This window comes from Aquarana catesbeiana, linkage group LG03 (assembly GCF_042186555.1).
Source record: "Aquarana catesbeiana isolate 2022-GZ linkage group LG03, ASM4218655v1, whole genome shotgun sequence".
Classification (NCBI taxonomy): domain Eukaryota; kingdom Metazoa; phylum Chordata; class Amphibia; order Anura; family Ranidae; genus Aquarana; species Aquarana catesbeiana.
In genome coordinates, this window is record NC_133326.1 from 251,233,635 (window position 1) to 251,305,723 (window position 72,089).

Sequence of the window (72,089 nt, forward strand, 5' to 3'; positions counted from 1 at the left end):
GTGGCTCGTTAGTGTTACAAGGTCTCAGGTGTGAATGGGGAGCAGGTGTGTTAAATTTGGTTTTATCGCTCTCACTCTCTCTTATACTGGTCACTGGAAGTTCAACATGGCACCTCATGGCAAAGAACTCTCTGAGGGTCTGAAAAAAAGAATTGTTGCTCTACATAAAGATGGCCTAGGCTATAAGAAGATTGCCAAGACCCTGAAACTGAGCTGCAGCAAGGTGGCCAAGACCATACAGAGGTTTAAAAGGACAGGTTCCACTCAGAACAGGCCTCGCCATGGTCGACCAAAGAAATCGAGTGCCCTTGCTCTGCGTCATATCCAGAGGTTGTCTTTTGGAAATAGACATATGAATGCTGCCAGTATTGCTGCAGAGGTTGAAAGGGTTGGGGGTAAGCCTGTCAGTGCTCAGACCATACGCGCACACTGCATCAAATTGGTCTGCATGGCTGTCGTCCCAGAAGGTAGCCTCTTCTAAAGATGATGCACAAGAAATCCCGCAAACAGCTTGCTGAAGACAAGCAGACTAAGAACATGGATTACTGGAACCATGTCCTATGGTCTGGTGAGACCAAGATAAACTTATTTGGTTCAGATGATGTTAAGCGTGTAAGGCGGCAACCAGGTGAGGAGTACAAAGACAAGTGTCTTGCCTACAGTCAAGCATGGTGGTGGGAGTGTCATGGTCTCGGGCTACAGTTCATTGAGCGAACCATGAATGCCAGCATGTACTGTTGCATACTGAAGCAGGGCAGTATTCCAACATGATAATGACCCAAACACACTTCCAAGACGACCACTGCCTTACTAAAGAAGCTGAGGGTAAAAGTGATGGACTGGCCAAGCATGTCTCCAGACCTAAACCCTATTGAGCATCTGTGGGGCATCCTCAAACAGAAGGTGGAGGAGCACAAAGTCTCTAACATCCACCAGCTCTGTGATATTGTCATGGAGGAGTGGAAGAGGACTTTAGTGGCAACCTGTGAAGCTCTGGTGAACTCCATGCCCAAGAGGCTTAAGGGAGTGCTGGTAAATAAAGGTGGCCACGCAAAATATTGACACTTTGGGCTCAATTTGGACATTTTCACTTAGGGGTGTACTCACTTTTGTTGCCAACGGTTTAGACAGTGGTCACGGAAAGTACTCAGACCCCCTTAAATTTTTCACTCTTTGTTATATTGCAGCCATTTGCTAAAATCATTTAAGTTCATTTTTTTTCCTCATTAATGTACACACAGCACCCATATTGACAGAAAAACACAGAATTGTTGACATTTTTGCAGATTTATTAAAAAATAAAAACTGAAATATCACATGGTCCTAAGTATTCAGACCCTTTGCTCAGTATTTAGTAGAAGCATCCTTTTGATCTAATACAGCCATGAGTCTTTTTGGGAAAGATGCAACAAGTTTTTCACACCTGGATTTGGGGATCGTCTGCCATTCCTCCTTGCAGATCCTCTCCAGTTCTGTCAGGTTGGATGGTAAACGTTGATGGACAGCCATTTTTAGGTCTCTCCAGAGATGCTACATTGGGTTTAAGTCAGGGCTCTGGCTGGGCAATTCAAGAACAGTCACGGAGTTGTTGTGAAGCCACTCCTTCGTTATTTTAGCTGTGTGCTTAGGGTCATTGTCTTGTTGGAAGGTAAACCTTCGGCCCAGTCTGAGGTCCTGAGCACTCTGGAGAAGGTTTTCATCCAGGATATCCCTGTACTTGGCCGCATTCATCTTTCCCTCGATTGCAACCAGCCGTCCTGTCCCTGCAGGATTATGGAGGCCACTGTGCTCTTAGGAGAAATTTTTTTGTAACCTTGGCCAGATCTGTGCCTTGCCACAATTCTGTCTCTTCAGGCAGTTCCTTTGACCTCATGATTCTCATTTGCTCTGAACTTGGCCGCATTTATCTTTTCCTCGATTGCAACCAGTCATCCTGTCCCTGTAGCTGAAAAACACCCCCACAGCATGATGCTGCCACCACCATGATTGACTGTTGGGACTGTATTGGACAGGTGATGAGCAGTGCCTGGTTTTCTCCACACATACTGCTTAGAATTAAGGCCAAAAAGTTCTATCTTGGTCTCATCAGACCAGAGAATCTTATTTCTCACCATCTTGGAGTCCTCCAGGTGTTTTTTTAGCAAACTCCATGTGGGCTTTCATGTGTCTTGCACTGAGGAGAGGCTTCCATCGGGCCACTCTGCCATAAAGCCCCGACTGGTGGAGGGCTGCAGTGATGGTTGACTTTCTACAACTTTCTCCCATCTCCCAACTGCATCTCTGGAGCTCAGCCACAGTGATCTTTGGGTTCTTCTGTACCTCTCTCACCAAGGCTCTTCTCCCCGGATAGCTCAGTTTGGCCGGACAGCCAGCTCTAGGAAGGGTTCTGGTCGTCCCAAACCACCATGCTCTAGGAAGGGTTCTGGTCGTCCCAAACGTCTTCCATTTAAGGATTATGGTGGCCACTGTGCTCTTAGGAACCTTAAGTGCAGCAGAAATTTTTTTGTAACCTTGTCCAGATCTGTGCCTTGCCACAATTCTGTCTCTGAGCTCTTCAGGCAGCTTCTTTGACCTCATGATTCTCATTTGCTCTGACCTGCACTGTGAGCTGTAAGGTCTTATATAGACAGGTGTGTGTCTTTCCTAATCAAGTCTAATCAGTATAATCAGACACAACTGGACTCAAATGAAGGTGTAGAACCATCTCAAGAATGATCGGAAGAAATGGACAGCACCTGAGTTAAATATATGATTGTCACAGCAAAGGGTCTGAATACTTAGGACCATGTAATATTTCAGTTTTTCTTTTTTAATAAATCTGCAAAAATGTCAACAATTCTGTGTTTTTCTGTCAATATGGGGTGTTGTGTGTACATTAATGAGGAAAAAAATGAACTTAACCACTTGCCTACCAGGCCAATTCTGACATTTCTCTCCTACATGTAAAAATCATCATTTTTTTGCTAGAAAATTACATAGAACCCCCAAACATTATATATGTTTTTTTAGCAAAAACCCTAGAGAATACAATGACGGTCATTGCAACTTTTTATCTCACACGGTATTTGCGCAGCAATTTTTCAAAAGCAATGTTTTGTGCTTTAAAAAAAAACTAAACAGTAAAGTTAGCCCAATGTTTTTGCATAATGTAAAAGATGAAGTTACGCAGAGTAAATAGATACCTAACATGTCACGCTTTAAAATTGTGCGCCAAACTTCAGTACTTAAAAATCTCAATAGGCGATGCTTTGAACATTTTTACAGGTTACCAGTTTAGAGTTACAAAGGAGGTCTAGGGCTAGAATTATCGCTCTAACGCACGCGGCGATACCTCACATGTGTGGTTTGAATGGCGTTTACATATGTGGGCGGGGCTTACGTGTGTGTTCGCTTCTAAACGCGAGCTACCGGGGACAGGGGCGTTTAAAAAAATTTATTTTTTTTATTTATTTTTTATTTTACTTTTTTTTTTATTTTTACACTTTTTTTACATTAAATTGTAATTTTTTTGATCACTTTTATTCCTATTACAAGGAATGTAAACATCCCTTGTAATAGGAATATATCGTGACAGGTCCTCTTTATGGAGAGATGCGGGGTCAATAAGACCCCACATCTCTCCTCCAGGCTGTAAAACATAAGATCGGAAAAAAATTTCTCCGATCTCATGCTGATCGCGGCTTTGTTTACAATGCGGGGTCCGGGCGTGACGTCATAACGTCGTGCCCGGGCCTCTGATGGTCATAGAGATGACTGGTGACCATCTGGTCAAAGGAAATCTCTATGCTCATCATCCGGCAGCGGGCGATTCTTTCTCTGGGCCCCCGATGGCACCGGATGGCAGTGGGAGGGGGGCATCCCCTCCTGTCGCCTATAAGAACGATCAAGCGGTGGAGGTGCTACTATGATCATTCTTATCGTGCACAGAATCGCTGGCTGGAAAGAATGATATCTGAATGATGCCTGTAGCTACAGGCATCATTCAGATATCCCCCCCCAAAGTGAGGACGTCATTTTACTATGGCCCGATAGCCAAGTGATTTTAGCAAATGGCTGCAATGTAACAAAGAGTGAAAAATTTAAGGGGGTCTGAATACTTTCCGTCCCCACTATATATATATATATATATATATATATATATACCATGTAGTATATATATATATATACACTCTGTATTCAGTGCAGACTATATATACAGTGCAGGCCGTCTAGTATATATATATATATATATATATATATATATATATATTACAGTGCAGGCAGGCTAATATATATATATATATATATATATATATATATATATATATATATACAGTCAGAACCATAAATATTGGGACATCTACACAATTCTAATCTTTTTGGCTCTATATACCACCACAATGGATTTGAAATGAAACAAACAAGATGTGGTTTAACTGCAGACTTTCAGCTTTAATTTGAGGGTGTTTACATCCAAATCAGGTGAATGGTATAGGAATTACAACAGTTTGTATATGTGCCTCCCACTTTTTAAGGGACCAAAAGTAATGGGACAGATTAACAATCATCCATCAAACTTTCACTTTTTAATATTTCGTTGCAAATCCTTTGCAGTCAATTACAGCCTGAAGTCTGGAACAGAGACATCACCAGATGCTGGGTTTCATCCCTGGTGATGCTCTGCCAGGCCTCTACTGCAACTGTCTTCAGTTCCTGCTTGTTCTTGGGGCATTTTCCCTTCAGTTTTGTCTTCAGCAAGTGAAATGCATGCTCAATCGGATTCAGGTCAGGTGATTGACTTGGCCAGTGCATAATATTCCACTTCTTTCCCTTAAAAAACTCTTTGGTTGCTTTTGCAGTATGCTTCGGGTCATTGTCCATCTGCACTGTGAAGCGCCGTCCAATGAGTTCTGAAGCATTTTGCTGAATATGAGCAGATAATATTGCCCGAAAACTTCAGAATTCATCCAGCTGCTTTTGTCAGCAGTCACATCATCAATAATTACAAGAGAGCCAGTTCCAATGGCAGCCATACATGCCCACGCCATGACACTATCACCACCATGCTTCACTGATGAGGTGGTATGCTTTGGATCATGAGCAGTTCCTTTACTTCTCCATACTCTTCTCTTCCCATCACTCTGGTGCAAGTTGATCTTGGTCTCATCTGTCCATAGAATGTTGTTCCAGAACTGTGAAGGCTTTTTTAGATGTTATTTGGCAAACTCTAATCTGGCCTTCCTGTTTTTGAGGCTCACCAATGGTTTACATCTTGTGGTGAACCCTCTTTATTCACTCTGGTGAAGTCTTCTCTTGATTGTTGACTTTGACACACATACACCTACCTCCTGGAGAGTGTTCTTGATCTGGCCAATTGTTGTGAAGGGTGTTTTCTTCACCAGGGAAAGAACTCTCTGGTCATCCACCACAGTCGTTTTTCGCGGTCTCCTGGGTCTTTTGGTGTTGCTGAGCTCACCAGTGCGTTCTTTCTTTTTAAGGATGTTCCAAACAGTTGATTTGGCCACACCTAATGTTTTTGCTATCTCTCTGATGGGTTTGTTTTGTTTTTTCAGCCTAATGATAGCTTGCTTCACTGATAGTGACAGCTCTTTGGATCTCATATTGAGAGTTGACAGCAACAGATTCCAAATGCAAATAGCACACTTGAAATGAACTCTGGACCTTTTATCTGCTCGTTGTAAATTGGATAATGAGGGAATAACACACACCTGGCCATGAAACAGCTAAGCAGCCAATTGTCCCATTACTTTTGGTCCCTTAAAAAATGGGAGGCACATATACAAACTCTTGTTATTCCTACACCATTCACCTGATTTGGATGTAAATACCCTCAGATTAAAGCTGAAAGTCTGCAGTTAAAGCACATCTTGTTCGTTTCATTTCAAATTCATTATGGTGGTGTATCGAGCCAAAAAGATTAGAATTGTGTCGATGTTCCAGTATTTATGGACCTGACTGTAAATACAGTGCAGTCAGTGTAGAATATATATATACAGTGCATACAGTGTAGTGTATATATATATATATATATATATATATATATATATATATATAAAAATATAAATATAAATATATATATATATGTATATATATATAAATATACATATATATATATATATATATATATATATATATATATATATATATATATATATATATATATATATATATAGTGCAGGCAGTCTGGTATATAGTGTACAGTCAGTGTACAGTATATAATACGTATTGAAGTGGTTAAGGGGAACCCTATGACAGAATTAAGAAAAAAATGGCATGGATTCCCCCCAGTCCACACCAGGCCCTTAGGGTCTGGTGAAGATTTTAAGGGGAACTCCACGCCAAATTTAAAAAAAAGAAAAACAGTGTGGGTCCCCCCAAAATTAATATCAGACCCTTATCTGAGCAAGCAGCCTGGTAGGCCAGGAGGGGGGATGCGAGCGCCTCCCCTCCTGAACCATACCAGGCCACTTGCCCTCAACATGGGGAGGGTGCTTTGGGGTCTCCCCAAAGCACCTTGTCCCCATGTTGATGGGGGCAAGGGCCTCATCCCCCCTTGGTTGTTGGGGTCTGTGGGCGGGGGGATTATCAGAATCTGGAAGGTGCCTTTAACAAGGGGGCTCCCATACATTGTACCCCTATCCATTCACCAAACAAAATGTCAAAAATCAAAAACCACAAAAGGCAGTTTTTGACAACTCCTTTAAAAAAAAAAAAAAGTGTCCCCCGATGTCCATCCTTCTTCAATCACAGCACCACCGTGGGTGGCCCCCATTCACATGGGGGGGCGGGATCTGGGGGCCCCCTTGTTAAAGGGGGCTTCCAAATTCTGATAAGCCCCCCGCCCGCAGACCCCCACAACCATTGGGCAAGGGTTGTGGGGATGGGGCCCTTGTCCCCATCAACATGGGGACCAGGTGCTTTAGGGGGGACCCCAAAGCACCCTCCCCATGTTGAGGGCAAGCCCCTGAAGAAGTCCCGTGATGTGATGTAATGGATAGGGCGTGGCCATAAGATGCAGTGGACCGGAAGTGATGTGAGAAGCGGAAACCCCACTGTTTTTGCAGTTTGAAGCACTTCTAATTCTGCTTAGCTGTAAGCATATTTTAATACTTTTAAACAAATTGGTTTGGTACCGTTAACGCACTATTGTAGGCTTGTCTGTTTACCTTACCCCCACACATGGTCCTGGACCCTCTGAGAGAGGATCTGCGGAGGAGTTTTCCAGCAGGAACAGCTTGTCCTTAATAATACTCAAGGCTTATATTCTGTGATTATGAGGTGAGAGTTCTGTGAGCACTGAGGTGTTGGTGGTGGCGCATAGACTCTCTGAAGTTTTACTAAGAAGGTTATTGGATCTGTTGATTGAAGGACTGGGCGTTGATCACAGTGTTTATATTTGGATCACAGCCACTATTGGATCATAATATTATCATTTATATTGAACTTGGAATTTATTATTTTAGGATTACTGATTTATAATCATCACTGGACTTCAGTGATTTCAGATTTCAGTTCACATTTATATCACATTGTTTATTTAATTATACAAGATGGATTAGCACAAAATCATTTATTTCCTTAAGCGGGCTGGTATGGTTCCGGGGGAAGGAGGTGCTCGTTCGTCCCCCCCATCCTGGCCTGCCAGGCTGCTTGCTCAGATAAGGGTCTGGAACGGATTTAGAGGGGGGCCCCACGCCAATTTTGTAAAAAATTCTGGCGTGGAGTTCTTCTTAAAATCCATGCTATGGGGGGGGGGGGGGGTGCCGTTTTTTGTTTTTTTTTAATAAAGGAATTGTCAAAAATTGTCTTTTGTGTTTTTTACTTTTTTACTTTTTTGGTGAATGGGTAGGGGTACAATGTACCTGATACCCATTCACATAGGGGTGAATCTGGGGGCCCTCTTGTTAAAGGGGGCTTCCAAATTCCGATAAGCCCCCCATCCGCAGACCTCCACAACCACCAGGCAAGGGTTGTGGGGATGAGACCCTTGTCCCCATCAACATGGGGACAAGGTGCTCTGGGGGACCTCAAAGCACCCTCCCCATGTTGAGGGCATGTGGCCTGGTATCGTTCAAAAGGGGGGCTCGCTCGCCCCCCCTATCCTGTCCTCCAGGCTGCATGCTCGTATAAGAGTCTGGATTTTGGAGGGGGGGTCCCACGCCAATTTTTAAAAAACAATTAGGATGGAGTTCCCCTTAAAATCTGTACCAGATCCAAAAGGCTTGGTATGAATTTTGAGGGGGGACCCCATGCTGTTTTTTATCTGTTACTTTACAGGCAGACTAGGGGGACCCCCAGGCATGATATTTAAAGGAATATTTCATTTTTATTGCTTCACTTTAAGCATTATTAAAGTCCCCTGGGGGGGGCAGTACCCGGGTCCCCATACACTTTTTATGGCAATAACTTAAGCAATAACATTAAAATTAGAACTTTTTCATGTTTGTGTCCCATAGATTTTAACGGTGTTCGCATGTTCGCACATATTTTTTGCCTGTTTTTTTTGCCTGTTCGCATGTTTTGGTGCGAACCAAACTGGGGGGTGTTCGGCTCATCCTTACTTCTGCATTTTCCGTATTGCATCAGCATGAACCAGGACTCAAGCTACAAAAAATCAGGTTTGAATATGGCCTTACGTTGGCCATTCATGGTTCATTTTTTTTATTTCAGCCAGGGGGCTAAATAAAAAAAAAAAAGAATCCCCCCATCCACATATTCAGGATGGGTCCTCCCTGCTGCACTACTGTATTCTGACAGCAGGAGGACTCCCTCACTGTCAGAATACATAGATCAGCACTTCAGCCTATTGCTTACAGCACTGATCAAGTGCCGTTTATCTGATTAGTAGATCAATTTCTGTTCAACTGCAGTGGCCACACACGAGGCTGTGTTCACACTTAATTCAGATGTGGTCACAGCAGGGGTCTGGTAATTTCAGGGATGAATCAGGCCCAAATTTTTTCCTGAATTCGGACCTGAAATGGAGCCAATGTGAACTAGCTCCATTGAGAGCCTTTCACAGTCTCCTGTGATGCAAATTGGATGCGGAGAAACCTTCATCCAAATCGCAAAAGTGTGAGCCCAGCCTGAATCTAAGTTCGATCAATCCCTCCTGAACAAACCAAATTTTAATCCATCTATGGCCACCTTAAGAGTTGGATTGATGCTGATTGGTGGAGAAAAAGTAACTCCAGGACAAAGAACATGGTGATACAGAAGATCTTAGGCCTTTTTAAAACAGTAGCTTGACAACTACATGAATCTACAGTGGAATCTTGGATTACGAGCATAATCTGTTCCCGGAAAATGCTTGTAATCCAAAGCACTCACATATCAAAGCGAGTTTCCCCATAGAAGTCAATGGAAACGAAGATAATTTGTTCCGCATTGACTTCTATTACGTGCAATAACGCATGTGGCCAGAGGTTGGGGGCACCGGAAAGCCTCGGAAAAACTCGGGGACAGCTCGGCTGAGCTCGGAAAGGCTTGGAAACACTCGGGAATGGAGTATTTCCGAGTGTTTCTGAGTATTTCCGAGTCATTCCGAGTATTTCCGAGTGGCTCCGAACCATTATGAGTGTCCCTGGTGTCCCCGCACCTCTGGACACCTGCAGCGCCCATTAGCTTGAATTATGCTCGTTTTGCGAGACAACACTCGCAAACCGAATCAAAATTAAAAAAAAAAGTTGCTCGTCTTTCAAAAAGCTCATTAACCGCGTTACTCGTAAACCAAGGTTCCACTGTAGTTTATTTTTTAATTATATAGTGCCAAAATATCCTTAATGTTTTTATAGAGTAAAAGAAAGTTTCATGTTAGTCCTTGAGCCCCAAAACTCAAAATATAATGTCTCTACCTCGCCCTTGAGGGTCAAATTTGTGTGAAAGTCAATTGACCTACTAGTTCCTTTTGATCTGTAGGAGGAACCCCCACAAACATGGGGCAAAATACAGACATAAATGTAGAAAGCATCCTAGGTAGTATTCTACTCATAACAGCAAGGCAAGCTATAGGTTAGTCTCATGTGAATTCTTTTTTACATATTAATAGTGTTATATATTTAGATTAAATTTCTTAACCTGCATTATGCCCCCATTTTAATAATAAACTGAACATGAATTAATTAGTGCCACTCACTTTCTGCTCTAGTAATTGTAGAGGTAAACGTTCTCCATTCTTTATATCAGTTGGCATTGTTTCTTTCCAAGCATGCCACACAGCTTTAACACAGCAAGGTAGCTGATAGAGGCATTTTCTTCTTTCAAACTAAACTGTTCATTGCATCAGTGGTCTTTTGTTTTCACTGCTGAAATCCAACAAAGAGAAGACATAACACCTAGAACATGATAGGCTTACATTGTTACTTCATTATTCTGTGTTGCCACTTCTTTCTCAGTTGGTGATTTTTATTCTCCTTTCCTGAATAAAAGTGATATTTAAAACTACAATTGAATCATTATAGACAGATTGCTTTGTGGTAAGGTATTTCATCTTGTATGAAGAAAAATATCAAAACAACAAAAAAAAAAGATTTTTCTCTTAGTACTACAAAAAAGCTTCAGATAAGTCAATCGTTTATCACATGCAGCTTCCATTTGAGCTAAATCAGAACTTTATTTCTACTGCTAGGTAATTTAATTTGAGTTCACAGTCGTTGCATAAGACAAAATAGAGAGTCACTGACATGCTATTAAGCAAAACCCCAGGCAAAGATATAAAAAAAACAACAACAAAAAAAACTTTAGTCCAGTTATGCTTTAAAAACCTTTAAGCATGTTTTAAGTCATAGTTAGTATACCTGAATTCTGTGTTTTACCTTCCCAGAGATAAGGCTAAAGCCTTGTACACATGGTACAATTATTTGACAACCAAGCGTCTGATTTTTGTCAAAAGGGCATGTGCCAGGATCTTGTCTTGCATACTAACGTTACACAAATTGTCGTGCCGCAAACACGAACGTAGTGACATACTACAAGGAATTCTAGCTCTTGAGCGCCACCCTTTGGGCCCCTTCTGCTAATTTCATGTTTGGTGAGCATTGATTCAGAGCATGTGTGTTTGTACTTTCGACTTTTGTGTGACGGATTTGTGTACTAACCATCCGAAAATATGACGTGGAGCTGTCGTTTGACAAAAATTTACTAGCCTGTCATCCAACATTTGTTGGCCGAAAATCGGAAAACAATTGTTGAAAGGAGCGTACTAACGGTAAGAACTTCGGACAACAGTCTGTCAAACGACAACCCCTTTCTGGTTTTCATACCGTGTGTAGGAGGCTTAAGAGTGGGATGTTTAGTACTGTGAGAAAACAATGGTTCCATTGCATTGTCCAATGCTGTTAACAGGCATTTTAGGCAGCTTTCACATGGAGAAGAGCAGAAAGAAGGACACTGCTATTTGATTGTGCTAATTCATTGTCCACCAAGCAGGAAGGAACCCGAATAGCTGCAACATTAAATATTGGTGTCACCCTTCACATACATTATATTACCAAAAGAATTGGGACGCCTACACACACTTGAACTTTAATCCCAATCTTAGTCTGTAGGGTTCAATATTGAGTTGGCCCACCCTTTGCATCTATAACAGCTTCATTGCTTCTGGGAAGGATGTCTACAAGGTTTAGGAGTGTGTCTATGAGAATGTTTGACCATTCTTCCAGAAGTGCATTTGTGAGGTCAGGCACTGATGTTGGATGAGAAGGCCTGGTTCACAGTCTCCACTCTAATTCACCCCAAAAGTGTTCTATCGGGTTGAGGTCAGGACTCTGAGCAGGCCAGTCAAGTTTCTCCACCCCAAACTCGTTCACAAACATGGTCCATAACTACATGGATGAGTAAGTTTGGGGTGGGGGAACTTGACTGGCCTGCACAGAATCCTGACCTCAACATGACAGAACACCTTTGGGATGAATTATGCCCCGTACACACGGTCGGATTTTCCGATGGAAAATGTCCGATAGCTTCAAGAAACTATTAGATAATCACCTGAATGACCGTAACATACAGGGATATGTAATGAAATACTGACACATAATCACACACATAGGTTGGACTTGATGGACTTTTTTTTTGTCTTTTTTCAACCTCACCTACTATGTAACTATGTAACTATGTAACGTGTTGTCGGAAATTCCGACCGTGTGTGGGCTCCATCGGACATTTTCCATCGGATTTTCCGACACACAAAGTTTGAGAGCAGGAGATAAAATTTTCCGACAACAAAATCCGATCGCGTCAATTCCGACCGTGTGTGGCCTGTTCCGACGCACAAAGTGCCACGCATGCTCAGAAGAAATTTCGACACGGAAAAGCTCGGTCTGGTAAAATTAGCGTTCGCAATGGATACAGCACTTTCGTCACGGTGCAATGTTAAAAATGGTTTAATACAGCGCACTCTCTTCTTCTTTGTAATGTGACAAGAATTAAGTAGTTTTGCTGCTCATATTCACACATACTTCTCACAAACTTATTTTTTTGTTGTTTTTTTCTTGGGATTCCCTTAATATATTGTTATTTGTCACATCTGACAGAATGTTTTTTTTTTTTTTGGCTTTAAAGCCATTTTTGGTTTAGATTTTATGTTTGTATTTTTTCCAAGGCTGATCTTTGTTTAATGTTATTTTTATTTTTACTCCAGACTATTTTTGTGTGTGTTTTGTGTGTCAAGTTACCACAACACCATTGATATCTTTTATTATTTAATCTCAAGGAGATTGCTTGGTATTGGTGTCCCTTGTTAATTTCACATTGTATTTTTGATATGTACCTGAATCCTCACAAACAAACTGTCCTTTTTGAAGTAAAACACACATAGGCAAGTATAATTCAAAACAAAATTCCTTTATTAAGAGCTCAGAACCAAACAGAGGGAGGCAACACTGGATAAACATGAGAAATTAGCGAAGCCTGGGACCCCCAGGGCAGACATCAATTCTTGAACATCAAAATTGGTGGCCTGAGGAGTCCATATGTAAGGGAGGGCAGTCTGGTCCAGAAGTCGCAGAGATCCGGAAAGCAGCAGATGACATCTGTGTCCCCAGGCTGTGGTACCACAAGAGGCTGCATCTTTTGGCCGACCAGACTGGATCCAGGGTCCTCACTTTCTGGTCTTCCTTCCACGCTTCATTCCAGGCTGTGGCTGTGCTGTTGGAGATGTGGCAGGAGGAGGAGTAGGACCTGGGAGGACCTGGAGGAGAAGGAGGAGGAGGACCTGCAGGAAGAGGAGGAGGACCATGTGTGAGTTCGCAAAGGTGTGTCTGAGATGTAATTTGGCCCCTCATACCTTTATTAAGAGCCTCCAATATGAGCGACTCACACATGAGTTGTTGTCCCTCCTCCATCCTCTGCATTTTTGAGGCAATGATGGCAGCAATGTCCTCCTCCACGGTGTGTGGTGCCTCCAGGGCCTCTGTAGCCCTCCAAAAGAGGCCTATGGCAGCCTCCTCTAGGGCACTCCTCCTCCTGCCACTTTCTCTTTCCAGGTGTAGGGGAGGGACCGGCATATCAGGCAGCCGGCTCGGCCCGGCCACCTAGTTTTTGCATCATCAATCACAATCATAAATTAGTACTCCAAACTAACATCTAGTTAACATCATTGATTGGACAACCTGAACTATTTAGAGGAATGCTATACCTGGCTCAAGCTGGGCTCCTCCACATGTTGTTGTCTGGAAGGCCCAGGTTGGGCATCAGAAGCCTCAGCTGGAGGGGAAGGAAGCGTGGAAGGATGACTGGAGAGTGATGACCTGGGTTCAGTCTGGCCTGCCAGAAAATGCAGCCTGTCATAGTACCACATCCTGGGGACATAGATGTCATCTGCTGCTCCGGATCTCTGCGAATCCTGGACTTTCTGGTGCTCCCTTACATAAATGCTCCTCAGGCCACCAATTAAGATCTTCAAAAATGTGATGTCTGCCGTGGGGATCACCTGCTTCACAATTTCCAACAATTTATCCAGTGCTTCCTTCCTCTTTGTTTGGTTCTTGTAATGTGTGTTGTTGATCTCCCACAGACATGGCAGCTCCCTTAACATATCAATGAATAGTGACATGAAGTCATTATCTTTTAATAAGATATCCATGTTCACTGCAAGACACAACACAAGACAAAGCCTAATGTCAGACAAAACTCTCCTAATCTTGTTACAATATAGGCCTCAATCTAGAAGCAGTATAGGCACAAGTTTGGCTCTTACCTTCGTTCTTACGATCGGCGCGTCCAATGCTCCTTCGCCCGCTCACAGATCGTACATACTACGCACGCGTGTTACGCTTTATACACACTGCGCATGCGTGTAACTCCGCCCGCCCCTGACGTTCTTTCTAGTCTATTCCCCGCCCCTTTTCGTTCGGCGCAGTGGGTGAAGAGCACATGGCGGAGTCAGAGCAGGTGCGTGCTAATTATAGCAACGAGGAGGAAGAGGAGGAAAGCCCGGATCCGGACACGTCCCGATCCAGAAGGAGACGATTTAAGGCCACAAATATGTCCTTTGGGGAGATGTTGGAGATGGTGGACATCCTGAAGAAGGCCGACTATGACGGGAAGTATGGGCCTTACCCCAACCCCAATATCAGAAAGGCCAAGATCATGGCGAAAGTGGTCAAAAGTCTGCACAGGAATTTCGGGGTACGACGATCGAAAGATCAGCTCAGGAAGCGGTGGTCAGACCTCAAATTAAGAGAGCCCGAGCAGTACCGAAAGATCCGGAGAGTGCTGCAAAAAAGTAAGTAGTTGTGCTGTGTTCCTATTCTTTTTGTGTTTATTACGTTCGTGCTGCTCCATATGCTTATCTTAATTGTACAGTTTAAAATGTCAATTTTAATGTTCATGGGCCCATTATTCGTTCGTATCCTACATTATTATTTCGCCCTCTAAAACACCATTGTTTAGGCCATATGCATTTGCCAACATTTTTTAGGGCCTACTTGGATGCAAAATATTTGGTTGTGTAGATGGCTTTGTTACTAGAATGAAATACAAACTAGATTCTGTGTAAGGAGAGGACACTGAGCAGCTGTTTTCACATCTGGACACTGGAGCACTAGTGTGGGACACAAGAACACCATTTTTATTAGGGGGGGCACACAGGTGCTCCAGTGTATACTATAGGGGGGTCTCCATCTGTGAAGCTTGTACTAAACAGGTAAGTATTGCAGGTTGACAAAGGACAATAAAAAAGCGACATCTTGGAACTCTGCTAAAATTGACAATTGTACCCCACTTCCAAGCAATGTTTCCTATTTATAGTTCTGCCATCAAATCACTGTGTGCTAATTATACCATTTTTGTTTTACATAGGGGAGAAAAGACTCGGAGGACACCCCTCACCCGAGGAGACCAGAGACCCCCCACCTGTGGAAGAAGGTGAAATACCCCCAACCCAAGTGGAGCAGGAGGAGGAAGAAGATGTGGTTGAAATTGGCACCACAACAGGTGAGTGTCTGCGACCACAGACTCAGGTAAGAGATGGATGCTGGCAGATTTTTGATACCGTTTTTTTTTGGTTTCTCTCTTTTTAGGTGATCGTGATGTTAGGGATCGAGATCCTTTCACATCAGAAAGTGCCCAGATGCTGATCGGGGAGATCATGGGGTGTAATTTAGAATTGGAAAACATCAAGACAAAAATCAATGATGTGATTAAAAAAAATAATAACATCATTGATGTTTTGGGGTGAATTTAATACCCCACAAAATCACTTTTGTTTTTGTGTGGTACAATGTTTAAAATTTTTTAGCAATGTTTCGAAAAGCCAAATTTGGAGGATGCACACAGTGTGCCAACATGTGCTATCTGCCATCACGGGAGATCAATGGATGCATTTTGGGGGTGCAAACCCTTCCTCAATAATAAAGTAGCTGTGAGGAAGGGGTTGCACCACCAAAACACGTCCCTTGATCCACCGTGATGGCAGCTAGCACATGTTGACATTCGTAAATTGGTGTGCATCTTCCAAATTTGGCTTTTCAAGGGGTGATTTGACCCCATCTGAACGCAATATCAAACACAGTTCCTAAATACTCATGTCTGATATTGCCTTCAAGTTTTACCATATGTGAACTTTGTAAGTTCAAGTTTTTTGTCTTTCTTGTTGGTTTTACACAGGCCTGTTTTATCGTAAATGGAAATTTCTATTTTTGATAATGCCACCCCAAAAATTGTTATACAACAAACATGTTGGTTTGTTTTAAAAACCTTTTCTAAATGCACATGTGATTGTGCAGGTATTAAAAAGTTTGTTAATCAAGAATGTGTGGTTTATTGTCTCAACGCTACAACACTTTTGTGGTGATGTAATTGCAGTTTTCGGATAAAATGAGGGTTATTTCCCAATGGCAAATCCTCTTTGCACTACAAGAGCATTTTCATTGCAGTTTCAAGAGCACTTGTAGTATAAAAAGTGTATACGCCTTTAGTAAATAACAGCCAACAGTGCTTTGTATAGGGTTACACAATCACGCCATTTTCAGGACTCCCCACATTGCTGTCAGGCTCAGCTAAAACAAACACAAGCAGTAAATGTCCACAACAAACTTCTTTTTTTTGCTTTTTTATTTGAAAAAGGCTTCACAAATTTGCAGGCATATTGATGGCCCCCCTACCCGCAAAGAACTCCAGGTATTGTAACCGGACATCACGGGCACTCAAGGAGGGCAAGCCAGGACGGCCGCTTTCAAGCGCCGTCAGTGTTGTTTCAGGGATCACTCCGGCCTCAGGCCCAACTGAGCCAGCATAGTTGGCAGAATGTTTCTGTAAAAAGTTATGGAGAACACAGCACGCCATGATTATATTATTAAGTTTATACTCCGCCATATGGATAGGTGTCAGAAATAGGCGGAACCGGCTGGCCAGGATTCCAAATGTGTTCTTAACCACTCTTCAGGTTCTGGCCAGCCGGTAATTAAAAACCCTCTGTTCCGGGGTTAGGGTCCTCATCGGGAATGGACGCATAAGATGGTCCCCCAGCGCAAACGCTTCATCAGCAACAAACACAAATGGGAGTCCTTACACATTGTCCTCTGGAGCTGGCAAGTCCAAGCTGCCATTCTGGAGATGCCTGTAGAACACCGTCTGGGCAATGACTCCACCATCGGACATCCGGCCATTCTTCCCCACGTCCACATACAAGAACTCGTAATTAGCCGACACCACCGCCAACATCTCAACACTATTCAACCCCTTATAGTTGAAATATTACGACCCCGAGTTGGGTGGTGGGATGATGTGGACGTGTTTCCCATCAATTGCCCCTCCGCAGTTAGGAAAGTCCCACCGCTGGGCAAAGTGGGAGGCCACAGTCTGCCATTCCTGTGGCGTGGAAGGAAACTGTTGAGGAAAAAAAATAAATATTAATATTTTTGCTCAGAAACATGGCAAGCAGATTAGACACAAACATTCTGGGCAACCTCCAGATAGCATTTATTAAGGGGAATTTAACAACACCAAAGTATAAGGTACATCTATCATATTCCCCCTCCCCCCCTCTCATGGGCCATTTCTAACATTATGGGGGGGGGGATCGTGGACAGGTAACCCTCTTCACTTCATTGAGAGATGAATGTCTAAATACAGGGTATTACTTGGAACAGCCCCTCCTTAGTTACACTATTGGCAGCCCACTGGACAGGTAAGAAGTGTCATAATACAAAGATATAAATACACACTGTACACATTTGAGCACATTTGGACATTCTGCTATTACCTATCAAAATAATAATAGGATCTAAAAACTTTCAACAGTACCATTTGAAAGTATACAGGCAGGCCCTTGCACTACATGCTTTGGGGAATTCATCCATAAATCTGACCACAAAAGAGATGGGTATAGTGTGTATGGGTTTGGCAAAGTCAGCAGATAGATGATTGCGGATAGATGGAGAATTGGGATCAGCTGACTTATCAGTTGGGGGAGGGAGGGTTACTAAAAATGATTTAGGGACACCACAAAAAAAAAAGCCTCTGCCACTCTGCCTGAATTTAAAGTGAAAATAACATTTCAAAACATTTTAGGGGGTGTTTGAGGTAAAGCACTACTATGGAGCTGATAAAATACATTGTTTTAAGTGACTACATTAGGTGAATATAGGGCCCGTAGAGCATGCTGGGGAGGTTATGAAGGACCTAAAAAATTAATTACACAAAAATCCAGCATGCATGAGGACAAAGGGGACATTCACAGCATATTCCAATCATGGTAATTAGGGAATGAGGAAAGAAATACAATACATTATCAAACATTAAATACAATAAAATGTGACATTAAAGGATAAAAATCTTACCTTCATATACTCCTTCTGCAGGACCTGGATGATGGCAGAACAGGTCTCTGGGATGATGATCCCCAGAGCCTGGGGGAAGATGTCTGTCGAGAACTTCAAGTCCTGCAGACTTCTCCCTGTCGCCAAATACAGCAGGGTAGCGACGAGCCTCTGCTCCGGAGTGATGGCTTGCCTCATGCAGGTATCCTGCCTGCTAATATAAGGGGTCAGCGAAGCCAACAGACGGTGAAATACGGGGTCCGTCATCCTGAGAAAGTTCCTGAAATCATCAGGATTATTCTCACGGATCTCACGGAGCAAAGGCATATGAGAGAACTGGTCACGCTGAAGCAACCAATTCTTGGTCCATGAACTCCTCCCCACCCTGTTCATGGACTGGACTTGTGTCAAGGTCAGGACCCCAACACCAAGCCCCCGCACAGCACGAACTCTACGAGGAGTACGCATATGCAACATGGCTAGAAAACGGTCGGCTGCTCAGAACGAAGTAACAGAACGCACTGAAGAACAGCAAGGCCTGTGAAGAGCAACCTGAAAAACAGTAACGAACGCACAAGAACACAATGACTAAGTCACGCGGAACTTGCTTGCACGCACTGAAGAGCAGATACAAACCCACAAGCACAAACTGAACGGCAGAAAACGATCTGAAAACCTCGAGTCTGAAAAAGCGTGAATCGTCTCTCACCAAACTTTTACTAACACGAGATTAGCAAAAGGAGCCCAAAGGGTGCTGCGCTTGGTTCTGAACTGGCCTTTTCTAGTCTCATCGTACGTGCTTGACGTCACCGCGTTGTTGGCGATCGGAAATTCCGACAACTTTGTGCGACCGTGTGTACGTAAAACAAGTTTGAGCCAACATCCGTCGGAAAAAATCCTAGGATTTTGGTGTCGGAATGTCCGAACAAAGTCCGACCGTGTGTACGGGGCATTAGAGTGGAGACTGTGAGCCAGGCCCTCTCGTCCACATCAGTGCCTGACCTCACAAATGCGCTTCTGGAAGAATAGTCAAACATTCCCATAGACACACTCCTAAACCTTGGGGACAGCCTTCCCAGAAGAGTTGAAGCTGTAACAGCTGCAAAGGGTGGGCCAACTCAATATTGAACCCTACGGCTAAGACTGTGACGCCATTAACGTTCATGTGCGTGTGAAGGCAGGCGTCACAATTCTTTTGGTAATATAGTGTATGTGTATTTCAGATACAAGAGTTTCACTTTACAAAGGTCAAAAATAAAAAGATAAAAATGAATTGCCTATTAAATTATAAATACCAAACTAGTTTTTGCTACACTATTCACCTTTATTCCAAAGATTTCTCCCCACAGAACTTTTCTGCCACAAGTCATCTAATGGGCAACAGCATCCAAACCAACTTCCACTGAGCCCAGGTCATTATGAACCCACTTCAGCCTGGCAGTAGACAGTGAAAGAAGAAGCCACACGGTGATGAGCTTATCCCTCTGTCATTCTTCTCCCCTCTCCTATCAACATGCTTCTTGTCAGCACATGACCTGTTCTGCTCCTTGTGCTGCTTCTTTCCCTAACATTCCAGCTCTGCTGTACAAGGACTGGAGGATGCTGATACCAGGTGTAGCACAACCACTGCAGGAGCCGCTGGAATATTGTTGGTTCCTTACTCTGCCTCTTCAACCCCAAGAACAGACTCAACCCCACTGGCACACCTGGTAGTAGTGTAGTGTAAATACCACAGTAAAGGACACAGGTTATAGTGAACATAGAAAGTAACTTTTACTGTGAGATGGAGAATGGAACCGACAATCACAGTAATATAAGGCAGTAAACAAATATGTTGCAGTAGAACAAAGGACAAAGGTTTCAGGAAAAATCAACAGGATCAAGTCTGTCTGCTTTCAGGGGACTCCTTTAAGGGAAATGGTCTCAAGAGCAGAGGTAAATACATGAGAATAATAAGTCAAAAGGTAATGTTAACTTCTATAGAGCCCCTGACAACCTCAAATAAAATGGGCTATATGAGTCCAGGCAGGAGGTGGGCAGAGGAATGACCTTGTTTTTTGTCTGTCAGTCCTCTCCCTTCTTCACCCCAGCACCACAGTCCCAGCAGGCCCGCTTAACCACAACCTAGTGCACTGAATCAACCCCCCAGTGTGGATCCACTTATAAACGACTAGTGTCCTGAACACAGATAGCGCTCTTAAGATCTCGGGTGACTTTAGGGTGGTGCACTTGTTGATCTCCTCCTGTAATGAGGTGAACACAGTACATCCAAAGGGCTTGACAGGCAACCAGTATTGTAATCCTATGGGATAATGGACAAGTGTTTTCACTGCCAGGCAGAGTGTAACAGCATCACAGTTCCATGTAACTAAGGAAGGCAGAGTAACAAAGATAATTCAGAGTTCTGCCTTAGGGAGGATTGGGCGAAAGCCCACTCACCAACTCCTGTGTCTAAAGGCCTGCAGGGGGAGATACCGTGGTACTGGTCCTTGCAAGTGCCTGATTGACACCTCACAGGGACATTGCACTCTGATCAGAACGCCTGGGGGGTGCATTCGGAGTCTTCCTTTAGCTCTGGATGCCCGCCGCTAACTTCCTGGTTGTAGCAGGCGTGATCCCCCAGATCTAAGGCCACAGCACTCTGTCCCCACATCCAGACTCTTTCGCGCCCCGTGGTAGCTCTCCTTTTCTCCCAGAAAGCCTCTGGGGTAAAACTTCTCCCATGCAGCAGTACTTCTTGGGATGTGTAGTTCTCTGTGTGTTGATGTTAATCCAGCAGCCTGCGCTGAGAACTCCATCTCCCAGAGTTCCCTGCCGCTGCAGCCTGAGCACATGTCTATGACTCATCTCACAGTGAGAAGGAAACAAAAGGGGAGGGGGGAAACCACTCCTGCAGAGCTGACAAGCTGTGTCTCTGTTCAATGAATGTCCCGGCCAGCTTGGCAATGTAGTGCTGATGCAGAGCAGCCGCTACATAGGTCAAATGTGGGTACTTGCTTCTTTTTTTTCTCCATAAAGTACTTTATTTGGACAAAAAAGAAAATACATGAACATGGGCCTCAGGGCCTAGAACAGCACATGTGCGAGACAAAGACAGTTAACCATGATATCATGTTACAGGAACACCGAACAAAAAGGGGAACAAAAACAAATGTCATTAAAGTGGTTGTAAAGGCACAAGGTTTTTTACTTTCATGCATTCCATGCATGAAGGTAAAACACATTCTGTGTGCAGCATCCCCTCCAACCCCCCCCAATACTTACCTGTTACATACTTAGCTGTTATAGCTGCAAAGGGTGGGCCAACTCAATATTGAACCCTACGGATTAAGACCGGGATGCCATTAAAGTTCATGTGCGTGTAAAGGCAGGCATCCCAATAATTTTGGTAATATAGTGTATTAGCATTAAAACATCACACATTATTTTGTTATATTTTTCTATATTTTACTATTTTATTACAGTAAATAGTAGTAGGTGGTTAGAAGGACAAATCAATGGTATAACTACACCATCTATAATACAAAACGAGTTAGCCCATGGGACTTTAAATGAGTTGGTCATAGATGTCATGACAAATAGTACAAGGATTTATTGAAATTCCAAAAACATGATTGGAAATGAGCATAAAACATCATAAGGCATGGTTTAACCATTGATATGTTGATTACAGTAATAAGATACATAGTATACATATACAACTTTTGTACTCAACGCCTTTCGCAAGCTCCGCTCGATTCCTCAGGAGTTGGTGTATATGCAGAATATCTAAAAGATAGTAGGTATCGGTAAAATATAACATTCAATGATAGTTATGGTCAGAAGAGAAGCATGTGGCCTCAAAGAGGCACCCCATACTTACATCATGGTCAATTGGTCCATAGGACTGATCTACAAAGGCAGCAGCTGAAAGTACTCCAACCGGGAGCTGAAGAGGCGTAACCCGCAGCATCCAAACAGGGGCCTGGCAGAAGGCGGACATGGTGGAGAAGGAGGATGAGAATGTGGTGTATCCTGAAATGCCCAAATGGCCACCTAGGTCATGATAGCTGTAATAAAATGATATATTTATCTAAGTCAAAATAAAACTTAATAATAACTTGGGAGTATAAATAGTGTAATATCATTGTTATGTAGAGAAATCCATGACATAGTAGGCGTGGATGCAAACAGGAAAGAGAAAGAGGTGATAAGGAGAGTGTAAAGAGTGCAAGCATGTGAAAAAGAAATTGAAATCAAAAAAGAGATTATGTTCCTTGGTGTGCCTCATTAAACATATACAGTGTAACAGCAATGTTGGCAATAAAATATAATAGATCTGAAAGTAATCACCATGATGGCGAAGTAAAAGTATAAAAATGTAAATATCTTTATAATGTCCATGTTGTATACTGAAATGAAAATGAACAGAAAATCGGTATGAACAGGAGGCAATGAGTCAATTGACAAATGCAACTACTTATCGGAGATTGACCTGTAGTCCATTTCCAGGAATAGTATGTGCATTGAATTATAAACTCAATCTATCACATGAGGCTGGATTAGTTACTAAAAAAAAATTAAACTATCTTAGAGTTGATAAATTCAATACACCTACTTTTTACACCATTCTTAAGCTCCACAAGTCCCTGGCCAATCCCCCGGGTAGGCCTATAGTGTCTGCTATAAAAGGCCCCCTTGATTGACTGGGTACATTTTGTGATGCCCTTATTAAGGAGTTGGTGTGTGATCTGCCCTCCTTTGTTCAGGACACTAGAGCTGTCCTGCATAGATTGGATTCTATTGTGCTCCCTAGGGGAGCTCTCATCGTGGGGATTGACGTAGAATCATTTTACACGTCAATCCCTCACAAATGGGGACTATTCATCAATCATTTTTTGGATAAGAAATTTTCCTAGTGGCTCAAAATGAATTTAGAGTTGAGATTTTGCAATTTATGTTGGAGCATAACTGTTTTCAATTTTTTGGAACCAACTATCAGCAAATTAGGGGGACCTTGATTGGAGCCCCCTGGGCCCCTTCCTATGCATACCTACATCTGGGTTTTTGGGAGGAGGAGGTGGTCTACTCGTCTCAATTGTACCTCAGCCACAGCAAGATGTGGCTGAGGTACATTGATGACGTGCTTATGATCTGGGGGGCACCACTGAACAACTAACTGATTTTATTGATGGACTCAATACCAACAATAGAAATATTAGACTTACCTATTCCTTCCATCATGAAACGTTGCCCTTTCTGGACCTCAATGTAGGAGTCTGTGGCGATCACATTATAACCAAAACTTACCACAAGGAGACAGCGGTTAACACGCTCCTCGATGCTACCAGTGACCACCCACGATCTCTTATTCAGGGAATTCCAGTGGGACAATTCCTAAGGATTAAAAGGAATTGCTCACTGGATAAGGACTTCTCTACTGAGGATAATGACATGTATAACTGGTTTAGAGAAAGGGGAAACTCGCACAAATGTATTAGACGAGCCAAGAAATAAGTCCATAATGCTGATAGACATAAACTCTTAGACATAACTTCAGGTTACAAACATGATGATTTACATAATGACCCAATTAGGATTATCACAAGATTTGGGTCCCAATGGGACCAGGTTAAAAACATTGTCAATAACCACTGGCACATCCTCTCAGGATCGCCGATTCTGGGAGAGATAGTCGGGGATTGCCCTCTCTTGACTGCACGCAGATCCCCAAATCTTGAGGACAGTCTAAATCATTCTGAATATCAGAGGTCAACTGCCACCAACTGGCTAACTGACCCCCCTCCTATTAACCACTTCAGCCCCGGAAGGATTTACCCCCTTCCTGACCAGAGCACTTTTTACAATTTGGCACTGCGTCGCTTTAACTGCTAATTGCGCGGTCATGCAATGCTGTAACCAAACGAAATTTGCGTCCTTTTCTTCCCACAAATAGAGCTTTCTTTTGATGGTATTTGATCACCTCTGCCGTTTTTATTTTTTGCGCTATACACGGAAAAAGACCGAAAATTTTGAAAAAAAATGATATTTTCTACTTTTTGTTCTAAAAAAAAATCCAATAAACTCAATTTTAGTCATACATTTAGGCCAAAATGTATTTGCCCACATGTCTTTGGTAAAAAAAATGTCAATAAGTGTATATTTATTGGTTTACGCAAAAGTTATAGCGCCTACAAACTAGGGTACATTTTCTGGAATTTACACAGCCTTTAATTTATGACTGCCTATGTCGTTTCTTGAGGTGCTAAAATGGCAGGGCAGTACAAAACCCCCACAAATGACCCCATTTTGGAAAGTAGACACCCCAAGGAAATTGCTGAGAGGCATGTTGAGCCCATTGAATATTTATATTTTTTGTCCCAAGTGATTGAATAATGACAAAAAAAAAAAAAATTACAAAAAGTTGTCACTAAATGATATATTGCTAACACAGGCCATGGGCATATGTGGAATTGCACCCCAAAATACATTTAGCTGCTTCTCCTGAGTATGGGGATACCACATGTGTGGGACTTTTTGGGAGCCTAGCTGCATACGGGGCCCCGAAAACCAATCACTGCCTTCAGGATTTCTAAGGGCGTACATTTTTGATTTTACTCCTCACTACCTATCACAGTTTTGAAGGCCATAAAATGCCCAGATGGCACAACCCCCCCCCCCCAAATGACCCCATTTTGGAAAGTAGACACCCCAAGCTATTTGCTGAGAGGCATGTTGAGTCCATGGAATATTTTATATTTTGACACAAGTTGCGGGAAAGTGACAATTTATTTATTTATTTATTTATTTATTTTTTTGCACAAAGTTGTCACTAAATGATATATTGCTCACACAGGTCATGGGCATATGTGGAATTGCACCCCAAAATACATTCTGCTGCTTCTCTTGAGTACGGGGATACCACATGTGTGGGACTTTTTAGGAGCCTAGCCGCGTACGGGACCCCGAAAACCAATCACCGCCTTCAGGATTTCTAAGGGTGTACATTTTTGATTTCACTCTTCACTGCCTATCACAGTTTCGGAGGTCATGGAATGCCCAGGTGGCACAAACCCCCCCCAAATGACCCCATTTTGGAAAGTAGACACCCCAAGCTATTTGCTGAGAGGCATGGTGAGTATTTTGCAGCTCTCATTTGTTTTTGAAAATGAAGAAAGACAAAAAAAAAAATTTTTTTTTTCTTTTTTAATTTTCAAAACTTTGTGACAAAAAGTGAGGTCTGCAAAATACTCACTATACCGCTCAGCAAATAGCTTTGGATGTCTACTTTCCAAAATGGGGTCATTTGGGGGGGTTTTGTGCCACCTGGGCATTCCATGGCCTCCGAGACTGTGATAGGTAGTGAAGAGTGAAATCAAAAATTTACGCCCTTAGAAAGCCTGAAGGCGGTGCTTGGTTTTCGGGGTCCCATACGCGGCTAGGCTCCCAAAAAGTCTCACACATGTGGTATCCCCGTACTCAGGAGAAGCAACAGAATGTATTTTGGGGTGTAATTTCACATATTCCCATGGCATGTTTGAGCAATATATAATTTAGTGACAACTTTGTGCAAAAAAAAAAAAAAAAAATTTGTCTCTTTCCCGCAACTTGTGTCACAATATAAAATATTCCATGGACTCGACATGCCTCTCAGCAAATAGCTTGGGGTGTCTACTTTCCAAAATGGGGTCATTTGGGGGGGGTTTGAACTGTCCTGGCATTTTATGCACAACATTTAGAAGCTTATGTCACACATCACCCACTCTTCTAACCACTTGAAGACAAAGCCCTTTCTGACACTTTTTGATTACATGAAAAAATTATTTTTTTTTGCAAGAAAATTACTTTGAACCCCCACACATTATATATTTTTTTAAAGCAAATGCCCTACAGATTAAAATGGTGGGTGTTTAATTTTTTTTTTCACACAGTATTTGCGCAGCGATTTTTCAAAACGCATTTTTTGGGGTAAAAACACACTTTTTTACATTTTAATGCACTAAAACACACTATATTGCCCAAATGTTTGATGAAATAAAAAAGATGATCTTAGGCCGAGTACATGGATACCAAACATGACATGCTTTACAATTGCGCACAAACGTGCAGTGGCAACAAAATAAATACATTTTTAAAAGCCTTTAAAAGCCTTTACAGGTTACCACTTTAGATTTACAGAGGAGGTCTACTGCTAAAATTACTGCCCTCGATCTGACCGTCGCGGTGATACCTCACATGCATGGTGCAATTGCTGTTTACATTTGACGACAGACCGACGCTTGCGTTCGCCTTAGCGCGAGAGCAGGGGGGGCAGGGGTGCTTTTTTTTTTTTTTTTTTTTTTTTTCTTTATTATTTGTTTGCTTTTTTATCTTATTTTAAAACTGTTCCTTTCATTTTTTTTTTTTTTAATCATTTTTATTGTTATCTCAGGGAATGTAAATATCCCCTATGATAGCAATAGGTAGTGACAGGTACTCTTTTTTGAAAAAATTGGGGTCTATTAGACCCTAGATTTCTCCTCTGCCCTCAAAGCATCTGACCACACCAAGATCGGTGTGATAAAATGCTTCCCCAATTTCCCAATGGCGCTATTTACATCCGGCGAAATCTAAGTCATAAAATGCTCGTAGCTTCCGGTTTCTTAGGCCATAGAGATGTTTGGAGACACTCTGAGCAGCTGGCTGAATCACCGGCTGCATTCTCAGGTTCCCTGTTGAGACAGGAGAGCCAGAGAAAAACACGGAAGACGGTGGGGGGGGGGCATTCTCTCCCACTGCTTGTAAAAGCAGTCTAGAGGCTAATTAGCCGCTAAGATTGCTTTTACATGAAAGCCGACCGCTGGCTGAAAAGAATGATACCAAGATGATACCTAAACCTGCAAGCATCATTCTGGTATAACCACTCAAAGTCGTGAATGCTGTACCTGAAGACAAAAAAATGGTTAACAATAAAGCACAGTAAACGGTAAAGTATAAAAAATTGCATACCTGAAAAGCAAACATGATAAAACATAATAACAATAAAACATTGCAGAATAGAATACAGTAAAAAAGAGCAGAACAATAGAGAGAATAGAGAGAGAGAGAATAGAGAGAGAACAATAAAACGACAACTATTATTTTTTATTTTATATTTTTGTTTGTGTTTTTTTTTTTTTTTACACTTTTGTAACTGTAACTTTTATAACTGTAACCGGTTCCAGGTTCGGGTCTCTCAAAATGCGATGGCATCTTGGGAGACCCTGTGAAAGTGTGTCCTAGTCTGTGCAATGCTGTACCCTACGCTAATACTCAACTAGTGAATGGTAGCGTTCAAAACATTCACCAATGCAAAGACCAGGATTGTCAGGACAGGAGGGACAATAATAGCGGGTGTCACGCCACAACATCTTTTTTGGGGGGGTTCGTTGGGTAGGGGTACTCAGGAGGACATAAAAATGCCTCTCATGCAGCCGACTGCATTTGGTTGGGGATGTGAATGGGGGAAGTACGGGCGCTGCAGAAGTGGTGGGTTCCCAATTAGGATTGGCGAATGCAGCAGGAAGGGCATTATGGGCACGACGGGCCTGTGTTTGTCTTCTTGGTGGCAGCGGGACACTATTTGTGCTTGCCACCCTCACCAGCTTGAACTGCACTTATGGGACTCGCCACGTCACCAAGTGTTACTGCAGTGCTGGTTTGACTACGACCGGGGTGTACTAGGCCGCTGGCGCTTGCCAGTTCACCAAAACGCTACCAAAAAAACTGTTAACGATCGCAGGGATCAGGCCTGACTCTGCGAACGCTGCAGTTATGCGTTTAGTGTTTTGTAAGTGACAGTGATCGATCGATACTGCACTTGGGTGGGCTGGGCTGGGCCGGGCGGAGGGGCAAAACGCAGGTGCTAGCAGGTATCTGGGCTGATCCCACTAACACTGCATTTTTGGGAACCCTAAACTGCTGGGGACGCCAGTATAGATCTGATCGGATCAGATCAGATATTGATCAGTTCAGATACTATACCACTAAGGGAGGTGTACGGTGCGTGCGTGGGTGTTAGCGCTACTGGCACTAACCTGACGCTGCCTGGGGCTGGTGCTTGCCAGTTCACCAAAACGCTACCAAAAAAACTGTTAGCGATTGCAGGGATCAGGCCTGACTCTGCGAACGCTGCAGTTATGCGTTTAGTGTTTTGTAAGTGACAGTGATCGATCGATACTGCACTTGGGTGGGCTGGGCTGGGCCGGGCAGAGGGGCAAAAGGCAGGTGCTAGCAGGTATCTGGGCTGATCCCGCTAACACTGCGTTTTTGGGAATCCTAAACTGCTGGGGACGCTAGTATAGATCTAATCGGATCAGATATTGATGCGTTCAGATACTATACCACTAAGAGAGGTGTACGGTGCGTGGGTGTTAGCACTACTGGCACTAACCTGACGCTGCCTGGGGCTGGTGCTTGCCATTTCACCAAAACGCTACCAAAAAAACTGTTAGCGATCGCAGGGATCAGGCCTGACTCTGCGAACGCTGCAGTTATGCGTTTAGTGTTTTGTAAGTGACAGTGATCGATCGATACTGCACTTGGGTGGGCTGGGCTGAGCCGGGCGGAGGGGCAAAATGCAGGTGCTAGCAGGTGTCTGGGCTGATCCCGCTAACACTGTGTTTTTGGGAACCCTAAACTGCTGGGGACGCTAGTATAGATCTGATCGGATCAGATATTGATCTGTACAGATACTATACCACTAAGGGAGGCGTATGCTGCGTGCGTGGGTGTTAGCGCTACTGGCGCTAATCTGACGCTGCCTGGGGCGACGCATATCACCGCCGGGCGATCAGGGGGCTAAACCTTTATTCGGTAATAAACGGCGGGTGCCCTGACACTATAAAAAATAAACAAACTAACCAGCGTCACCCGTAACGGTTATACAGTGATCAGTGGTGAAAGGGTTAGGGGGCAATCAAGGGGTTAAAACATTTATTCGGTAGTATATGGGTGTCCCTGTCGCTATAAAACGCTGACGGCGAACCTAAATATTTACCTCACTAACTAGCGTCACCAGCGACACTAATACAGCGATCAGAAAAATGATCGCTTAGCGACACTGGTGACGGGGGGTGATCAAGGGGTTAAAACTTTATTAGGGGGGGTTAGGGGGGTATCCTAGACCTAAAGGGGGCCTAACACTCACTGCCCTAGCACTGTAACTGTCACAAACTGACACCAATACAGTAATCAGAAAAAAAAAAAAAAAAAAAAAACCTGCTTGGTGTCAGTTTGTGACAGGGGGGGGTGATTGGGGGGGGGATCGGGGGGCGATCGGGGGGGGGGATCGGGGTGTTTTGTGTGCCTGGCATGTTCTACTGTGTGTGTGTGTTGGTGCACTCACATTGCAGTCTTCTCTCCTCGGCCCGGTACGGAAAATACCGAGCCGAGGAGAGATGACATCATTTCCTCTGCCTCTGTGTACAATACAGAGGCAGGGAAATGATCCCATTGGCTGGGAGCCATCGCGAGGGGGGGGCCACGAATGGATGGCCTCCCCCTCACCACCGATCGCCGGGGGAGATTTGCCGACCGCCGCAGGCACCGGGGGGGGGTCCGATCGGACCCCCCACCCACGGGCAGGCAAGGACGTACCTGTAAGTCCTTTTGCCTGCCCGTGCCATTCTGCCGACGTATATAGTCGTGCGGCGGTCGGCAAGTGGTTAAAGGTGTGCATCTATGTGGGAGATGCACGATCTGCAAATATGTAGATAGGACAGATGTGTTCAACAGCTCTGAGGGGAAGAAGAGATTTAAGATACAGAACTTTATTAATTGCTTAACCACACGAGTAATATGTATGTTGACCTGCCCGTGTGGTAAATACTATGTGGGCAAAACTAAGAGACAGCTTAAAATTAGAATTGGTGAACACATTCTAAGTATCCAAAAGAAGCATGATGACCGCCCCCTAGCACAACATTTTGTTAACTTTCTTGGGGGGGACCCCAAAGGACTCCTGGTTAAGGGTATCTACAGACTTAACCTTCCCCAGAGAAGAGGGGATTTTGACAGAATACTGTTACAGAAGGAAAAGATGTGGATCTTTAATTTAGGCAGTCTTCAACCCCTGGGGTTGAACACTGAATGCAACCTATCTGTCTTTCTGGAACAGTAAAGATTTAATGACTTCTGTACGCGGGCATGGCTGGGACCTTTTTCGCTGGATATTGTGAGCTTAAGCAATCTCCAATGCTGACGTTCCGTCCTGGAACTACAAAATTCTCTCCCCACCCGGTATAAGCACCTAGCACTGTATATATATTATTTCTTTCCTATACCTTAATACTGTGTGGTTAAGGGAATATGCCTATATATACAGTATGGTGCTTTATGACATCAAATTTACTCTCTTCATAGAGAACTGACCTCTTCTAGGCCTATCCTGGTTCTGCTCTGTTTGTCTGTTTTATTTACCTGTTTGATCTAAATCTACCTGCCTTTCCAGAACAGTAAATGTCTATTGACATGTGTGAACGGACATACTTGGGACACCTTTGCTGGATACTGTGAGACTAATGCCGCGTACACACGAGTGGACTTTTCAGCATCAAAGGTCCGACGGTCTTTCCGACAGACTTTCGACGGAGTTACCACAGACTTTCGAACGACCGGACTTGCACACACACAAACGGACTAAAATGCGTTCGAAAGTCCGTTGGTTTGAACGTGATGACGTACGAAGGGACTAGAATAAGGAAGTTCATAGCCAGTAGCCAATAGCTGCCCTTGCGTCCTTTTTGTTCATCGGACTAGCATACAGACGAACTGATTTTTCCACCAGACTCGAGTCCATCGGAAAGATTTGAAACATGTTCCAAATCTAAAGTCCATCTGATTTTTGATTAAAAAAGTCAGCTGAAGGTCCGATGAAGCCCACACACGGTCGGATTGTCCGATGGATTCGTTCCGTCGGACCAGTCTGGTAGAAAAGTTTGGTCGTGTGTACACGGCTTTAGCAATCTCCAATCTTTGTGTCCCACTTTGGAACTACAAATCCCTCCCTAACTAGGCACCAACACTAAGCATTATATATATATATATATATATATATATATATATATATATATATATATATATATATATTTATTATATCTGGATTCCGTGTGAGTAGGGGAATGTAATCCAATATAAGGTGTCGTCTAACTTCTAACCCACCCTGTGTCTAAATACCTGACCTCCTTCCGCTTAATTCTGCCTTTGCTTTGCTTACTAGCTTGATTTATACTATATTGGGCTTTCTATAATCGTGGTTCTATCTTTGATTATAATAACCTTTTACTGTTCTTCTTTAAGAATATGATATCCCAACCTATGTACATTACATATTAAAAACGCTCTATAAGGAAATAATGGTTTTCCCTTAATTGGGGATTCCGGTGTTAATCCAGCACGCGCAGATATGGGTCTATGTGTGTTCAACACAAGCTGCTGCGACGGGGGATGGGATGTCCTCATGTGAATATGTGAGTTATTGGTTCGTTAATTGGAAGAATATGAATGTTTGGCTATCCCTGAGGATGCCAATTAACTTGATTGATTAGGGATATTTAAGGATCCTTATTTCCCATCTTTCCATGCTCTGAAGAAACTCAGGATCTGAGTGAAATGTGTCAGCTTTACGCCCCCACACCCTGCGCAGTGAGGACAAAGACTGTCTACCACGGACATTCCCTTATTTGACACCCCTGGATGTTAATTGGGACTTGCAAGCAATCTGTTGAAGAGAGCGGGGATTGCAGCGTGATATGGCGTAATACACCAGCGGCAGAAGCCTGTGAGTGAGACGGATTTCCTTCTCACTCTTTCCATCTCATTCAGCGAGGACACTGTTTCCATACCGGCATGATAGATTGGCAGTCTGCGGAGCGGTGAGCTTTTTCCTAGGTTCCTGTCATACTTTGGAATCTGATATATGCATCACCATACAACTGACCAGACATATAATGCTACATAGTATCCGCCGTGGCCGAGGACTCTGTTTGTTTCTCAATGGGAGTAGAAAGCCGCATCAGCTGTAACTAACTTAGCGCGCTATACACAATACAGGATTCCTTGCTATCCCAGTACAGGGTTCCATTCCGAGGATTATCAAGCATCAGTATGATGAAATGTCTAGTTTTGGATCACACTTCTCTATCCCACACTAAAGACTAAAAATAGGGACTGTTTCTGCATCATACGCTGTATTGTGTGTGCTTTTTTCTACTGAGCTGTTGCTCTTGCAACAGAGCAGACACTTATCCCAGCGTATTTGTTTATTTCAACTCAGTTGTTTAGGATGAGAGTGTGAAGTTTGAATGAATGTGGTTGCTACCTATGCCTTGACAACGTTGTCAAATTTTAAATAAATGTGGTGGAGGTGAAGATTCCTCACATCCCCAAAAGTAAAGGACTACAAGTCCCAGCATGAACCCTGGCTGAGAGGATGTGACCTCTTCTGCTGCCAGCTCATGCTCCCATGACACACATGCTCCACATGACACATATGTTATATTTCAATCAGTGCTCCTGACCTCACCCCAGGCAGGTTGACTCTGGAGAGTTTTTCCTGGCACAGTCAGTGACAGTTCCCTTCCCTCCCTTCCCTGAGGCGCATGCCACAGAACTAGAGATGGATAGAGGAGGTTCGTGGAGCCAAACAGTAATAGGCGCGGAGGAGGAAGATCCTCCTCCACTCTTGGGACCATGATGTCACTAGTTGCTAGACGCCCTGGTAGCAGGTGATCCTAGCAACCATTGCAGACGATAGAGGCCAGCGGTGGAACAAACTTGTCTTGGCCAGTCAGGTCGCTCAACAAGTAAAGCGGAGCTGCTGCTTTATTGGCCTTTTCTGGGGGCATCAGAGAGAAATTGGCACCGTGCCCCCCGACCCAGTCCACCCCTGTCTCCAGCTCTTAAAATCAGCCCACTTTTGAAAGTGTATGACCTGTGTTACACCACAATGGCAGGAACTCAGCTGCCATTATTTTGTCTAGAGGTTTATCCCTGCCTTTCGCCAGCATATGGAATGTAATGTGTTTATGTCCCTGGACCATAATGTCAGTGACAGGCTACACATGACCACAGACATATGGTCCAGTAAGCATGGTCAGGGACTCCATATTCATGGCACACTGGGCAAGAATTCTGGTGGCTTGGAAGGATGAAGGATGGGGTACGTCGCTGGAGCTGGTGGTGCCACAATGTGTCTTATCTGAGGATGACAGTGCATTCACCTGTACCCACTCCTCCTCACACAATGTTGTACATTGCAATGACAGTAACTTTCTGGTTACCCTTCAACTAGTAAAAATCCCACAAGTACCTTGTCTGGCAGATGTCCTCATCTTGGTGGTCCAGTAGTTATCCATGAAGTTCCCTGACTTGCAGAAGGTCATTAAGGGTTTGTGACCACTTTTTTTTTTTTTTTTCATAATCAAGTAGTTTTTTATTCGTATAAAAAAAACACAATTTTATACATCTTTCAAGGTGGCCACTTAAGATGGTGATATCTGGCTAGAGGTCACCTGGCACCAACATCATCTCCCTGCCAAATGCCTCATTTGTGACACCCTAGGCTCTGGAACTCAACATTGGCCATGTTGCAGAGGTTGCATCAGCAGCAGTGTGCCATCAATAAGAACCTGTACAATTATGGTATGAGGAAGGCTCTGGGGAGCTGGGATTTGTTTTACAGTGACAATAGATCATCATTCAGGATGCATGTATATTTTTGGAACCTTTTGAGGAGACCGATATAATGGTGAGCTGCGATAAGGCAGGATTGATGATATAATCTTTCTTGTGGTAATCCTGGAGCACACATTTTGCGGCCTGATAAAATGGACACTGGAGTTTCAGCAGTAGGAGGAAGAGGAGGATTTTCCGCTGTCTCACAGCCAGTGGAATCCTTAGCTCACTGCTTCCATCACTATAAGGCAAAGGAGGAATACAAAGAGGAGGAGGGTTGGGGTACTGGTGATGAGAAAGAGAAAATGGGGGAAGCTTCAAGAGGGATGTTTCATTCCTTCAAAACAAAGAGAGACAGTAGCAGATAATGTTATGCTCAAATCCTGCACAAAGACCCAAGGATCTGGCTTATCAAGGAAAGGGGCTGCTATTGGGTGGCCATCCTATTAAATTACTGATACAAGGGTAAATGGACTCTATTTTGCCATCTCAGAGACAGCCAAAGAGGTGTCGTTATAAGGAAGTGCTGTGTAAGAACCCCTTTTCCTGATGGTGGCATGATATCCTCTGATGACAATGTGCCTTTGATCCTCTGATCCCTAAAAGATGGAGCATCAGTAGTAGTGGTGGCTTCCTCAGTGGCCAGGCACACTTGTAGACAGCACTCACAGGGAATGCCTGAACCAGATGATTGCTGACTGCATCATGTCCAAAGCCATTGACTAATAGCTGTCTGAGTGGGCCTTTAGAACAGCAGGAGCTGTGTCCCTTGTGAACAGGCTCACTTTCAGTAAAATATAGTCTTAGATTACCAATGACAACAACCCCCCTCCCCCCCCCCCCCAAAGAAAAATTAAAGGCTGCCTCATGTTCCCCTCTTATTATGCAGCTTAACCAGCCATTGCACACAATTTGTGGCTATAATCTCTCTGATAAAATACTCTAATTTGTATTGCAAGAAAAAAACTTGCCTCTTCTATGACTAAAAGCCATGTACAAATATATATTTTACCGTTACATTAATATTTACCTTTCCAGATTAGTCATTCTCAATTGCTAAAAACAGTTTAATAAATTTAAATGATTTAATTCAATCAACAGAATATAAGAATTGTATTTCTTGTTTAGTCTGCAAAATAAACAAAAATCAGATCTGGCAACATCTGTTTAAAGATTTATTTCCAGTCCAGGAAAGGTAATTTCGAGGATAAATTACCTTTTTCTTTTGAAAAGGGTTTGGAGATCACTGAAGCGAGTAAGCGGTAACCTAGATCCAACATCAAAATGAAACAGCCTACATATGATCTAATTCAGCAAATGAACTCACTGAAAATAATGAATGCTAGCAAGTCACTATCATTAATGTGGTCACTGATATAAATAAGCCTGGCATAGTCATTTAGTTTTATTTGTTATTGCTATCATGCTATTAGGGGACTGCTTATCACCTACTTGTATTTCCCTTTTACTTTTGTGTTTTTCTCCATGGCTAAGCTTATACAGACATGTAATAGGGCTCTTGTAAGGCATTTTAACTAAAAACTAAGGCACACAGCCCTATACACTTATTAAAATTTGTCAGACACCACATTTTACCTCATCGGCTGTATATTTATTAAGTCGCTTCCCTCAACCAGTCTCCTCTGTTCTGGAGTGTTGATAATACAGAGTAAACAGACTCTGCAAAACATGAAAGCTGGGTTGTAAGAGAGCCCTTGTGAATATAGCCTTAACCCCATTAGGGAGATTTTCCTTCACTTTCTGTCCCAATGCAATTTTGTTTTTAACTGTATCCCAATTGGACAAGTAAAATTTCCCCCATTATGAAAACAGGAAGGGCTTAGTCAGGATTTAGTCTGGATTTTAGGGATATCTGATGTGGATCTTCACCACAATAAGCGATGGAATGGAACTCTTTCTCTATGTATTTCCCAGGTTAATCGTGAGCATAATCTAGACTATTCTGCAATAAACATATATCAAAAAAGGTAAGGTCATTACAGCATAGCCTCGATTATGCCCATGATGAAGCAGAATCTAACTTCATGAAATGCATGGAAAAAAGCCTCCATTCCATTGCCTATTGTAGTGAAAATATGCTTTTGAAACTAACGTGACATTTTAGGATGGATAAAGTTGATATGTATGGATAGCAAACATGTGTTGGATGAGATTAAGAATAATCTGAGGCTGCATATTATGAACTGTGAACTATATATCATAAGCACATTCATTGTGGTTTTATATGTTGTTACATTTTTTGGCCTTTTAAATTATAATTTAATTTTAATGTACCCTAAAAGTCTGTTGCTTCAATAACTTATAAACTGTCACTGTGGAAAAATGACTTTTCCTATATATGGTTGTCCTCTACCCTCTGATAGGCCTCAGGTAATGATAAAGTGTAGAAGGAAGTCACGATTTAAAAGGTAGAATCACTGAGTTGGTGATGGTGTATATGCAATAGACATAGACATGCACATATACACTGACTGCTGCTCCTGTAACTATTTTCACCAAGACTACTCCTGCAGCAGGCACTCTATTTTTTTATTTAGGTCAAAAGAAGGTGGGAGTTAACCATTAACCATTAAATGTAATTACCTACCAACTTATAATAAGTAGACGCTCTACTTCCTTCTACACTTCACCCAAAAGGAAGACAGGCAGCAAAGAAAATCTGGATTTTTGCTTTTTTCATAATTATATAAACTATTTTGGCTTGAGCTAGGCTTTAACAAGTCTGTTCACAAAAAAGTCTAGCCCATAGAGTACAGGAATATTTTACCTTTCATGAGCTTAGAGTAGTCAAGAGAAAGAAAGACCTAAAAGTCTCTGATTACTTACTCTGCACATTATTTGTGAGAGAACCAGTGAGAGCTGCAGGGGATGCAGAAATTTAAATTCCCAGAAATGTTGGTTTCCCAGTGGACTTTGGAGTACCAGTTCTCTGCAGAAAAGCAGTGCTGAACATCCCAGGTGGTGGAAGAGGTAAGTATCCAGTCTCTTCTAGACCTTAAATACATGACTAGGTTTTTTAAAATTATACTTAAAATGTAGATTTGTTGGCATCAGTGACAGGAATTATGCCCCATCGTTAGAGTCAGTGGGAGGAATAGCGCCCCATCGTTGGTGTTAGTGAAAGGAATAGTGCCCTATTGTTGATGTCAGTGACAGAAATGATGCCATAATGCCTCAAGGGCCAGAAAAAGGCAAACAAAGGGCCACATGTGGCCCCTGGGCTCCAGTTTGGAGACTCCTGCTCTAAAGAAATAGCTGTTTGTTTCACCAGATTGATCACCTATTCATTTTGAATGTGAGGGTCTGGTTCATTATTAAACAACTGATATACTTTCTGTGTTCTAAATAGGAATGCTGCAGTGCCGCCATTCCATTAGAAGTAATTAACCTTTAGGGAGTATCTCATCAACAGTTGCATTTCTCTTGCAGGGGATACCTAAAAACTCACTATCTTGGTGCAGAATTCTGGGAAAATCAGTGAGTCAATCACATGAGCAGGCAATTACATTTTTGTAGGCATTCTGTATACCAACTAAGTACAGAAAGCCTCCAGGTTGCCATATTGCATTGAATTTCACAGAACGTTACAGCATTGCAGATTGAAAAGGAAAGATAATTTTAATATTATATTGGAACATGATGTGTGTAGCAATTGTATATGTTAATTTTATTTCTTTATATTTTTTCCACGTGGAGTTACCCTTTAAGTAGAAAAATGTAGAGAGCATATGTAAAATGTCTTGTAAACATTTCTCAAGCAAGTTAATGTGGTTGTACGGTACAACACGTATACATTATTATATAATTTGCAATGTAAATGATTGGTGTTTTGGAAATACCAGAAAAAATTAACCTGAATCAGTTTTTTAGTAAAAAAAGTAGGGTGAGCAGGGGGAGAAGAGCACAGTCAGGAGGAAGCCACTGCTGCAGGGAGACAGCCCGACCAGGGGTGGAAGCCAGAGTCTGGATGGAGAGGATGTCGGACACCGCTGGGAGTGAGCTGGGAGATAGGAACACTTTTCAAAGCATGCCTCTTCTTCCTCAGCCCAGCCTATTTTGTGACTAGTAACAATATTTCTTAATTGTGTCTGCTTTTTATATTAAAGAACATTTTGAGAACTTATAGTGGTTTAAATATTTATACTTTTTGGATGTTTGGCTTTAATGCATTTCACAAAGAATGTGCTCAAGGACTATCTACACGTGTTAATATTATCAATATAATGATTCTTCCTAGCTGAGAAGAGGTACAACATGAAACTAAGGCTAATGTAACAGTAAAATGTTCCTATTAATGAAAATAATAGTTTCTTTTACTATAGTGTCCAGATTAGCTTAAGCTCCAGTTTGAGCACAAATTCATCTCTTACATGGCCAAGAATCCCAGGGTGATGGGGTGGAGTGCTGGTGCCATCTCTAACCAAATATGGCCATGGCGAAAGACTAAATATGGCCATGGCGAAAGACCAAATCCGCCCATATCCATATGTCTCATTCACATAGAGGGGAGTGGGATATTTAGGAGCCCCCTTATCCTAAATGTGCCTCATGATTCTTTTCAATCCCCCCTCGCGCCCCACAATCACTAGGTTAGGGTCAAGGCCCTTGTCAAATTTAACATGCCTTCCCCTTTCCTGGTCTGTCAGGCTGTGTACATGGATCAAGAGTCTGGTATGAATTCAGGGGGGGACCCACTTACCTTTCCTTTGCTGGGTTCCCCCCTTAAAATCTGTACCATATTCAAAGAATATTAATTTTGTAATAGGGAGCCCATGTTATTTGTCTTGTGACTCCCCTATTGAATTTTGGGGGCTTGTGTCATTTTTTATGTATATTTTTAGCAAAAGTAACATATAGAAAAAATATATGAATTCCCTTTTCACCTGCAAGATTCCTTTATGTTGTGAAAAATGCAATAGGAGCCCCCCAAAATACATAATAGATTCTCATTCGCCTTAATGGTATGTATTTTGGGGGAGCCCCTATTGCATTTTTTTTACAAAATACAGGAAGCTTGCAGACAAGTGTGAATTAAAACTTTTTTTCATTTGTAAATGTCGCTTTTGCATTACTACTTTGCTTACATGGCAGAGATGACCCCTTTACAGGCAGGTTTAGGGGACCCCCAAACTGTTTTTTCTAAAGGAATAGTGCATTTGTAATGTTGTACTTTCTGCATTATTAAATTCACTGCTCACTGCAAAACAGCATTTTTTTAAAACATTGTTTGCATTGGTATATATCCCGTGGGGTAGTGCCCAGACCCCCTTCACTTTATTTGCCAATCCCTTGGATATATGCCTTAAAAAATTGAGAACATTGATTTTGACAGATTTGGCCTCAGTTGATTTCAGTGGGTTTCAGAATCAGCATCTTCACTTGATATATTTGTCCGAACCTCCACAAACTAAACCCAGGTGTGTTCTCTGCTGATAAAATGGTATGCCCATAACACAAAGCTGATTCTGTAGTTGGAGACAATTAACTTTTTTTTTTTTTTTCCCAAAATCTTTTCATTGGTTTTTAAAAAGAGAAACAAAAACAGATAAAGAGAACAAACAGTTAAACATACATTGGTCTAATATGATGTCTATGTGATCCTTGCAGGAATCACGCTGTCACCTTATTCATGAAAAATATATTATGAAATCAGTCATAGCGGTACAGTTTACTGGGTCATGAGGTGGTGCTATGTGCAGTTGTACATGGTAAAATAGCATATTTTAGATTATTGTGTACACCTGGCACCCGCTTGGGAGCTACTTTGTGATTGGGGTCTACTGAGAGGCCTCTGAAGCGGTGGAGGGATCTGCCAGCCACTTAGACCAGACTTTGCTATATTTGTTGGGGCAGCCTCTGTTGTCATATGTGTCTTTATACAGAGGTAAGCTATTGTTAATTAATTGTTTCCACAGGGAGAGAGGAGGGGGGGTTGGTTTGCGCCAACTAAGAGCTATAGCTTTACGGGCATAGAACAGGAGCAATCCCACCAGTGTGTGTCCCGCCACCGTAGGAATTAGTTGTTCTACCAGGCCTAGTATGCAGATTGACATTGATGGTTGTAGTGGCACAGAGGTGATTTGTGTGATAAAGTCCAATATCTCCCTCCAGTATCCGACAATTGCCGGACAGGTCCAGAAGATGTGGGTGAAGTCCCCAGGAGTCCCACCACATCTCCAACATCGGGGAGAGGAGTCGGGGTTCATTTTGTGTAGTCTGTGAGGGGTAAAATATGCCCGATGGACTATCTTGAATTGGATCAGGCGATCTCTCAGAGAGACCAGGGAGCTAAATGGGAAATCCCATATGTCATCCCAGTCATTGTTGTCAAAATTGGGGATGTCATGGGACCATTTAGATCTTAGCTTTTCCATAGTTGGGAGGGAGGTGACAGTCAGGTGTGAATATAATTGATAAGTGGGTTTTTTCGCACAATCTGATCTAAGAAGGTCCTCCAGTGAAGATTGGACTAGTTGAGGAGGGGAGTTGGAGAACTGGTGACTAAAGGCATGGGAGAGTTGAAGGAATCGGAAAAAATAGGACTGTGGTATATTAAAATCGGAGTTTAGTTTGGAGAGCGGGACTAGGGATTGATTGGAGATAATCTGTGCCACCGTTTTAATGTTAAATTTGGTCCAGGCATGAGGCTCAGGTAGTTTATAGATGTGCTCCAGGGTTGGGTTTATCCAAAGGGGAGCATTGGGTGAGATTGCCTGTTGAGGGTATTTTTCTAATTTGAGACCTGCCCCCCATGCACGCAGTGTGGTGCGCATGGAGGGTGTCAGTGGATAAGGGGCTCGAGGGCCTCGAAAAAGCAAAAATTTGAGTGCCTCTAGGGATCCCAGCACTGCCGTCTCGACCTGGGTAGCTGGGTTGGAGGTGTCCGGATTGAGCCACCAAGCAGCTGTTACTAGCTGGGCAGCCAGATAGTACTTGTATAGATCTGGACACGCCAAGCCACCTTGGGAGGTCGGGCGTATCAGTGTTGACCAGCTGTATCTGGGGTATTGGGACCCCCATAGGAAAAAGGCGAGGAGGCGATGTAGTCGTATGAAAAAGGATTTAGGAATCCACTGTGGAGAGTGGCGAAATAAGTATGTAAATTTGGGGAGTATTTTCATTTTAAACAAATTAATGCGTCCCAACAGTGAAAGAGGAAACGATTCCCACGCCTTCAGTCGTTGCCGAGTCTCCTGAACCACCGGGGACAAGTTGAGGGGTAAGAACTCAGAAGCCTGCCTGGAGACCACCACCCCCAAGTATTTAAAATTCTCGACCCATTGTAGAGGGAGGTCCGTGGGAGCTGTGTCACGGGCTGCAGGATCCACGGGGAACAGGAGAGATTTTGTCCAGTTAACCCTGAGGCCCGTGACAGAGGAGAAGGAGTTGAGGACCTGTAGGGCTCCCTCGAGTGATGGACCCGCGTCATTGAGGAAGAGTAGGAGGTCATCCGCATACAGGGCCACCCTCTCCTACAGCCAGCCAACCCGCGGTCCCCTAATGTGAGGAGAGGTGCAAAGGGCCTCGGCAAGTGGCTCCATCGCGATGGCAAATAAGGCCGGAGAGAGAGGGCAGCCCTGCCGCGTGCCCCTGGACAGATGGAAGGACCGTGACAGGCCCCCTCCCAGCTTAATAGCCGAGGTGGGGTCACGGTAGAGGACCTTCATCCATTCAATGAAGATCAGGGGGAACCCCATCCTGCGGAGGACCTCCCAGAGAAAAGGCCACTCGACCGTGTCGAAGGCCTTCTCAATGTCCAGGGAGGCCACCACTCTAGATCCTTCATTGAGATGTTGTGCGTGTATGTTGGTGAACAGACGCCTCAAGTTAACGTCTGTCGCTCTATTGGCCATGAAACCAGTCTGGTCAGTCTCAATGATAGATGGTAGTAGGGGCTGTAGTCTCGTGGTTAGTAATTTGGTGAGGATCTTGAAGTCTGTATTAAGTAGGGCGATTGGTCTGTAGGAGGCACAGGATGTGGGGTCTTTAGACACTTTATGAATGAGAATGACATGGGCATGGCCCATGGAAGCTGGGAGGGCACCATCAGTCAAACATTGGGAATAGAGCTGGGCCAATTTGGGGGCCAATAGGTCCCCATGAGTTTTGTAGAACTCAATGGGTAGTCCATCTGGGCCCGGAGACTTTCCCGCGGGAAAGGACCTAATCGCTTTCAGTACCTCCTCTGGGGTAATCGGCCTCACTAGGGATTCTCTCTCCCCATCAGACAACCAGCCAAGTGCCAAGGGGTCCAGCCAAGGTGCGAGGTCCCGCGACTGGAAGTCCGATGGTAGCACTGAAGTATAGAGAGAGCTGTAGTACTGACGGAAGGCTTCAAGTATGTCTGGCAGGGAAGAGGCCAACCCTCCCGAAGGGGACACCACACTAGAGATCACCGTCAGGGGTCTGTCATGTTGTGCCAGCATCGCCAGAAGGCGACCGTTGCGGTCTCCTTGTTCAAAGAACCGTTGTTTGTTGCGGTAAAGGTCAAGTCTGGTAACTTCGGTGAGGTGGAGGTGTAGCTCACGTTTCGCTGCATTGAGGGAGTCAAAGTGTGCGTCAGTGTGGTCAGCTGCATAGATGTCTGATTGAGATTGCGCAGTGGTCTTTAGGGCAGTAGTGGTAGCTGCTTGTTCTCTCCGGATCCCAGCAATAGAAGAAATGTATTGCCCTCTGGTAAAAGCCTTAAAGGCATCCCAGGTCACCGCTGTGGAGGAGGATCCCGTATTAAGATCCCAGTATTCCACTAAGCATGGTGGAATGGTGTCTGCCAGGTCACCATTAGAGATCCAATGGGTTCCCAGGCGCCAAAGGGAGGGGGAACGGGAGGACGGGGAATGAACGGTAAGGAGTAGGGGGCAGTGATCTGAGAGTCCGCTGGGCAAGTATGAGGCATCAAGTACATCTGTCAGCATAGTCGGGTTGGCAAAGGCGAGATCGATGCGGGAGGAAGTTTTATGTGTATTGGAGAAACAGGAGTATGCTCTGGTCGTGGGATGTTTCCATCTCCACACCTCAGATACACCCAGCGCCTCTTCCCATGAGAGCAAGTCAGTAGAGAATTGTTTGGGGGGGTAGGTCTGTCCAGGTCCGGGGCCAGAATGACGTTGAAATCACCCATTAATAACAGTCTAGTAGGGCAGTATGGAGTGATTTTCTCTAGAATGGTGTATAAGGTGGAGGAGGAAAAAGGAGGGGGGATGTATACACCTACTACAATATACCGAACACCCCAGACAGTGAACACTATCAGTACATATTTACCCTGGGGGTCAGTGTGAACATGTTCCATCACACATGGGAAGGATTTACTAATCAGGATTGTGACCCCTCTGGCATATGTGGAATAGGAAGCATAGAAGGCTCTCTGGATTCATGGCTTTTTCAGCGCCAGTAGTTTGCTGCCCATAAGGTGCGTTTCCTGTAAAATTACTATATGTGGGGAGTGCAATTTGAGGTACTTGAAGAGTACCGCTCTCTTAAATTTAGAATTGAGCCCCCAGACATTCCAGGACAGCGCACTGAAGGTGGGGGCATCACATCCTGTCATTGTGCGGAGGTCTGGCGGGGGAAGAAAGGAGGAGTGAGGCAGGTGCACGTGCACAGCTCAGGAGCAGCAAGGACCCAGGGAGCCTGTACCAGGTGGAATCATGACCTATGGAAGACCAAATAGACAAACGAACATGAATAGATATAACACTGATAAACAATACCCGTGATGACACTGAGGTGTCAAACCTGCCCTCATCTGATGACATCCCCAGAAAATTTGGGGAGTGATCAGATCTGGCCTATACCCAAAACTCAAAAACAGTAAACCCTTAAACTTTAATTAGCAACAGTTCAGTGTTGTGTTCCAACACTTGTGGAAGCTCTTAGGTAGGGGAAGCAGGTTCCAGACAGTAGCACAGTCAAAAAAAAAAAAAAAAGAGAAAAGGGGAAAAACAAAATTGGTGGTTGCTGTTGGAGCTCCGCAGACAGGAGCGGATGGTAGTCTATGTAACAAAGGGCGTTGAACAACCAATTGGGGTAATGGTGAATTAGAGCAGTGAGAAAAGACCTAGGGATGGATGGTGCATAATACTGTGAGTCAACATGGGACAGGAGGTAGTCCTGTTCAGGGGGATTGTGATAGTTAGCTGCTCCCATTATGTTGTAATCAACTATGGTTCCATGGTAGTATGTTGTCAGCGGGTATCTAGCCACGCAGCAGCAGCCTCCGGGGTGTCGAAGAAACGCGTGTTGTCACCATCAGTGATACACAGCCTGCTGGGATATAATAGACCAAAGCGTATTCCCCTTTCTCGGAGCCGACATCTCACATCCGTAAAGGACTTGCGGCGTTGCTGTACTTCCTGAGAGAAGTCCGGGAAAAAGAGCAGTTTGGTATTTTCGTATTTAATTTCAGGCATGGCGCGTGCTGCTGCCAGAATGCGATCCCGGCCGTGGTAATTTAATAGCCGCAGCAGGAAGGGGCGAGGAGGGGCCCCTGGTCTTGGAGGGAGCGGTGGGACCCTGTGGGCTCTTTCCACCACAAAGGTGGGAGGCATATCACCCAGGCTGAACAGAGTGGACAGTAGTTGTTCAGTAAACTCAGCTGGTCTGGGACCCTCAGCTCTCTCAGGTAATCCAAGTATGCGGATGTTATTCCGCCTGAGGCGGTTCTCAGTGTCTATAGCATGCTCCTGGAGCACCTTCACTTGGAGCTGCAGGGCCCTCACCTCCCCAGAATCTGCCCAGACTGTATCCTCCACCGTGGAGACTCTGTCCTCCACCTCTGCGATACGGGACCGGAATTTGTCCATATCCTGATGGATGAGACCGATATCTATGGTCAGGAAGTCGATTTTAGTTGTCAGAATTTCCTTGCACGCTGTAATGGCCGCCAGGATTTCTGCCCCCGTGGGGGCCACCACCGCCCCCGCCTCCGCCTGTGAATTCGCCGCCATAATGGCAGCGGGCCGCCTCGTAGAGGATTTGGTCACCGGTGGGGGGGTACGAGAGGCCTTCGGACCAGATTTTGTGTAGCGGGTCCTAGGGTGACCCATCCGAGGTCCGCCCCATGATGAAGGAGGTTCCTAGGGGGCCTGTGGGTAGGTATTGGGTTCCACGGGGTAGGATGGAGGATGTGAAGGTGCTGACGGGGGCAAATCGCCAGTTGGGCACATCCACCCCTGCACAGATCATCCACTCCCCAGCTGATTCAATCTTTCCCCCACAGGGATGCTAGCAGGATGGGAGGAGGAAAGGATGGCCGGATCACAGTGCCCAGGCTGGGAGGATGTTACTGGTTTTATAGGGCCCAAAATGGTGATGGGCTGCAGGTGTGGGGAATCAGCCTTCAGGGATCTTCAGGCGGCCCTCCGATGGCGCTCTCCCGGACTATCCCCTCTGAAGGAGCTGCCCCAGGTGGATGAGGATGGGGCCGCCACTCGTCCGTCGGATAGCGGTACTCGAGTGTGGAGAATGCAGGCTGCCTTGTAGGCCGCTAGACGGCGGCGGGCCGCGGGTGCGGAGAGCCTGTCTCCGGGGATCCTCAGGTGGCCCTCCGATGGCTCACCCCCAGTCTGCCCTCACCGGAGAAGCTGCTCCAGGCAGGTGATGACGATGCCGCCGCTCGTCCCATGGATCGGGGCACCCGATCGCGGAGGATGTATGTAGCCTCGTAGGCCGCAAGATGGCAGCGGGTCACTGCTGTGTGGAGCCAGCCGTGGGCTGTGTATCAACACCACCGGCCAGCCGGGATACGCAATTTGGGCTGGGATTGATGCAGGGGGTGCCCAGGAAACTATAGGGCTGATCTGGAGTCTCAACGGAATGTTCACTGCTGAGGATGGCTGTAGATTGAGTCAGGATGTGCAGAGCTCCACAGCAGCACGTCTGGCTTGTCTCACATGCCCGTGCTGTTTTGCTGGGGCACAGATGATGGCACAGGGATGGCAGTGCTATATTGCTGGGGCACAGATGATGGCACAGGTATAGCAGTGTTGTATTGCTGGGGCACAGATGATGACAAAGGGATGGCAGTGCTGTATTGCTGGGGCACAGAGAAGTCAATGCTGTATTGCTGGGGCACAGATGATGGCACAGGGAAGACAGTACAGTATTGCTGGGGCACAGTACCTGAGTGTGGAGGATGTGTCTGTTGTAGTAGGCCACAAGATGGCGGCGGATCTCTCAGGTATAATGTTGGCCACGGCCCGATGGAGACACAATCGGCCACAATTTCCGCTGGGGCTGGTGAGGATGATGTCCGGTAACTGTTAGGGAGCATTTGGAGGCTCTCCGGGTTGTAGTTCATGCAGGATGGCGACAGATTAGATCAGGATCGGCGGAGCTCCAGAGCAACACGTCTTTCTCCCACTACATCCGGACACGCCCCCCGGAGACAATTAACTTTAACAGAATTGAGAAATTTCAGCTTACATTATCCTGTGGAGCCGCTCTATCACTACTTGAACCAGAGTTATGTAGCCCTATCGCCATTCCATTGTTAGAAATCCAATTTCAGGTGGCAATGAAGCAACTTCTAGTAATGACCACTCAAAAGCATTGCACTACAATTGTGTGCTGACAATAAGCAAAAACTAATGGTAATAATAGTTACAGCAGGATTCACAAGAAAATCAAAACCACATCATCAATGCCAAACCAAATGCTTTAATATTAAATTCTTAGACATGCTTAGCAAAGCACTAACCCATAAGAAAAATGCAAACATTCCATATATCACCAGGGTTCCCTCCATACCAGATACAACCCCCAAACTAGCAACGGTTAAATGCAATCATAATGATCAAAATACACGGTCACAAAGACACAATCTTCCAGCTGTCATTCACAAACAAAACAACCACTTGGGAAGGACCCAGAACTTATCAAATCACTGTGATTTTAAATAAAAATAACTCATAACTCCACAGCAAGTAAATAAAAAAATAAATAAAGTGATACTGTTACACATTATTCAAATCCATAATCTGCATTGCTTCAAGTTATGCAGATATGCCATAAACATTAATTAGTGAAAACAATCAACCTTTAAAATACCCATGTGAAAGTGACAGTTAAAAAGGAAATGTGAAATAAACTGAAAGTCATTAAGATAAGTAGGGTCGTGTGGCAATCCTGTGTCTAGCATTATAAGGGTTATCCAAAAGGGTTAGGGAGGGCACCCCTTAAATGCTCCATGTATATCTTGAGAGTCCCACTTCCTCAGAAACACTTAATATGATTATATATTACATTATATTGCTGTTTTTGGATTGCATCTGGTATGGAGAGTTGTGCTATGGCATGTCAAGTGTAAGAATTTGATAATAAAGCATATATTTTGCAATAGTAGTAAGGCTTTGTTTGTCTTTTGGAACCTGTAGCTATAAATGCATCTTTCAGTAACAGTAGATAAGTTGAATTTTAGTGATTGCCAGTGACAGAGTTGTCTGTCAAAATTTGAAAAATAAGCTTATATGACTTTATTTCTAATGATGATAGGAAAACAATCTGGGGCTGATAAATTGGGAGAAAAAAGCTGCCTCATTGTCTTGCATATGCACAGAAAGCATTACTTGCAATACATTAACATCAGGTGTATTTCTGGTCCAACGGCACTCCAAACTTGCATGTACAGTCAGTACATGCACAACAAACATGGCACTACATGTTTCTGTCTGCATGTTAAACTCTATTTTTATTAGTTTTAATTAATCTCTTTTGAAGCAGAGGAGTCACAGATTCTATATATTTGCCCTTGTCATAAAATTAGGTTTCATATGCTTTGCTATGCAGGATAGTGACAGGATATAAAATATAGGATTGCTATGATACATGAGGATGAATGACACATCTTACTTGATAAATATTTCCATGATTCCATGACACTAAATGTGCTTCTCTCTGCACATTTCTTCAGGTTTATTTTTCAAATTTGTTCACCTGTTTTTCTTGAACGTTTGAATATCCCATGCTGTGCTCATTTTACAGAGAATTATCCTGATGAAACAGCATGGTTTTAATGAGGATGTATGCTCATTCTATATATACTTGATTAGGCTCCTAACAGGGTACAGTATAACTCTCGTATGTCAGTCTGTCTATCACATCCTGAATGGTGGCCTAGCTTCTCTTTAAGGAGCAATGAAAACAAGTTGGTTTTTCACAGACAATTAGGAACTTTGATAAGGTTTCTCTGGCAAAATAATGACCTCTGCAAATTAAGACATGAATGGAAACCTACAGTCAATGACATTTCCCAAACACCAAGACTACATTATAACTTTTGTATATTTAACTTTTGTATTTCACAATATTGATATAATCTTTAAACATCAGAATTAAAAAAAAAAAAAACTATTAAAATCTAAGCAATATTTCAGAACTCTTGTGTTTTTTATGAAATGGTTACATTTGTTGTAGAATAGGCATATATAAATTAGATTAAATATTTGCATTAGGTTAGGTATATGTATTTAAACACCCTTGTGATTCCAGATCCAGCATTGGCTTAATAACACAAAATTATAGGTAACTTGGTTGATTATAAGCAAAGAAAAAATGATTTTGTTAACAAATATACTAGATCAACTAAGTAAAAATGAATATGGATATAAACAGTACAGTGCTAAACATAAAAGTAAAAATAATTATAATGATGGTTAATCATAAGATAAAAAGAAAATTGAAAGAAAGTGAATAATACAATAATAAGAGAACTCTTGTACGGTTCATATAGGTGAGTTCAAAAACGTTGTGGTGACAAGTAGTGATGACCAATCACCCAATAGACAAAAAAGGAGAAGAATCTGTGAAAGACTTCAGCCACCAAATGTGATATGAGGAGGCTTACCGGAACATATGGACCCTAATCAGCTTATGGTAAATGGGTCAGACAGGCAGTGGTGTCTCAACACCTAGGTGTAGACGGTTTGCTGTAATCTTCTCCAATAGACCTTATGATGTTTAGGAGGATTTCTCAACAGCCACCGGAGCCAGTATAATAGGATATGTAGACATATAAGGCACTTCAGAGTCAAAACTGAAATCCTCTCATCAGTACTCCATTAGAACATAAATCCGAAGAGAAAGGATAGAAGACTCAAGTGTAAAACCGTATATAATTTTTTTTTTTTTAAAAGATAAAACACTCACATTTCTGTAAACATCAAAAGGCATGGATTGAATGGTGCATAGAAATCAAGTTGTAATGGCATAGGCAGGACAGCGGACCCGACACGTTTAGTCTCAGTCAGACATCATCTGGGATGTCCTGATGCCTCTGCCGCCACAATATTTATAAACAATGTACCCCCTCACATGTGTAACCACACTGCTTAACACAGCATCTAATCAGCCAAACACTTCCAGGCTTACTGGAAAAATGGTATGGAGGTATGCGTGTCAAGCCCTGATCTGAAACAGAGGCGAGCATGTAAAGCCTCGATGCGAAAACAGGTGAAGATAATGAAAGTAACGTAATAGCGTGCGTGTCAAGCCTCGATCAAAGAGCGAGGCGAGCAAGTCAAACCTCGAATGGAAACGAGGAAAGACCGCCGGATATGATGACATCATGGATATAAGTCAAGCCTTGTGTACAAACAAAAGCCAAGACCAGCCCACGTACCGTCAAAAACCAACTCACTGCACGCTACCCAAGCATTTACATGGAGAGACTAGGCGAGGCAGCAGGTGCCAATTAGATAGCAGGTCAAGCCTCATCTTAAAAGCAAGGCAAGAACCGACCCAGATGATGCCAATGCTGCAAATCTCTCCATACACTCAATCATAACATAACATATATAAACAATAGCATTAGTAATAAAACTTCTAAATAAAATACAAATGAAAACAAGACAATAATGATAATAATTATTATATAAAATCTATATGAAAATCATATAATTATATCAAAAAACCCCATGAACCATGTATTTAATTACCTTAAGGGATGAAATCACGCTTGATTAATAAAAGCGTTAATATCCCTCTCCATGTTCATCCTGAACGGGGAGTAGGAATGCAATTGATAGATCCAGAATGTTTCAAGTCTTGAGACACCTCTGGTATGAGCCCCTCCACACCAGGGTGGTATGTAATGGTCGATGATCAAAAATTGGGTACCACTAGGATTCCGATTGTGGTATTTACGATAGTGTTTAGGGACAATTTTACTTTGTAGGGATGGGGCACTTCTATATATAATCTTGGCCCGATCTGGTAAAAGGGGACCCAAGATCCGATAATTTTTAATAACATTGCAATGTTTATCTAAAATCTGTTTAACTTGTCTATGTTGAGAAGAAAATGTGGTAAACATGGACCATTTAAAGGTATCATCCTTATTCTGGTGACGCTTAACTTTCAAAAGAGAGCTTCTATCGACATTGCATATTTTATGTAGTTCTGAGTCTATATCAACCTGCGTATAACCCTTGTCAAGTACCCTTGTCAGTACAATTACGACGTAAATGTAAAAATTTACTATGAGGTATGGACTGTAGCCATGATTTATGATGGCAACTATCCACCGGTATGAAACCATTATGATCTGTTGGGTTGAAATAGGTTTTGAATTTAAATTCTCGATATAGACTACCAACTACATAAAATATGCAATGTCAATAGAAGCTCTCTTTTGGAAGTTAAGCGTCACCAGAATAAGAATAATACCTTTAATTGGTCCATGTTTACCACATTTTCTATTCAACATAGAAAAGTTAAACAGATTTTAGATAAACATTGGAATGTTATTAAAAATGATCGGATCTTGGGTCCCCTTTTGCCAGATTGAGCCAAGATTATATATAGATGTGCCCCATCCCTACAAAGTAAAATTGCCCCTAGCATAATAAATCCTCCGGTTAAACCCTCTTTTTTTCATAATCTTGTGGGTTACTACCCCTGTAAAAAATGCAATGTTTGCCTACACAATACATGTGTGCAAAGTAAAAACAAAACAATTTAAATCTAACATCACAAATTAGGTTTACGTTATGAAACAATTTTTCACCTGTGCTTTCAAATATATCATATAATTGATTACCTGCCCATGTGGCAAGCAATATGTAGACAAAACCATTCGCACATTTTCTGTACGAGTGAATGAACACATAGCCAATATAAAAAGAGAGTAATTAATCATAGTGTCCCTAAACACTATCGTAAATACCACGATTGGAATCCTAGTGGTACCCAATTTTTGATCATCGATCATTACATACTATCCTGGTGTGGAGGGGCTCATACCAGAGGTGTCTCAAGACTTGAAAGGTTCTGGATCTATCAATTGAGTTCCTACTCCCCGTTCGGGGTGAACGTTGAGTGGGATATTAACGCTTTTATGAATCAAGTGTGATTTCATCCCGATATTAAATACATGGTTCATGGGGTGTTTTGATATAAAGTTTTTGATATAAAGTTTTTGATTTAATTATATGATTTTCATATAGATTTTATATAATAATTAATATCAGTATTGTCTTGTTTTAATTTGTATTTTGTTTAGAAGGTTTATTACTAATGCTATTGTTTATACATGTTATGTTATGATTGATTGTATGGAGAGATTTGCAGCATTGCCGTCATCTGGGTCGGTTCTTGCCTTGCTTTCTAGTCGGCACCTGCTGCCTCGCCTGGTCTCTCCATGTATAGGCTTGGGTAGCGTGCAGTGAGCTGTTTTTTTATGGTACGTGGGCTGGTCTTGGCCTTTGTTTGTACACGAGGCTTGACTTATATCCATGATGTCATCATATCCGGTGGTCTTTCCTTGTTTCCATTTGAGGCTTGACTTGCTCACCTCGCTCTTTCAGATCGAGGCTTGACACACATGCCTCCGTGCCATTTTGCTGGTAAACGCGGAAGTGTTTGGCTGATTAGATGCTGTGTTAAGCAGCATGGTTACACATGTGGGGGGGTACATTGTCTATAAATATTGTGGCGGCAGAGGCATCAGGACACCCCAGGAAACCTGGCTTTATTGCACGCAAATATATGGCCATTAAATAGTTACCTGCTCCCTATTCAGACCTGCAATAACAGCATCTTGTAGAGAGACGTCTTCCGCCACCAACTTTTTTTGCAGCTCTGAAATGTCATGTGGCTGAATGCCAAGAGCTGCAGCAAAAGCAGATGGGAGACTCGAAAGGGTGTGCTACAACAAACCACATTCTTTAGGAACACCCACATTTCACCATGCCCACCAATTACTACAGCTCCATGGCACACTTTGCTTGTTACACTTTCTTTAGCTTAACAGCTAAAAAAAAGCACCAAAAACGGTCTTTACCATGAAAGGGCTAGTTGGTTTTGCCTGCCCCTCAAGTCAAATGTTTCAAGCCCCCCTTTGGTTGCATGAATGTCACTATTAGGTTTATTAATGCCTATCTAATGTAAAGTCTCTCTGTAGCTTTTTTTGTAGGAAACTACAAAGTTACATACCTGTGGTTAGTCTGGTTGAAAAAAGACACAAGTCCATCTAGTTCAACCAATAAAATGAAATGCCATTTGATTATCTGTAAATGGGGAAGAATTAACTGGATTACCCAAACCTTAAAAACCAATCCACAATGTGGTGAATTTTTAAAGCATAACTGAAGTCAGCACTACTTACCTCTGCCTCAACTGTCCGAGGTCCCCCATCCATTCTGGCATCTTCTTCCCGCCCTCTTCCAGGTGCTGAGCTGCAGCCATCTTGATTGGCCAACATGGGATGACATCACTCCTGAAAACGCACAGGAGTTCAGTTATCCCAGCACACTGAATCATGAGCAGCTCAGTGCATAATGTATGGAAGATAGAGAGCAGAAAGACAGGCCATTACATGCCTCTTCTGCAATAAAGAGCCTGCCTACTTGCAGTTTTTTAATTGGAGATTTTATATCCACTTTAAGCAACATATGTCCTGGAACTCATCCCTTAAATTAACTGGTTCAGATCCACGCTATAGCTGAATGACGGCTACAGCGCGGACCTGCTTTGCCGGGAGTACATCTATTAATGTCCTCCCGTGCCCGAGTGGCCTGCGCGCCTCCTGCTGGCCACGTGCGACGCGCTCTGTGATCAGCGAGTCTATGAGACTCACTGGATCACAGATCGGAGTAAGGGGTCGATCCCAACCCCTTACCACGTGATCAGCTGTCAGCCAATGACAGCTGATCATGTGATGTAATTAGAGCCGGTAATCGGCTATTTTTTTTCCTCGCACTGACAGTGTGAGTAGAAAAAAAAAGCCGATCACCAGTGGCTGTGAGAGGGACATCAGTCCCGATCATGGAGAGCTGCCGCCAGCTCCTCAGTGCCCACCTGTGCCACCTGCCAGTGCCACCTAGCAGTAGACAACAATGCCGCCTACCAGTGCCCACCAGCGCCACCCATCAGTGCCCACAGTGCCACCCATCAGTGCCCACAGTGCCACCTATCAGTGCCCACAATCAGTGTCTCATCAACAGTGCTACACATCAGTGGCACCTACCAGTGCCCATCAGTGCCCATCAGTTCTGTCCATCAGTGCCCATCAGTGCCACCTATCAGTGGTACCTATCAGTGCCCATCAGTGCCACCCATCAGGGCCCATCGGTGCCATCTTAACAGTGGCCATCAGTGCCGCCTTATCTGTGCCCATTAGTACCGCCTTATCCTGGCCTATCAGTGCTGCCTTAACTGTGCCTATCAGTGCCCACCAGTGCAGCCTCATCAGCGTATATCAATGAAAGAGAAAAATTACTTGTTTGCAAAATGTTATAACAAACTATGAAACATTTTTTTTTTCAAAATTTTCCATCTTTTTTTGTTTGTTTAGCAAAAAATAAAAATCCCAGCTGTGATTAAATACCAACAAAAGAAAGCTCTATTTGTGTGAAAAAAATGGTAAAAATTTCATTTGGGTACAGTGTTTTATGACTGCGCAATTGTCATTCAAAGTGCGTCAGCGTTGAAAGCTGAAAATTGGTTAAACTGGCCATGTCAGGCCATTTCAGCACAGGTGGTTCTAGTGTGACAAAGATTAATATTTATCATATACATGATTATAGACAGATCTGTAGAGTCATGTGATTAATGTGCTAGTAGGTGTACATTGTTTTCCTTAATTATATGCACAAAGGTTATCCCAAATATGGCCTAAAACAAACTTTCTTTGCTATTATTTGGGCAGCAATGATAGATGACCTTTATCAGATTTCTTATTACCGCCATTTTAATAGAAGGGATGTATAATGAGATGCATTCACATCCCCTGTATCTGCAAATTTGCATTTAATATGATGTAATATGTTCACTTTTAGAATGTTTACCTGTTATCCTCTTGTCACACTTAAGCCGGCCATAGATGGAAGGTTTTTCTTTCCACCAACCCCAGGTTGCAGCAAAGAAACTCACTTGATTCCCCAATCAAGACAGTCAGTGGGGAAATCCATTGTGCTCTCCCAGTCGGAGGGGGGCATCCCCATTGGGAGAACACAGTGATTATTGCTACTGGCTACAATAGCCGATAACAATAATCGCTTGTAAAATCTGACAGGCTGGTTGTACCCAATCAACTTGGGTATATTCAGCCTGCCCATACATGGTTCGAATTGTGGCCTGTCCGGTCCCTGCTGAACCTAGATTCGAACCATCTATGGCCGGCGTTATTCAAAGAGACAGTGCAAAGCACAATAATGATGTGCAATGTGTAGTCATTTATAGCAACCAACTGTATTTTATTTTACAACAGATACATCAGCTAGATAATTGGTTACAATTGTATAAAGCAATTTTCATATTAAAACTGCTCTTTTCCCTGATTTGCTGAATTATTAGCAATGTGGTGATTAATAGGTATACCTCAGATCTCACCATTGACATGTTCTAAGGGTTTCCATTTAACATGATTGTTGTTAACAGGTGTTAATTCTTGTTCATTTTTGCCATCTTAGATCACTTTATGTTAACAGACATGTAACATGCAATTTCCATTTCCATTTCAGCTACCTTGATAGGTGTTAAATTATAGGTCAACCAGTGGATTCTGCCTACTTGCAAATGCTGTCATGGAAACTAGAATTTTGACCACAAGAATTGACTATCTATGAAAGATAGTTCATGAGTAACGAGTTTATTTAAAATTAACTGCAATTTATGTGGCAGAGTGCAAATGAAGGTTGTGTAAGGTGCATTTTTGAAGACAAAGGAAGGTTAAAAATAACCTAATAAAGAAGATTTTGCTTGTGCTACAATTAAATAATAACAATAATAATAATAATAAAAAGCAGTACATTTCTATATAAGGTTATATATTTAGGAATGTTGTAAGGTTTTCTATTCTATGATTGCCTATTATATCTCACAGTTATAATAATACAACATGATTGTGTCCATCATGTGCAGTTTGGTCCAAAGGAAGCCAAAATAACGTACTAGTGACAGCTGGGGCCCCAAAAGCAATAAAATCTATTCTTTGGATCAAAATATTTCCAAAATATCCAAAATACTTGTTTTTAATTAATAACATCATATGCACTCACATTTCCGCTCTGTGATTGGCCAGAGCCGCGATGGCGTCTATCCCGCGCATGCGCGAGGGAGCCGCCGGTGACAGCACACTCACTGAAGCAACGGCACATACATGCCATTGCTTCAGTTTGCTTTAGTGCGCATGTGCCGATGACGTCAGCACATGCAAATACAGGGGATATTTCCTAAACCGTGCAGGTTTTAGGAGATATTCTGGGTAGCTACAGTACGCCTTATTATAGGCTTACCTGTAGCAAAAAGTGGTCTGTAAGGGTTTATAACCACTTTAAAGAATAACTTTTTTAAAAGAATTAGGCATTGCTCCTAGTTCAAACATCTCAGTAGTGACACAACTGAGCATGCCCAGACTAGGAAACCTACAAAGTGCCTACCCTCAGTTGTTTTTTTGAAGTGCTATAGTAAATGCCATTGTTGGCAAGCCTGGAAATGTTGCTTGAAATGCGGGAACCTGTTTTTGAGAAAGCCCAATTAATAAACAGGCTAACATTTATATACGTAGTCAGTAAGGCTGAAAAAAGACATCTGTCCATCAAGTTCAACCTGTGTAGGTGTATGTGTATCAGTGTCTATAATGATTTCCCATATCCCTGTATGTTGTGGTCCTTAAGATGTACATCTAAGAGTCTTTTAAAAATATCCATACTCTCTGCAGCCACCACCAATTGTGGGAGACAGTTCCACATCCCTATTGCCCTAACAGAGAACCCCCTGCGCAGTTTAAGGTTAAACCGCTTCTCCTCCAGTCTCATTGTGTGCCCCTGTTTCCTTTTACAATCCCCATGACTAAATAGTTTATCTCCTATGCTGGGATCCCCATTGAGATATTTGTAGATCCCTATCATGTCCCCTCTTAAGCGTCTCATTTCCAGCGAGAATAAAGTTAGTGTTTGCAGTCGTTCCTCATAATTGAGGTTGTCCAGTCCCCTTATTAGTTTCGGTGCCCTTCTTTGGACTCTCTCCAACTGCAGCACATCCCTTCGGAGGACTGGTGACCAGAACTGGAAGGAGAACTCCAGATGAGGCTTAACCAGAATTTTATAAAGTGGCAGGATTATAGTTTTGTCACTTTTTTTATGCATGGTAATATTCTGCCTGCTTTGTTAGCTGCAGCTTGACACTGCATGCTGTTGCCCAATCTGTCATCTATTAGCACTCCCAGATCCTTCTCCATCCTTGATTCTCCCAGCTGTTCTTCACCTAGTGAATATTTGTCATTTATGTTTTTGACCCCAAGTGCATTACTTTACATTTCTCCACATTAAACCTCATTTGCCATTTGCCTGCCCACTCCTTTATTTTATTCAGGTCTTCTGCAACATTTCTATGTCCTGATAAGAGTTTATTACTCTGCTTATATTTGTGTCATCTGCAAAAACTGAGACTGAATGAATATGATGAATAGAATTGGTCCCAAGACAGAGCCTTGGGGTACCCCACTTACCACTCCAGACCAGTCTGAGTACATGTTTTTTTATCACTACCCTTTGGACCTATCCCTGTAACCAGTTCCTTACCCAAGCACAAACCCTATGGTCCAAGCCTGCAGACCTCAGCTTGTAAATTAAGTGTTTATGCGGGACGGTATCAAATGCTTTTGCAAAGTCTAGATACACCACATCTACAGACCTCTCCCTATCTAGATGGCAGCTTACTTTCTCATAGAATGTTATTTGTCTGGCAGGAACGTCCTCTCATAAACCCATGCTGATTACCACTAATATTCTTCTTCTCCTCAGTAAGACTTTGGATATAGTCCCTAATCATTCACTCCAATAATTTACCCACTAATGATGTTAGGCCGACTGGCCTATAATTCCCAGGAATATGTCTCTGCCCTTTTTTGAATATTGGTACCACATTGGCTTTTCTCCAATCAGCTAGTACCAATCCTGCCATTATGCTGTCCACAAAGATCATGTATAATGGCCTTTCTATAACTTGACTGAGTTATCTGAGGACTCTTGGGTGTAAACCATCTGGTCCTGGTGATTTATTTGTGTTAAGTTTATTAAGTCTTTCATTGACTCCGGCCTCTGTTAGCCACCTGGGTTTGTCATGTATTGTGTTACTAACACTACAGTCGCTGATGGTAAACCCGTCTTTTTCCTGCATAAAAACTGTGGAGAAGAAGACATTTAATACAATTGTCTTCTTTGTGTCATCTGTAACCATCTTCCCATCCTTATCTTTAAAGTGTGCAATGTGCTCCGATTATGTCTTTTTACTGTTAACATATCTAAAAAAAGTTTTTGGGTTATTTTTACTTTCTTCTGCTGTGTGTCTCTCGTAGTCCTTTTTAGCCATCCTGATTGCGATTTTACATTTATTATTGCATAGCTTGTAGTGCTTGGATGCTGATGGTGACCCATTCCCTTTATATTTTTTAAAGGCCATATTTTCTCCTTGATGAGGCTACTCACATTACGGTTTAACCACCCAGGTTTAATTTTCCTTCTTCTGTATTTATTGCCCATTGGAATGCATTGTTAAATACCTTTGTATAATATGCTCCTAAAGCATTCCCTTTTCTTTTCTGTGTTCAATGATTCCAGAATTTGGTCCCAATTAATGTCATGTAGCAGTGACCGTAGTTCAGGAAAATGGGCTTGTTTGAAATTTAGTGTTTTCATACAACCCATATGCCTCCTTTTCCTATGATTTATGCTAAACGCCATATATATATATATATATATATATATATATATATATATATATATATATATATATATATATATATATATATATATATATAAAACAGTATACATAAATACTTGTAACTATAGAACTGTTACTATGCACAGAAACACCAAAATAGATATTCTAAGAACTTTTAAATTTCCTTTGCAGTTTTATTTAGCTGTGTTTTTTTGCTTCTTATACAATATGTATCTTTTTTTTTGTTTTTAAATAATGCCAGTACCGTGTTTTAATATACATTTAATATTATTCCAAAAAATGTGATATGTGTCCCAACATCATAAATACACATAAAAATTTAAATTCAGAGGATGACACCACTATTCTAATAAAGAAAAAGTCTGGAAACCTGATATGGTAATTAATGGGTGGTGCCACCCAAGATACTGGCAGGGTGTGTCAACACAGCATATTACCATCAGAACAAAAATACCAAAATTGTGTACACCCAAAAGACTACCTCCTCAAGTTTATTAAGCATATAAAAGATATATAAAACAGTACATAATCAAAATACAAAACATTCCCAGTCCTAACGTACCCCGCCTTCCCCCTAAAATTACAGACCCCCCGCCGGTTTTAGGGGGGAGGCGGGGTATGTTAGGACTAGGAATTTTTTGTATTTTGATTATGTGTTGTTTTATATATCTTTTATATGCTTAATATACTTGAGGCGGTAGCCTTTTGGGTGTACACAATTTTTGTTCTGATGACACCACTGTTCCACAGTGACACAGCAATAAAGAAATAATATCAATTCATAAATCAATCAACATAAATCCTAATGTAAGTCCACCACCTATATGTAAATGTCCAAATAAAATACTGTAAGTAGTTATGTGTAGGAGGGTTCCACCATGTGTAGGAGGGTTCCACCATCATTGCAAATCTTGCCATATGTTTGCACTCATGAATGACAATAAGCAGCCTTGTGAAATTCACACCAACACAAATTGCAGCCTCTTACCAAGTGCTAAGACTCAAAATATAGGTGGTCTTATGTTGTCAGTAATCATCCATCCACAGCCTTGCATATGGCATATCACAGAAACAGGTTGTTCATTGGCACTCAGGAACTACAGAGTACATCATCAATGATTCACTGTTTGGATCTCCCCTCCTCATGTACATTAAGGCGTTTAAGGGATAAGCAAGCATTCCATAGAGTGTATAGTGCAACCTGCAGGTTTTGTGTAATAAATATTGTCCATCTACTCACATAAGTACAAGGATAAATCACATAGCTTAATGTACATGGTGGAGCAGAGGTGAAAACAGTGAATCCCTGCTTTATATTTATTTATTTTCTTGTGTGTGTGTCACTTTGGAATAGTAGTGTCACCCTCTGAACCTAGGGCTGGTTCACACCACAGAGATACAGTCTACATGCATGTGGAAGCACAGTGGCTAAGTCTGCCTAGCAGCACTGGGGTTGTTGGTTCGAATCCCAGGCACGGCACTACCTGCTTTGGCGTTTGCATGTTCTCCCTGTGCCTGCATAGGTTTTCTCCCACACTCCAAAGACATGCTGATATTTGATTTGGCTCCTGTCTAAATTGTCCCCAGTAAGTGTATGTATGAATGTGAGTTATGGACTTTAGATTGTAAGCTCCCTGAAGGCAGGACTTGATGTGAATGTATAATATATGTAAAGCACTGCATAAATTGACAGTGCTATATAAGTAAACTAATAATGCATGTTTTTTATTTATGTGTTTTTTGCAATCTGGTAGAAGGGTTTAGAAGGGTTTCACAATGGAAACAAAAGAGCTGACATTACAAATAAAAAGTGTGTGTGTGTGTGGGGGGGGGGGGGGGGGGTGGTTTGCCTCGCTCTTCTACCCCCCTTTCTTGGCCTGCATGCTCAGATTAGGGTTGAGATTGAGATTAAGGGTTTCCCCTCAAATCAATGGCAGACTGAAGGGCCCATGCTCTTTTTTGATATGTTGACTATGTTGTTTCCTTTATACTGTCATTGGGGAATCACTGCTGACAGCAGGGATGAGTCACTGGTTGTTTTGTTTTTTTATCACTGATAATGCCCAGGGAGTTGGACATTTCACTCACAAATGCTAATATAACTGTTGCTTTTTTCTGTGCATGCTATTAGATCCTTGGTTTGTAGTGTATGAATTGATGCACAAAGCCAAGGCAAACACAGTTGGAGAGAGATTTTGTGCCTGCAATCAGCTTCTACACTTTAGGCATAATGAATGGACAGATTGAATGACACTGGTGAGCGTGTCCTTTATTGGACATGTGTAGACATGCTCACAATCCAACCTATGTTTTATAAAGGACTGCAGTAGTGAAGTTTGCTTTGATGCCAGTTTTTTTTAGGCTAGTTTATTTGCTGTCAGTCCTTGCATATTTTTTTTCCTTTCTTTTTGGGGGTGGGGAGATCATTTTTTTTACATAATGACCAACACCCCACTAAGGCTATTTTGATGTTTGTTTTGTGTGTTTGCTGTAATGGTTCTGCAATTGTTTCTCAAAAGTGGGTTTTTGTGGGCATGGCTGTGTATTTGTGTGTATTTTTCCTGTCTGACCATGTGTTTATGAGCATCTGCTGACCCTTGTCTTGTTATCATTACTAACAAATGCCAATTGTTATACTCTTCCAACTCCTAACTTTGCTTAATCATGTTGACAGAAATGCTGCTTCCTGCTTACCATAATCAGAAATGTATGTGTGTGGAAACTGGGGGGTTGATGCTATGTTGAAGTTTGTTGGTATGCTGCATTTATTTTTATCTGTTTTTGAGAGTCTTGCACCTAATAACAAATTGATGGGGGTGGGTGGGGTGGTGAGAGTTGCTGTACCATAAATGTGTTGCCTGTTTCATATTAGCCTCTTGTTCCCTACTGTCCACTGTGAAAGGGCCAATGCTGCATCTGTCCCCTGACGTCTCTGCACTGAGAACCGAGCGATCAAAACATTACCAATGGCTTTGTCCTTTCAGCTCATGAGCAGAAAGCTGCTGCCTGCTGAGCTGTGGGGGGGGGCGGGGAGTGGCTGTCTCAATCTCTTGCTGAGAGCCTGAGGCAGGCAGCAGTCCAGGCACCTGGCAGATCCAGACTTTATTGTCGTGATGAAACGGTGCCTGGACTGATTCCAGTGATGTCAGCAGAGAGCGGACTTCAGACTGCTCTCTGCTGAAAACGGGTCACAGGAGTGCAAAAGGCATTGCACTCCTGCAGGAAGTGACCCATAGGAGAAGCCCAGCCGTAGGAGAAGCAGGGGAAAACATGCATCAATCCTTAACGGATGGTTTTCCATCCCCAGAACCCTTGGGAGTAGTATGTGGCTGGGATGAGGCAGTTAAGATACTGAACATCACAACTAAAGGGAGACATATATAAAAGAGACCAAAAAAGCTGCGCACCCCGAAATTGATTTATCTAAAGGATTTTGGATTCCCCAGTGAGGCTTTAAAACAGCAAAGTGCAACATTGCGAAAATCATTAATATAGGTATTGTGAAAACAATTTATTGACAAAGTGTCCAGTAAAGTCATATGTTTATACAAAGTCTGATCCAATGATAAGTTCATATTCCATAAAACGGCAAAAGTACATTAATAATCCGTAGAGCGGAAAAAATGCATTAACACATCATTACATTACATAGTGTAGTAAAATGCTGAAGCCCCGACGCGTTTCGACCTATATACGGTCTCTTCAGGGGGCACATCTGAATCTTTAAAATAGTACAAATATTCAGAATTATAAATATTTTCTAGAAAAATGTCACATTAAATGAGTCATGATGATGGATTTTACAGTTAGAATGAAGTGGATGTTTTTGATAGGGGCATTAGGAGCCATTGAGGGGTCCGAGTGGTACGCAGGCCGTACCCACCTCCCCAGACGGGGAGAGAGAGCCAGCCCCAAGGGGCTTACAAGGAGCCACACTAATACACACCCCCCGGGGGGGGCAGGGGAGTACACACCTGCAACAGACATCCATAGATAGCCATTAATAAAGTAATATACTAGTATTTAAGTCATCATTGTAAGTATTAATTTTTAGTTGTATATTGAGACTAAAAATGTGTACATATTTGGGAATATTAATTGCGTCACAAGAAATAAAAATATGAAACAAAAATGAGTGAATGATCCAAATAAATTGGTGTTACTACCAGACACAATGTAGTACACCGATAGTGCCCAGTGTGTATGTAATATGTGTACTGTGGGTGAAATTATGGAGTCCCTAAAAAAGTGCATGATAGGATGAAACCATAGTGTAATCGACCAGGTGTTGGCAAAGAGTGAAAAGTGAAAAACAAAAACAAAAACAAACAACCAGAAACAAAGATGTGAGAGATGAGAAATAAAAGGTGAATGAAAAGCCAACCAAAAATGACGGTGTATAACTTATGTGATATGTGAAATAAGGTGATGTGGTTAAAGGGAATTGATATTTTACCTTGTACTATGTCATAACCCATATCGGTTGTATGAAGTATATAGAGCTTGTCGGCTAACAAAAACCAAGCTGCAGTTATTAGGAAAAAAGTGCCGTCTGTCCTGGCCTGCATGGAAATTCTGTTTAATTGGTGAACATTTGGTCTCTTATATAGCTAGGCTGAGGCTAATGGGATAATCCTATGCAGGTGCAGGGCTCCCCCACCCACCCAGGATCATGACGTATGGGCCGCCATTGGCAGCCCACGTGTGGCTCCCTCGGCGTCCCGGAAGACCGAGAGGTCCCGACCACCGTCGTCATCTCCGTCGCAAAGCGCGTGACGTCATGACGGCGTGCGCGCCTGGCCCTCGCGCACGCGCACACCACCATAAATGCTCCGGAGGTGAACACGGGACGCCGCCGGCAGGGTGAGGCTCGCCTCGGCGTCTGGTAACAGATGCCGAGTAGAGCATGCATAGGGGTATACGGAAACTCCATACACCCCCACCCTGCCGGGGAGTCCCAAAGGAGCCAGGCTCCACCCCGAGAGGGGGGGGAAGGTGCAACTGCACCCACTGGAACTTGCAAAAATGCCCTGAAACACTCATAAAACACATTTGAAAAAACTTCTTAGATGGTCATGAGATGTAACAAAAGGAACAATAAATGTTGAATGTTATAGACAGGAGCAAAGTGCCAAGGCCATAACTCCAGACTCCTGCATAAAGTCCAATGGAGTTTAGTCACAAACTACCGTGTGAGGCATTTGAGTATCATGCAATACAGGGGTCTATTCCTCCTGGTGCATGGAAAGGGATGGGATTGGATCTCAATCCGGTTCCCCATAAGGGAATGGGTATGTCATCCCAAACTTGGGTTTACCCATTAACAAGCTTAATAAGGACAATTCAAGTATGTTCAAAGGTTATGTATATTCTAAAATTGACAAATGCAGGAATCTGAAGGTGGCAAAAGACACACCGCTCCCGTTTTGATCTCTAATAGGTCAAAGCGGGGAAGGGGTGTTTAACCACCCAAAAGGAAATTACAACTAAAGGGAGACATATATAAAAGAGACCAAAAAAGCTGCGCACCCCGAAATTGTTTTATCTAAAGGATTTTGGATTTCCCAGTGAGGCTTTAAAACAGCAAAGTACAACATTGCGAAAATCATTAATATAGGTATTGTGAAAACAATTTATTGACAAAGTGTCCAGTAAAGTCATATATTTATACAAAGTCTGATCCAATGATAAGTTCATATTCCATAAAACGGCAAAAGTACATTAATAATCTGTAGAGCGGAAAAAAATGCATTAAGACATCATTACATTACATAGTGTAGTAAAATGCCGAAGCCCCGACGCGTTTCGACCTATATACGGTCTCTTCAGGGGGCACATCTGAATCTATAAAATAGTACAAATATTCAGAATTATAAATATTTTCTAGAAAAATGTCACATAAAATGAGTCATGATGATGGATTTTACCGTTAGGATGAAGTGGATGTTTCTGATAGGGGCATTAGGAGCCATTGAGGGATCCGAGTGGTACTCAGGCCGTCCCCACCTACCCAGACGGGGAGAGAGAGCCAGCCCCACGGGGCTTACAAGGAGCCACACTAATACACCCCCCCGGGGGGGCGGAGGAGTACACACCTGCAACAGACATCCATAGCTAGCCATTAATAAAGTAATATACTAGTATTTAAGTCATCATTGTAAGTATTAATTTTTAGTTGTATATTGAGACTAAAAATGTGTATGTATTTGGGAATATTAATTGCGTCACAAGAAATAAAAATATGAAACAAAAATGAGTGAATGATCCAAATAAATTGGTGTTACTACCAGACACAATGTAGTACACCGGTAGTGCCCAGTGTGTGTGTAAAATGTGTACTGTGGGTGAAATTATGGAGTCCCTAAAAAAATGCATGATAGGATGAAACCATAGTGTAATCGACCAGGTGTTGGCAAAGAGTGAAAAGTGAAAAACAAAAACAAACAACCACAAACAAAGATGTGAGAGATGAAAAATAAAAGGTGAATGAAAAGCCAACCAAAAATGACAGTGTATAACTTATGTGATGTGTGAAATAAGGTGATGTGGTTAAAGGGAATTGATATTTTACCTTGTACTATGTCATAACCCATATCGGTTGTATGAAGTATATAGTGCTCCTCGGCTAACAAAAACCAAGCTGCAGTTATTAGGAAAAAAGTGCCGTCTGTCCTGGCCTGCATGGAAATTCTGTTTAATTGGTGAACATTTGGTCTCTTATATAGCTAGGCTGAGGCTAATGGGATAATCCTATGCAGGAATCCAAAATCCTTTAGATAAAAGATACTGCGGGGTGCGCAGCTTTTTTGGTCTCTTTTATATATGTCTCCCTTTAGTTGTAATTTCCTTTTGGGTGGTTAAACACCCCTTCCCCGCTTTGACCTATTAGAGATCAAAACGGGAGCGGTGTGTCTTTTGCCACCTTCAGATTCCTGCATTTGTCAATTTTAGAATATACATAACCTTTGAACATACTTGAATTGTCCTTATTAAGGTTGTTAATGGGTAAACCCAAGTTTGGGATGACATACCCATTCCCTTATGGGGAACCGGATTGAGATCCAATCCCATCCCTTTCCATGCACCAGGAGGAATAGACCCCTGTATTGCATGATACTCAAATGCCTCACATGGTAGTTTGTGACTAAACTCCATTGGACTTTATGCAGGAGTCTGGAGTTATGGGCTTGGCACTCTGCTCCTGTCTATAACATTCAACATTTATTGTTCCTTTTGGTACATCCCATGACAATCTAAGACGTTTTTTTCAAATGTGTTTTATGAGTGTTTGAGGGCATTTTTGCAAGTTCCGGTGGGTGCAGATGCACCTCCCCCCCTCTCAGGGTGGAGCCTGGCTCCTTCGGGACTTCCCGGCAGGGTGGGGGTGTATGGAGTTTCCATATACCCCTATGCATGCTCTACTCGGCGTCTGTTACCAGACGCCGAGGCGAGCCTCACCCTGCCGGCGGTGTCCCGTGTTCACCTCCGGAGCATTTATCGCGGTGTGCGCGTTCGCTAGGGCCCTGCACCTGCATAGGATTATCCCATTAGCCTCAGCCTAGCTATATAAGAGACCAAATGTTCACCAATTAAACAGAATTTCCATGCAGGCCAGGACAGACGGCACTTTTTTCCTAATAACTGCAGCTTGGTTTTTGTTAGCCGACAAGCTCTATATACTTCCTACCTCTATATACTTTCTACCTCTCTCTCCCCGTCTGGGGAGGTGGGGACGGCCTGCGTACCACTCGGACCCCTCAATGGCTCCTAATGCCCCTATCAGAAACATCCACTTCATCCTAATGGTAAAATCCATCATCATGACTCATTTAATGTGACATTTTTCTAGAAAATATTTATAATTCTGAATATTTGTAATATTTTATAGATTCAGATGTGCCCCCTGAAGAGACCGTATATAGGTCGAAACGCGTCGGGGCTTCGGCATTTTACTACACCATGTAATGTAATGATGTGTTAATGCATTTTTCCTCTCTATGGATTATTAATGTACTTTTGCCGTTTTATGGAATATGAACTGATCATTGGATCAGACTTTGTATAAACATATGACTTTACTGGACACTTTGTCAATAAATTGTTTTCACAATACCTATATTAATGATTTTCGCAATGTTGTACTTTGCTGTTTTAAAGCCCCACTGGGGAATCCAAAATCCTTTAGATAAAAGATACTGAACATCTAAGTGTCCCCAAGGAGTCTTCTTCTCAAGCCTTTGCAAACTTGCGTTGCATAAGCGAAAGGACCCGAGAATATGTGGCATCAAGGAAAATGATCACTATTGGTTAGCAACCCTCCTTGACCACCGTTACAAGGGTAAAATCTCAGAACTGATACCATCCTCACAGAGGAAGCAGAAGATTCTCTTGAGGACACCTTAAAGAGGATCTTTTGTAAAGCCTTTCCAGACTCTGGTAGGTTACAGTCTTGTGGAAAACTTGTTTTGAGGCTTCTGTTGGTCAAGAGAGGAGTGATGCTTTTCACATTTTATTTTAGTCCTCAGCGCCCAGGGCTGTCAGCTTCCACATCCCATTGGTAGCGTAGGGGCGAAGACAGACATGGAGAGCTTTCCAGTTGCCAATCCACTGGGTTACTGGATCATGAGAATAGACCACTGGCCAGAACTTGCCCAGTATGCAATTGAGCTGCTGGGCTGCCCTGCATCCAGTGTGCTTTCTGAATGGGTATTCAGTACTGCCGGAGGTTTTGTGATGAATAAGAGAGCGCGTCTGTCCACAGACTCTGTGGACCAGCTGACATTTATCAAAATAAATCAGCCCTGGATTATTAAGCCCCTGATGATGATGTCACTGATTAAGTGCTTTCTGGATCTGGAATTTCTGAAAGACTGTCTAGGCTGCCTAGCTTTTTGGGTGTTAATTTCATCTGTAAGAAATTATTTGGTGTAGGTTTCATGAGCACAATTAACACTCAAGGACCAATTTTTTCCACACCTGTTTGACAGGTGCATATCATTAAAATTTTTGACAGCAAGGCCAATTCTTGTTTTCATCAAGAATACCTCTGTAAAGGCACCATCAACACCCAAAGCTCAATTTTCCCGTACCTCTTACTTATATCCAAAGTCTGCAAAAGAGACACCAGAATTTATCCAAAAAATCTCTAATTTTGTTCCGAGTGCACTAAATTGTGGCCTCATCATACAAACTGGTTCCCCAAGCCGTTGTTTACAAAATAAAGAAAGCTTGCAGGATAAATGTAATTTTTTCCTCTTTTTTAATGTCATTATTGCTGCAGCATGTTCTATACACAATACAGATGTGTCACTTTACAGGCAGACTAAGGGGACCCCCCAGGCACTATATTTAAAGGAATTTTTCATTTTTACTATTATTTCTCATTTTTATGGTTTCACTTTAAGCATCAGTAAACCACTGCTTATTTAAAAATTATGTTTTATACAAACTTCTTTTTCATTGATACATGTCTCCTAGGGCAGAACCCGGACCCCAATAACCAATGTATACCCTGTTACTTGCATATAAGCCTTCAACATGGGCACTTTTTCCCACTGGTCCCATAGACTTCAATGGGGCTCGTTATTCAAGCTGGAGGTCATTCGGCCTATGTCTAGTTGCTGCATGTCTGCTGGGTGGCTCAGCATGTCCCTCTCAACTGCTGTGTCCACCTGACACACCTTATTCTGGCTCGCGATACCATTTTACTTTGAGCTGTGTGATCACATGATCACAATGTCTCCAAAGCTGTTATGAATTAATCAAATTTATACCAGCTTTGCTTCCTTTACTAGTGAGCTGTGATTGGCCCACAGCTATCACATGGTACCTGGGCCTATCACAGTACCCTGTACTATTTGATTAGCTTTAGCCAATCACAGATCAATAGTAAACACAACTATTATGAATGAAACACATTCATGACAGTTCAAAGTATTACTGGTACAAAGATGTTCATCGTATCACTAATCAAAATGTTAACATAAAAAAAATGGACTTCTTCACCCAGAATAGTACAGTGTTAATATGGTGACACTGAAATACTCGGATGAAAGTATGTTACATAATTTTAAAAATATTTTTAAAAAAATTTAAGTTTTTTGTACACACATTTTTGTTTTTTTTCCATGTTTAACATACTGTCCCCAGTCAGTATCATTAATCCCTGCCACACCATCCATATGCTGATGCATAAGAACATAGATAATTTTCTTGGGCTAAGGCACACTACAGCAGCTGCAGGCAGCTGAAAATGAACAAGCTAAAATGCACACACAAAACAGACAGGCTGGACAAGTGAAGTGGGGAAGGGAAAATTCCTGTAAGGTAAGAGAGAAATGGTTTAAGCTATAGTTTGCCTACACCAGCCACAGCTTTTTGCACCACATGCATATTTGGAAAACATGCATCACTGATGTCATGGTTGGAATTTGAATTAACGACCCTAGTGCTGCTAGGCAAAAGTGCTAACCACTAAGCCACTGTGGTGCCTAAAGTTTTCACAAGAATATATAGTAGCACCATGATTTAAGAATTAAGATATACAATTATAAGTAGATAGTCCAATAAAATTTGAACTAAACATGAAAAACTGTTTGTCGTATGGTATACTAGAGATATGACTATATATTTTTTAGATTATATTTAACTTCAGAAAAAAGTATGCATTACTCTGTAACATTCATTTAAAAATGCATTAATTTGCAGAATATGTAAAAAAAACACTACAAAACAGGAAAGAAATTTAAAATATTTAGTATCAAAAACAGCCAAATAAAAAATCACACTTGCCAATTGTTTATTTTTAAACACAAATGGGATCTTGGCTAAATCCTGCAGTCCTACGCTCTCTAGGGACCAAGTTTAGCATTTTCTATTATGGAAAAGTGACTAGACTTGTGCATTTGTTTTCGTCAGAATGCATTTTCGTCCGAATTTCAGGTATTTTCATTATCGTTAATGAAAGTGCAGAACCCGAAAAACGAAAGATCCGACATAAACAAATGCATTATTTTCGTTTTCGTTGCTACAACAGTTCGATATAGATAGGAGATTCGACATGATGCTGACAATAACAATCTGTGTCTATCGAACCTGTGGTCAAATGTGCCTAACCTTAGCTCTATTAGTCCAAGATTATTCTACATAGAGAGAAAAGATTCGACATAGAGAGAAAAGATTCAACATAGGGGAGAAAAGATCGCTGCTGGAATTGGGTGGGGGAAGTAAAATAAAAATAATGATGATGATGAATGTTATTGGCTGATTGTAACCAAAGAGGAGGAGCAGTAAAATAGCTAGAACTAACTAAGTACACACGTACAGCCAACTTACTTTCACTTACGATTTGCTAGCAGAGCGAGACACACACACTGAATCATTTCAGAAGACAGTCAATCTTAGCTGGTCCGTTTGTCAGAGAACCTGAATTATTTAGCAATTAAGCATAAGCACAGCAGCAGAACAATAGTGGAGCAAGCTACAGTTCAACTTAACTTTTTCATAATAATCTGCTGCTATTGTGTTAGTGTTGTGAACTTGATAGTGATACTAGTGTTGCTAGTGTTGTGATAGCCTCAGAGGCTGCCCGTGTTGTGGGGGGGGGGGGATTTATTATTATAGATTCTATATTATAGATTGAGATTTTATATCGATTCTATATACCCTATCTTGTTACTTGTCTGATCAGTGATCACTATCACCAGTCCATTTTCTGTTTGAACTATATACATTCAATATGAACGACGAAGATTCGACAAAGCAGCAAAAAACATACAAACGTCGAATCTTTGGCTTATGGTGTCTGTTGAAAGTTCTAAGAAGATTCGACGGAGATACCATAAGCCTTCAATGACAGATTCGACCTTATTTAATTTGGATTTTCGAACGAATGCAATTTTTAACGAAAAACAAAGTAAATAAAAACACATTTCGGGAGTAACTAAGTAAATTTATTTTTCGAACGAAAATGAAATTCCGAAACAAAATATTTCAGTGTGCACATGTCTAAAAGTGACTATCCTGACTTGACATTTACTAATAGGCGTTCATCTATTTAATGGTGCATCTCCATTCTCCACATTGAAGTCTTAGTTGTTTCAGTTAGGTGCAATTAGGAGTCTAACATCTATTGCTTCACCTTATTTTTAGTAATGAACCCCTATGGTCCCACAAGTAAATGGAAAAATCTTCTTAACAAGCTGCTGTCAATATTGCCATTTTATTAGGATTGCTATGTAATCTATCACTATCCTGCTGAGTTTAAAAACTCTACATAATTTTGTGTCACATCACCTTCTATTTCATCCACCAGATCAATAGTAAAAAAGATCACAAAGAATACACCTGAGGTACTTCATTACTAATTTCACCCATGTATAAACATTCTGCCCACGTTTTTGCATTCTGATTTTCTGTTTCAAGCTGTTCTGAGAAAAGAGGTTGATTTACAGACAGGCTGTTTACTTTGTAAAGAAATTTACTATCAGTTTGGTAAAATTCACACGCAATTGCTTACAAGGAAAATTAAAAAAAAAAAATGCTTGCACATGATTGGATGAGAGAATTCAGCAGAGCTTCACCTCATTCACTAACCTAAAGGGAAAGTTCCCTTACAAAGTGAAAATTCCCTTGCAAAGTGAACAGCCTATTTGCCTTTAGTAAATCAGCCCCAAAGTGTCAAATGTTTATCAAAATCTAAAAAGATCACATCAACTGTATTTTTACCATCTAGATTTGAGTTCACCTCTTCATAAAAATTGATCATGCTGGGGGCGTGGTCTGACCTTGAGAGAAGATGGCTGCTTAGCCTGCGATCTCTCTCTGACAGAACCGCTTATCTGCCATATCAGGAGACTTCTACTGCACATTCCAGCCTGTAATAATGGGGACTGCATCTCGCGGCACCTCAGCCACCCGATCCCGCTCTCCTTGCGATACCGCCAGTCAACTAAGCCAATCGATCCCTGAGATGTTCTGCACACAGGCTGGCAACATGGCGTCTTCTGCTCACGGATCCTCTCAAGCCTCCAGCACAGCGGGAATGGACGACGCTCGCCAAGCCTCCTCATACCAGCCCATCTCCTCAACAGCGGGTCCTGCTCAACAACTACAACTGCCGTAGCTGACTCTAAATGATCCGCAGGCGGTTGCAACTGATAGAAATCACAGCCACCCATCATGACACAGCCCTGAGACACATGCACCATGCTGTAGACACACACACACTGCAGCTAAAGGACATGAATCGCCATATAGATCTGGACAACAGAGGGAGAAGGCACAACCTCAGAGTGAGAGGCCTACCAGAAACAGTGGAACCGAACCAGCTACTGCAAACAGTGGGGAGTCTGTTTAACAACCTCTTAGACAGACCCACTGCTACCCCAATAGAGCTAGAACGTATCCATAGAGCCCTGAGGCCATGGGGCAGAGATACAGACCCACCACGGGATGTGGTATGCTGTCTAGTGGATTTTCGGTTGAAAGAGGAGGCCCGCAATAGGATTCAGATCTCCCACACGGGTAGTGACATCAAAATCTACCAGGATCTCTCTGCAATTACCCTACAACACTGCAGAAACCTGCAGCCCTTACTGGAAACTCTGCGAATAAAAGGAATCCACTGTAATGCACCGTGCACACGGTCGGACTTTGTTCGGACATTCCGACAACAAAATCCTAGGATTTTTTCCGACGGATGTTGGCTCAAACTTGTCTTGCATACACATGGTCACACAAAGTTGTCGGAAAATCCGATTGTTCTAAACGCGGTGACGTAAAACACATACGTCGGGACTATAAACGGGGCAGTGGCCAATAGCTTTCATCTCTTTATTTATTCTGAGCATGCGTGGCACTTTGTCCGTCGGATTTGTGTACACACGATCGGAATTTCCGACAACGGATTTTGTTGTCGGAAAAATTTATCTCCTGCTCTCCAACTTTGTGTGTCGG